This window comes from Phoenix dactylifera, chromosome 9 (genome assembly GCF_051530095.1).
Source record: "Phoenix dactylifera cultivar Ajwa chromosome 9, Ajwa_hap1_PhDact_Kaust_v1.1, whole genome shotgun sequence".
In the NCBI taxonomy this organism is placed as follows: Eukaryota; Viridiplantae; Streptophyta; class Magnoliopsida; order Arecales; family Arecaceae; genus Phoenix; species Phoenix dactylifera.
The window spans coordinates 20189081-20261169 of NC_143198.1; the positions used below are offsets into that span (position 1 = coordinate 20189081).

General features: G+C 37.7%; 3 protein-coding genes across 3 annotated transcripts; 1 reads left to right on the forward strand and 2 right to left on the reverse strand.

Moving 5' to 3' along the window:
* Positions 1 to 2856: 2856 nt before the first annotated feature.
* LOC103720495 (Polynucleotidyl transferase, ribonuclease H fold protein with HRDC domain-containing protein) lies at positions 2857 to 21485 on the forward strand. Its single transcript, XM_089925379.1, has 12 exons — positions 2857 to 3168; positions 4551 to 4792; positions 4879 to 4977; positions 6054 to 6137; positions 9372 to 9482; positions 12389 to 12509; positions 13706 to 13893; positions 13988 to 14026; positions 16258 to 16769; positions 16850 to 17348; positions 18534 to 19183; positions 21211 to 21485. The coding sequence occupies exons 1-12, from the start codon at positions 2946 to 2948 to the stop codon at positions 21281 to 21283; spliced, it is 2841 nt and encodes a 946-aa protein (XP_089781505.1). The 5' UTR covers positions 2857 to 2945; the 3' UTR covers positions 21284 to 21485.
* A 1462-nt stretch (positions 21486 to 22947) lies between these two features.
* Positions 22948 to 37550, reverse strand: LOC103720496 (NEDD8-activating enzyme E1 regulatory subunit AXR1). Its single transcript, XM_008810216.6, has 15 exons — positions 37401 to 37550; positions 35861 to 36033; positions 35625 to 35788; positions 31932 to 32042; positions 31726 to 31805; positions 31501 to 31651; positions 31303 to 31396; positions 29519 to 29607; positions 25960 to 26033; positions 25710 to 25872; positions 25274 to 25359; positions 23871 to 23954; positions 23588 to 23768; positions 23411 to 23516; positions 22948 to 23305 (listed from the first exon to the last, which is right to left on the reverse strand). The coding sequence occupies exons 1-14, from the start codon at positions 37439 to 37441 to the stop codon at positions 23433 to 23435; spliced, it is 1575 nt and encodes a 524-aa protein (XP_008808438.4). The 5' UTR covers positions 37442 to 37550; the 3' UTR covers positions 22948 to 23305; positions 23411 to 23432.
* A 13147-nt stretch (positions 37551 to 50697) lies between these two features.
* On the reverse strand, positions 50698 to 51381 carry LOC103720497 (uncharacterized). The gene has a single exon (XM_008810217.4). It carries the CDS (start codon positions 51242 to 51244, stop codon positions 50867 to 50869), a length of 378 nt encoding a protein of 125 aa, XP_008808439.1. The 5' UTR covers positions 51245 to 51381; the 3' UTR covers positions 50698 to 50866.
* Between the last annotated feature and the right edge of the window lie 20708 nt (positions 51382 to 72089).

Sequence of the window (72089 nt, forward strand, 5' to 3'; positions counted from 1 at the left end):
TTTTCTCTCGGCAATGCCATTTTGTTAGGAGGTATATGGACATGTCAAACGATGATAAATCCCATGATGAGCTAAAAATTGAGTAAACTGGTTTGATAAGAATTCACCGCCATTATCAGTTTGAAGTTGTCTGATACAACAGAAAAAGAACATTTCAACAAGAGATTTAAATTTCACAAAAATGACAAATACATCAGACTTATGACGAAGTGGATACAACCATGAAAAATGAGAAAGATCATCAATAAAAAGAACATAAAACCTACAACCACTGATTGATGGCACTGGGGATGTCCAAACATCTGAAGGAACAAGGGCTAAAGGAACTGTAGACTGACGTGTAGAGGCGTTAAATGGAAGATATTTTCCTTTGCCAAGCTGATAGGGGGAACAAACTCTCAATTGAGTTGTAAGACTTAGTAACATGAAGAAGATTAAGACGTGGTAGTTGGTCTAAAATATTCTTTAATGGATGACCTAACCTTGAATTCTAAGTATCAAGTGATGTTTTAACACCAAGATTGACAGTGAAGCATTTGAACTTATTTTGAGAGCACTTTTGATCAGCAACTGGGTAGAGACCATTCTCAACTTTTTCATGGAGCAGAAGTCGTTCTGTCTTGTTCTCCTTCACAGTAAAATCAGTCCTAGTAAGTATAAAATAACAGTTATTATCTAGGCAAAACCTATTGATTGAAAGAAGATAGTAGAAGCATTAGGACAATGTAAGACTTTGGACAAATTAAAGATGGAATTTCCAACACAAAGAGAAGAAGAACCAATGCTTGTAATTGGCAAACCCGAACCATTTCCAACAGTACCAGCGTCAGCCCCTTGAAACGGCTCTTAGTGCATGAGGTTGGTTGCTTTAGATGTGATGTGTGCATTAGCTCTACTATATGCATACCAAACCTGATGATCATAGGTTGCATTTGCTTCAACAACTATTGCAGCAAGGTTAGAAGGTGGTAAACGGCCTTGATAGGAGTAATCAAATCTATGATAATAGTTAAGAGCTGTGTGCCGTGGTTTATTATAGATCTGACATATAGGAATTCCGGCATTCAAATTTGAATTTAGTCGAGGTGAACTCTTCGGTAATCTATTAGCTGGAAGCCCAGTCATGCGTTGTTGAGCATTCGGTTGCTATTGTGACCAAGATATGTTGGACTGGGGCTTTGTCTTTCTTATGAAAATAGGAGCCTTTGGTTTCAGAGTTGATAGAGCAAACTGAACATTATCAGAATGAAGAGAGGTATTCTGAATGTCAAGCATGGATTCATAACTAAGCAACTCAGCTTGAAAATCTTCTAAAGGAAATTCCTTATCTCGAGAGGCAAAGTTGAATGAGGTTATAAAAGGATTAAATGATGGATGCAGTCCACCAAGAACATAAGATCTTGGTCATCCACAGGTTTACCAGTAGCAATAAGTTGATCAGCCAAGGATTTGGCATATTCCAGGTATTCCATAAAACCTTTGTTGGTTTGAGAAAGGGACTGAAGTTGCCGCCGGATATGAGCAAGATGAGATCTAGATTGAGAAGAAAAACATACTGCAAGAGCACTCCATACCTGTTTGGAAGTGTCTAAACCATAGATAGTAGAGATCAGCTTTTCCGAAAGGGAAGATAAGAACCAACTTAGCAAACAATGATCCTTCTTATGCCAAACAACAAAAGCCGGATTTGGTGAGCCATCAGCAAGAGCTATGGGCGGACATGCTTAAGAACCGTCCACAATTCCTAGTAGATCATGGCTTCGAAGCACCGGCAAAAACTGAGATCTCTAAACAAGATAATTGGAGCCATCCAGTTTCACAGATATGAGCTGTGCAATATTGGGTATGATAAATGGTACCGAAATCTCTCTTGAGGAGAAGGAAGAAGTAGTTTTGGAAGTGGCCATTTATGTGGATTTCGGAAGTTATCCCAAGGATCAAGCGTTAGCTTGAGTGCTCTGATACTATGAAAGAAAGCTCGAAGAAATGGATAACTGGTTTGGCCAACTTACCAAACTATGTACTGTTCATTCTACTATTTATAGAGTTTCAGAGAGTCACAGAGTTTCAGGGAGAGTGAGGGAGAGAGAGAGAGGTAGTTACATGTAATTGTTATAACAGTCTTTAGCTATAACAAACTGTAGTTATAATGATTATAACAAAGATAACGAAAAGCTCGTGGGAAAACCTCTCCGTGTCCAAAATAGTTTGTGAAGCTCGTGGGAAGAACGCTAAGTTGTCCATACCGTTGAAAGGCTGAACTGTCAGCTTGGAGAAGATGAGCTAACAGCTACTGGGAGGAGTTAAACTCTGTTGCTAGGAGAAGATGAGCTAACAGCGAGCACTCGTAAGGATATCTCATATTGATTATTTATTGGATAGATCTTGCATATTTATATAGGAACGAAGAATCCAAATAATATTTTTCAGCTTGTTATTTTGGATAAGGTCTCGAGTTATTATAAATAATATCAGAATGAATCTGGCCTATGAAATGCTTTACTTTGCTAAAACTATTATTTTATGTGAAGATCCATGTGAGCATATGTTTAATCTCACATTGGTTATTTGTTGGATAGATCTTGAATACTTATATAAGACTAAGAAATCTAAATAATACTAGCCATGTTGGATGAGGTTATGTATTGTTACAAATAGTATCAGAGCGAATTCGGCCCATAATCTATGTAAACTAGGAACACTGCAGCACGAGCAGCTATTTTGGATAAGATTTTAGATTATTATAAAAGTATAAATTTATTGTGGCTGATCACAAGTTAATTATAGTGTTTATGAGGGGCTGAATCTGATGTTTGTGATTAAACTCGTGCGGGCAGTATTTAGTTCCGCATCAATTATTCCGCACGTTTTGAGGAACTCCAGGCGACATGGCAAGTGCTAGCGCAGTTCTTGCGACGATTTAGTACCCTTTGAGAGCTACGGCCATGGCGACCCGAGGAAAGATCAACGCGATCGTCGCCGTCGCGTGCGTCGCGGCGGCCTCCCTTGTCGTGGCGGCGCTCTGCCGGCGCCTGTGGAGGCGGAGGGTGGCCGGCCGGCGATGCTGCTCGGAGCTCGAGGACAAGCCCCAGAACCGATTCAGGCACGTTCTTGCCGACAATTCCTACGCGCCTTTCAGGCATTTCAAGCGAGAGGGAACGGAGGAAGGTAACTCGACTCTTGCCCTCTCTTCCATGAGACTTACCTTCTTGAAGATTCTTTAAGTCCACATAAAAGTTTTAATCTTTTTTCATCTATTATAGAGGTCCAATCTTCACTGATTTCTCATTTGAAGATTTCATATCAAGAATCTGTGGCTTTGGGCCTTTGGCATAAAATTGCTCATGCTAACATTGAGCAAGCTTCAAAATTCTCTAAAAATTCCGGATATTTCCTTTTTCTCTTGCAAAGGTTAAGACTTTTTCGCACCTCTTCCAATAATTACTTGAAAAAGATGACAGAAAGGGCTGCTGAGAACACCTGGAGACTCTTATGTTTCCTAACGACTCGACTTGGTATTTCGTTCTTCCTTTGGTAATTTTCTGTGATAGGTCTTGCGTTGCGTTACCTATAAGTAACCTTCAAAAATTCTGGTTTTTCAGCTTATCTTACTAATTTTTTTTTTTTCAAAAATTATCTGAAAGTGACTATGACCTCTATAATCTGCATTACATGGTCATAATGTAATTATCTTGGTTACCTGAATTTGGAGTGAGCATGATTTTGGAATAGGCTGCATGAACAAGGAAGTGAGTCTATAGAAACTTAGGGTAAAAAAATATCTGAATGAAATTTAGGTTGCTTATCTACTTCATATTATGTTGGAAAAGGATTGCAATATGACGAAATTGGGGCAGGAGCAAGATTATAACAGGTCCAATGCAGACTAGAAGAATTTGGCTTTCAAGGAGACTATGCTTATGGCTCGTGATGCCTACTAGATTTAGCGATGATGACCTTCCTCTCTTAGCATTCACATTGGGAATGCTAGGTCTACATGCAAGTAGATGAAAAATGAAAGTCATCTGCATAGCACAACTTTAGCTTTGTTTGAGGCCCATCTGACATCTTAGGTGGGGCCGCAGTATGTTCTAGGTTAACACTGTTGTGTTTTAAATCTAATATGCATGTGGCAATTTCACATTCCTCTTTCCGACATCCCCAGTATGTCCCTCATACATTCAAATTATTTAATTTGAGGAATGACCGTCCGAGTGTTTGTACAGGATTCTTTTCTGAGCTTGAATAATGTCAATTACCTATCTCCACATAGCTTGATGCCATGTTGCTGAAGAAATTGATGACATATGCAGAAGAACAGTGTTAATAAGTACATAATATTCTGCCTTTCTAACTGGGGTTTACTACTATGGCTGTATATGGGACGAACTGCTTAGCAAAATTCATCGAGCTTTCCAAATAGATGGGATAAAATATGCTAAATGTCTAACCATTGCAATAATATCAGTTTTCTGTTTACATATATGTAGCATAACTTCTAGTTGTGTTTAAACAATTGTCAATGCTTGACTTCTTCACGTCCGTGTCAGAAGTCTCTTTGAAGATGCATCCGTTTGAAGAAGAGATCACTTCATTATTGGAGAACCCTCCTGCTCTATTAAATTTCGTTACCGTTCATGAATATTCAGATATGAGTGCTTCTTATGTCTGGATAGACACAGAACACCAATTAGACTACCTTGCCAAGCTACTAAGTAAGGAACAAGTCTTTGCTGTTGATACAGAACAACATAGTCTTCGATCATTCATTGGGTTTACTGCTCTAATGCAGGTAATGTTGAGCTACATTTGAATATAAACTTTATAAATGTTTCTTCTTTTATAAGTTCTGCTAATATATTTTATTGGTCATACCAGATCTCTACAGAGAGAGAAGATTTCCTGATTGATACAATTGCTCTGCATGATGTGATGGACATCCTACGCCCTGTTTTTGCTGATCCTTCAATTTGCAAGGTAGTCTTTATGACATTTTCTGTCCGACAACAATGTAAGGAATAGGCAGACATTCAGAGAAACAGGCATGAGATTTATAGCAGACTACCCTATGCATGAGTTTATTAAATTTTGGCTTATTGTTCCATCTAAGAAATATTTCTCAAAATAAATTACAACACCTTTCCGAGAATAACTTTTTACATAACTTCTATCTGTCCATGTATGAGTTTCTAAAACTCTTGGCTCTGAGGTCTAACTTTGATACGATTGCTTTTAGATTGAGCAAGCACACTTGGAGCTTTTCTGTATTTAGCAAATTTCTTATCTAATTAAGATTTATGCTGTTTGCCTTGAGGTTTAGCTTAATTCCTATTATGTTTGCAGGTAGATGGGTGTGATGGATATTTCAACATGGTCTGTTTTTCTTAATTAACAATAATATGTAAAAGGTTCCTTGATAATAAAGTAACATGATTTTCTATCTTGATTTCATCATGATGGAAGCAAGAGCCTTAGGGCACCTAAAACTGTGAGCAGCCAGCTGGTGCTTCCTGGCGACATTCTTGGTGCCCTAGTTTTCCCTAATGTCTAATGAAAATGTTGATTGTAACTCTTGTGAATAGAGTTCGTGGATTTGGAAAAAAATCATATTCAAGCCCCATATCAGGAAAATATATTTGATGCAGTAGTAATATGCTAATTTTCCTGTTGCCTACCCATCTCTGACGAGCATTAACTAGTGACAGTTTGACTTTTTACCAAACTGGATAATTATAGCCTCTTTCAAATAGTTTGCATATGAAAAATCATAACATATGGCTAGGCATAGTACCCTTATAATAATATGTACATTATATGTTTTTCTATGCTTCAATATTTACTTCTAGTCTTTTCTATAGTTCCGACATGGGCTGTAGAAAAGTCAAACTTGGATATGATGATATCCATGCTTCAATTCTTATGTTTCTTATCATATGTTTCGGGTCTTTCATGGAGCTGGTGATACTATCCTTGGCTCCAGAGGAACTTCCATATATATGTTGTAATCTTGATATCAATGCTTCAATGCTTATGTTTCTTATCATATGTTTCAGGTCTTTCATGGAGCTGATAATGATGTTCTTTGGCTCCAGAGAGACTTCCATATATATGTTGTCAACATGTTTGATACTGCAAAAGTAAGTAACCATGTTACAGCAATGCTTTTTTTTCTTCTGATGACCTACACTAGAATGTCATTTGATTAATTCAATATTGTGATTAGCAGTTAGGTCAAATATTGGAAATGATGTACATATAAATCATCATAAGGGTCTTACATTTTGTCTGAAGCATGATTGTTTAAGATGCTTTATGTACCTCTTCCATGGTTGAATTTGCTTTAAGTACCTACTTTTTGTAAGATATGTTCATTTCAATCATGAAATTTAGGGCTTTTTACAAGTCGGGTTTCTGCAAGTTAATTATGTATAGTGGCTTAAACATATTATAATTTCTATCTTGTTAAACACATCCACTTCCGGTATAAGTTTTAAATCATTTTATTTGCAAGGATGTACACTATTGAATATAGTTTATATTAAGGTTTGTCGAAGTGGTGCTGGAGGATATATCGGCCGGCAATCAGTTCGATGCAGTATGGATCTATACTGTGCCATTTTGGGTGTACCAAAAACTTGGAGAGAGAGGGGGAGAAGAGGGAAAGGAGAGAGAAAGAGAGAGGTAGAGAGAGAGGGAGAGGGGGAAAAGGAAAGTGCAAGATAGGGAGAGGAAGGGAGGGAGGGAGGAGGGTTGAGGGTTAAACCCTAACCTTAACCCTAGCGTAGATAGTGAGAGAGAGGGAGGGAGACGGAGAGGGAAGGAGAGAGGGAGGAAGGGGGAGGGCCAAGGGAAACCCTAGCCCTAACCCTAGCAGAGAGAGAGAGAGAGAGAGAGAGCGAGAGAGGAGGGAAGGAGGGAGAGGGGAGGCACTTACCAGTGATGCCGTGGGGGGAGCAGTGTTGATGAGCAAGGGAAGGAGGTGCTTCGAGCGCACGTGGGCATGGGGAGGGGTGGTGGTGGTGGTGTAGGGTGGAGTTCTCGAATGATTGCGAGCCAATGGGAAAGTGGGGGCTTTTTATTGAGCCGGGTGGTGGTGGTTAATCAAACTGGGTCTCTCAAATAGAGAGGCGGGTTCAATCGAACGGTCGGCCTCTGTTCCGATCCAATAGGGTGAACTGTCCCGGTTCCCTATGGGTTTGGTTTGGTATGCCTGAATCAAGCGGTTCCTAGCGGTATGGCTAACCATGGTTTCAATTGTTTACTGTTAAGAATCTATCTTGAAGAATCTGTTTCATTAATAGCACTTTATTCTTGAGATCTAAGGACAGAAGCAACAACTTTTGGCGTGAAATAGGACCTCATGGTTGAAATGTTGTTAATGGTTCAAAACCTCCAAAGGAAGTTAACATTTTTGTATGCTGTTCAATAGCTACTTCGTCCCAACATTGTATAACCGCCCAATGACTTGCTGCACCCTTTCCTCTCTCTTGCCCTTGTGTGTCAGTTATTCTACAAGTCACTTCTGTTTTTAGCTGCTTTTGTTTTCTAGGTTTAGCTATAGGTATTTCACTTTTATATTTTAGGCTGCATCCTTTATGAACCCTCACTTATTTGGTTGGTTTCTTTTGGGGGCATGTATTTTATCCTCATTCTAAGGTACTTGGAATTCCCTTAGTTTAGTGATTATATAAGAACCCTCGACCATCTCCGTTTTGGTTTGTGATAAGCATCATCATGTATTGCGATAGTTCAACTATTTATCCTTTCATCATAGATATTTGTGCTTGTCAAAATGGAATTTATTCTTATATTTCTTGAAAATTTATCCATGTAATACAATTAACAAGAATCATAGTGGTGCTTGAACCATGAAAGAATTTCATGATCTTTTCATACATATATTAAAAAAAGTTATTGCTTTGCATGGATTACAACTTGAAAATAAATCATGAACCAATGTTCGCCAAACCAGTATTGAGGGTGTTCCGATGGGCGACCAATTTGGTAAGCTATCGATACATTACTGTACTGAGCTGAGACTTATCGGAACTAAGGGAGGGAGAGGGAGAAAGAGAGGAAAGGAGTGACACTAACCCTTGTTGCATCATTGTCTTCTCATTCTCACATTGTCGCCTTCGCATTCTTGCATCGTCGTCATCTTCTCGTGTCATCATTGTCAATGCTGTGCAGAGCATCGAGGGAGAGGGGAGAGAGGAGAGGAAAATCGAGAGATTGGTAGAGGATCGGGAGACGGGAGGGGTTTTTGTAAAAAAAAAAAAAAAGGTTTAGGAACTGGATTGATAGGTCAAACCGTCTCGGCAACCAATAGGTCTGGTTTGATATGCCTCAAACCATATGGTTCAGAATGGTTTGGCGGTCCTTGTCATGAATGGTGGGCCCTTCTGCCCAGCAATCAAAGATTCTAGGTTTGATTCTTGGACGGTGCATCCCCAAAAATTAGCTCCTATGTAATTATAGTGTGGGTGAGTCTCCCTCTCTCCCTCTCTCTCCCTTTTTAGGGAAAAAAATCTGCACTCTTAGATAAGAGTGACCATTCTCTACTTGAGAATTGCTCTCCTTTTCATGGTTGTAGGATTTTATTAATTGGCTCAGTAGAAAATCGCATGTTCAAGTTTTTTTAACAGTGAGCCTTGAATTGGATTAGCCAGTTTGCTGGTGCTAATTGGCGAGATTTCTCTAGGATCCCCATGTCAGTTACATATTACATGTACTATCACCCACAATGGTAGTGCTTGAAGAGATGGAATTTCAGAGTTGATGAGAATGACAATCTGGAATGTCTGATTGTGGACAGACCAAGCAATGTCTCAACTTGTTATGATTTCTAAATGCCCTTCTAATTCAATTGACCTGGAGCTTTTAATGTTCGTAGCCTGCCTTTTATCTTTGCCTTTTCACATTTGTCTTTTAGTTTGGATCTTCTTGCTTTTCTTTGCTTTTTTCCTTCAGTTAATGCTACTTGGACTGGATTTCTATAAAGTGTTTGTTAACATTAATTCTGTTAGTTCTGCACTTTGGCATGCCTAAATACGCATGTCAAGGTTGTCCTGTGTGAGTGCTCTATAAATCTGCCATGATGCCTCGCTGAGAATTACATTAGTTATTCATTTTGAAGTGATTTGTGTTGCTTTTGCTGTGCTTTGACTTCCTGGAAAACTTAGGTGATGATGAAAAAATGTTCTCCAAATCTTGAATTGTAGATCTCTCTCTTTGTAGAAAGCTTTAATCTTGGATGTCCTTTTGCCTGGAATGCTAAAGTTTCCATCTTTTCATATTTGGGCAGGCAATGAGAACTATATTATCCTATGGAGTTATAATGATAATCTTTTATTTATTGTTTTCTATTGCAGGCATGTGAGATCCTGTCAAAACCCCACAAGTCATTAGCATATTTACTTGAGACATATTGTGGAGTGTCAACTGACAAAACACTGCAGAGTTCCTGTTTGCATTCTCCGAGTGTTATTAGCTTGGGGGCACTTCTGGTTTCTTTGTGGTTAAGCTATTTTTTTTTATATTAAGGAACCTTTTCTTTTATGTAGTATTTATTAGTTTATTCGTCGCATTTAACTGATAGATGGGATAAGCAAGCTATCTGTTCAACATCGCCGTATTATGCAAGTTAACTGTTTTTCACATGTTAGACAACTCAAACTGGACAATCATGGTGAATATTTGCTTGATGGATGCTGACTAGGTTGAATGATATGTTCTCTTCACCAGCTTTTGTAGAGACTTGTAAAATCTTGCATGTGTGCGCCAGCCAGAGAATGGAATTGAAAAGTTAGTCCATAATTTCGTCTTGAAAATATAAAATGTGACCTTCTCTTAGTGAGCATTTTTTCCTGTGTATTTACATTTTCCCATGATAAGGGGCTCTTAATCTATTCCTTCTTCTTCTTGTTCTTCTCTTCTTCTTTTTTTATTTTTTTTATTTGAGGTTCCTCTTTGACAAACTCTTCCTGACAACTCAAATATAATTTAATTGCTCACTAAGAGGTGCAAATTACTGTCCTTAGTCCTTTTTAGAGGAAATAATATTTGAAAGTCTTAATAATATAATTGACCTGGATGATTTTTATGACATGGTTAACTTTGGCTAATTTGTAGGAAGATTTTCAATGCTATGTACAATGGGAGATTGCTTGATGAAGACACTGTGGTGTATATTCTAAAATTCAATCTAGATATTCATAATTGTTTTGTCCAGGAACAAGAGAAAGAGTAAGAAATAATACAAACTTCTACCTAATATTTATCAGGATAGAAAGACAAGAATGTAATTACATAACAGATGGTCAATGGGAGATGCACATTGACTTATAATCACAGGCATTGCTTTCAGAATTTTTGGTTAGGAGGAATCTGGAGAGCTGGAGAAGTACATGAGTGGTTCTACCTGATATTTATCAGGATAGGAATACAAAATGCAATTACACAACAGGTGGCCGATGGGAGATACATATTTGACCTATAATCACAGGCATTGGCTTTCGGAATTTTTGTTTTCGAGGAACCCTGGAGAGTCGTAGAACTACCCATGTACTGAAGTATGATCTGACAAGCAGGTAGAAGAATCCGTCCATAATACAACACCGAAACCACCACATTATGTTCCAAGATTTGCCACAGGTCAAGTGAAGTCCCCCAACTGTGCAACCCCCACCTCCTGCCCCCCGTGGGGGGTACATATATACCCTCCAAGATATGCCCTTTTGCATGTATACCTGCAATCTGCATGCATACCTGTCTTTGTACAAGTTTGCTCCATGGTCTGCCATTTGTGGATTTCAAAAACCAAGGATTCAGGTGCAAAAGGTCCAAAATTGTTTAAAATCACTTCTAAGTTACATAATTACCTTCAAGGAAGGATGTAGTGGTAATTTTGCAGGCTTGGTTATTCTTTAACCCAGCAAGACTGCAGAGTTACCCCTTTCATTGGATGGCCATTGATGCTAGGAGCATAGCCACATGAAAAGCAATTTAAAGTGGTATGCCTGCAAATTCGTTTACAAGGATATATATATATATATATATATATATGCATAACCATAATCATCGTAACCATTACCTTGTCCCAACTATTTTGTGGTTGGTTGCACTCAAAAACCCATATTAAAGAGGGCATATATGTATGTATGTATGTATGTATGTATATATGTATGTATAAAATTCTTTAAAGGTGATATTGCATTAGGTGATAAAAAAGATCCTAAATTCATCATTTTGAAGAAATCAGATATGGGGAAATCTTGCACCGAGGAAAGTTCCAATCTATATTTACAAGGAAAAAGCTCACATAAGTTGGTCCTTTGGTTGCTTCAAAAAATTATTTTGCAATGTTCATTAGTTCAGCGCTTATGTTGTGATGTCAACTGAATATAGATTTTGTATTATAATGTTAATTTTCAGCATTATCAATGTGTTGGGTTAATAACCAAAGAAAAGAAAATTCAACATGTTTCATCTACTTAGGCATGATTTTTTATCAATTCTCTTTTGATGCATAAAGCAGATACTTTTTCTTCTTTCGTTTAGTGTAGCACATTTTCTGTTTCGCTTCAAGGCATAATGGTACATACAGCTTCAAGTGATTTTACATTCAAGGAACAAAGCTTGTACTTGGTAGAATGTAGACTTGCCTTTGACACTCTTTCCTACCAAAATCTAATTGCGAGAAAAGTGAATTCTTCTGAAAGTTTTATGGTTTAATACGGTCTTTGCAACTTCACTGCTTCTATTCTCATCACTCCTGTCATTTCTTCGATGCATTCACCAACATAATTTTTGGTTTATTGAATGATGTTGATGGAATTGTCACTGAATTTAACCACTTTAGATTTGCCTTTTGAAATTGTATGAGGATTCATTCTTCTGAAAGACACTATCTAATGCTAAGCTGGATTAAAGATTTGGCTTTGGTGTCTCCTTAATCATATATTTGTTGGTAGGTCATCCTTGTTCCGCTTGCAGTGGCATAAAGGCTTCTAAGGCCATCAAAATTGCTAATGGTTGACCCTGGTGGTACCGTATACAAATCTTATCATATATGATCTGTCATGGGATATTTATGTACTTTTATCCAAACTTTCGACCAAAACTCATGGTGGATGGCTGTCTTGTCCCTCTTTTTTTCTCCTTTCATTTTAGTTTACTTGTAAAAAGTTATATTAAACTTGAGAACATTGTGATTATATTCATTCTTCACTCATTAAACACATTTATGCTGCAAAATTTAAGATACCTTCATTATACCTCAATAATATTTTCTGATGAGTGATATTTATTTCCTTAAAATGTAATTTGGTGTTATGATCTGTTAGCTGGGAGACGTCATTGGCTTATTCATTCCATGTCTGAATTACAGCGTGAAGATTGGAGAGTACGTCCATTATCAGTAGAAATGATCGAGTATGCTCGTAGTGATGCTCACTATCTACTATATATTGCTGACTGTTTAGCCTCTGAGCTCCAAAGCAAATCCCCTGGTATGTGATTATTCTTTTTATTTAACAATGATATCTATTGTTTGGGCTCATGGCTCATATGATCTGCTAAACCTTTTGAAGCAGATGGGCTTGAACCTAACTGATCCATCATGGAAGGCTATCATTGAGAATTTATTGTATATCATGGTTTATTGGCCAAAGGTTGCATGGAAAGTTAAATCATAAAAAAATTCAACATTAAATTTGATTAATAGAGCCCTTTAAGCACTCTATATATTGATATGGAATTAGTCCAACTCTTTTTTTACTGTAGTACATGTTGTATTTTAAATTGGCTTTAATAACAATCCCATGCTAAATTTCTGTGAGTTTCTATGTGTAATGCCAAAATATGCGGGCAGTATACAAAAGTTCTCTTGTTGGATCTGATGATGTAATTTATCTTGATTATTGTTTTGTCCGTAACGTATAAAATATGACTGTTTGTGCATTTGTAGCTTCCAAGAGTAGATGAAGCTTGACATTGTTACCTAATCATTCTCCTCTCAACTGATGTGAATTGGATTGACCAGGTTACTTGGAATTTTTTATTCATTAAATCTACTGGGAATGTAACAGGTCCACATATGCAATCTGACTGATGATTACAAATGTGTGCAATTGTTGCACCACAGCTTTTTGTTGTACAAGACAGATCTAGTGTTTACAATATCTTCCTAATGCAGTTCTGGACCAAAGTGATCCTGTAAAGGAAGTTTTGGAGGACAATATTATTAAATTTTGCAATACTAAAACAGCAGCCTTTGCGGATATGCCTGGAGATGGAATCAATGTGTACATGCTTATAAGATGGCAGGCTCTTTTGTTGGTGTAAATGATGGACATATAGTGGATTCCTTGCATTAATTTATTGAAACACATGCTACTTAGGTTACACCTGTTAAGAATTGCTTTTCCTGGAAGTGCCCCCTTCTTTATATTTCCTTTCTCACTATGTCCATCCAGATCAGTCAAGGTCTTCCTTGAACACAAAATTTTAGTCTATCTCCATACTGTAGGCTCCTTCCATAGACTGTATAGTTGCTCCTATTTGTGCAGTCAATTTACCATCTCCAGATGTTTGCAAGAGAATTGCCTGAATTTTCATTTAATGCTCAAGCCCAACCATTGCCATGGTGGTTCTACTTTTAAAGACCTTTTGGCAGTTATTTAATCAACAATTACAATTTAATCAGATACCTCAGCTTGTCCCGATGACAAATTCAATTTTTTCTTCGAGGCCAGCCATCGTTCAAACATGGTGTGCATGCAACTTTATGCGAAAGAGATTGAATCTACTCCTGGCGCTTCTGCTGCAGCATCTATATTATCACGTAACCTGAGTGTTCAAGGAGTTACCTCCTGGAAAAGTTGTGAAATAAAGGTATTCCTTGCTCTTCTTTTGTATTGACCCTACTTTGCATACTTTATAATTGGATGATCCATTTCATATTGCTTCTAATTTTTTTCGATTTCAGGATCTGATCTGGAAGCTGTGCGCATGGAGGGACTTAATGGTTAGTTGACTTATCCTTAATGTGTGTTTGATCGTTGCCTACTGACTTTCTTCCTCAAAAGAAGTGTGAATGCTAAGAAGTTGCCATTTTGAAAAATTGGAGAGAATTGATTGCAATGATACTTACTTGATTTCGGAGTTAGTGATATACATCCAAAGTCTTGCCCTCACCTGTAATATAATAATGCTCTAAAGGATGTACTACAGCTTCTTAAATTGTTTGTGGAGCACCGCTACACCATTGGTGCACCCTAGTATGTTGTCTACCAGCTTTAGCTGCATGCTAGTCTGGTTTGAGCGTCTTCTGGTCCATACCAACGGAGATGACTTGCAATCTGCAGATGCTTTGCTGGATTCATATTTGTGAAACAAAATTCTTATATCTACTTTGCATGTAAACAATTACGAACATTTTGTACTCCAGATAATCTCCAATTCCTGTTATCCTTCATGATTTCTTTTGCTCACGATATGTCTATTAATATTTGATCTCTAACTTGGAATAAGTCATAGATTCTTGTAGTGAACATGTTACGAAGAACTGTAAAAATTTAGAGGATGGTGACAAACTTCTGGTATGCAGAATTGAAGTGTTGTGCCATCCTGTATGTGCATTATGGAACTTAGATTGCCAGAAAAACATGGGTATGGTATCTATATATATGTATCCTTTAGTGTGTATTAGTTTAGCTGGTCAGCATGCATTGGCATGGACCAGTGCAAAACTGACCCAATTTTATTATTATGAGCCCAGGCATGTGGCTGGGCACAACAACAAGACACCACATGGTGCAACCTAAGGCAGCTTGATACAAGAAATGACATTTCCTGGGATCTCGACAAGGTGTTTTCTGGACTTCGTTATCCTACTGGCCAATACTTAATCACAGTAATGATAATTTAATTTCTTTATCATATCACTAATACGAGGAATGTTGTGCCTCTTATCAGGGTCGGCTGGCTCTTCACTTCGAAAAAAATGATACTAGTAGTGATTCTTTGAAACATGTTGCACTTATTCAAAAAGAAATGAAACGAACTTCTCTATTTTGGAGTGTAAATGGGTGTATAAGTTGCATAAACAATTATTTTGGCTCAAACTTATTCATACTATGTATATGCTTACCACGTGACAATAAAAAGAATATGATAAAAGAATTGGTTAGTATCTTCCTGTATGCTCAAACTTATGGATAATTGTTTTTGGTCTGACCTAAGAAATCTTAGAATTATGTAAGCGCATCACATTACCACCTTTGTTGTTAAATGATTATTTTATGAACATTCAATTTTCGCGAATTCTCAAGTTCCATAGAACATTTTTTAGCCCATCAGATGCTGATTTATGTGGTGGCTAATATGTATTAATTGCTATAAAAAAAGCAGTAAAGAGCATGCACGAGTATTTTATTCTCAAACAAAACCACAACTCTTACAAAGTAATAGTTCAACTGTGTGATCTACTTATATGATCCAGTATCTCTGTAAGAAAGTTGCTGACCTATATAATTAGTGCTCAACTAATATCAACACGTGTTTCTCCAAAGCATGGCATGTTGGTGAGTTGCATGTAGGATGTTATCTGATGGATGAGTGCTTCATCCCTTCGATCTCACCAATGTGGTAGTGTGTTACACAAAGGCACCCTGTTCTGTGACTTAGTATTTTTCCTGATAGGATGCTCCATAGCTAGCTTTTCTATATATGCATGTGCTGCTTCATCTCTCTTATTCAGTTGTTATTTAAATACTGATTTTATTACAAAATCCGGATTAGAGTGACTTGGTATGTCTAAGTCATGTCTCTCCTGCCTTCTTTCTTATACTTATGAAGCCCAACTAATAATAGGGTTTAATGCCCATATGGTGATGCCATCTATGCCGGCAAAGTATATATATAATTCTTAACCTCAAAACATACGCATGAGAGAGAGTGTACAGATGCCAAGTGCCTTTTGAAGATCTGTTTATGGGTTTTACAGTAAATTTTAAAAATTATGTAATCACACACCTTTTCTGTTGTCTTTGATTCTACAACATTTGCCATATCAGCTCCCCCTCACTATATTGCTCTCTTTTGCTGCAAAAATCTTAACAAGCTGATTACTAGGCTACTCTTCATTCCACATTTTCAGAACTGCTGGACATTATTTTCTTAAAATTTCTATGCATTTGCATGTGTCAGTGAAGTGGTGAGCTGTATTTTTACTCTAATTCCTTGACTGTAAATCAGGCTCGAATTCATGATGAAAGCTTAAGATATGTCTTATCAGATCAAGCTATTGTTTCTCTTGCCATGAGAATTCCAAAGGAACCAACTGAAGTATATGATGTCATTCAGCAAGCTGATTTAAATAATGGTTCTTCAAATATCTATTCTATCTTGCCATCACCGTCACCTGTTGTCAGTACCCACATAGAGGAACTTTGCTTTCTCCTTCAAGAAGTGAGCGCCAACATAGATGATGTTTTTAGAAGATTTCTGCAAAAGCACCTGGGTCCTACAGGATGTTGTCCACTGTCAGTTTATAACTATGCTTTATTATCTGAGTTCTGTTTGAAACAAACCAATGAATTATTCATGAAGCATGCAGGAGAAAAGTTTACCTCAATGGTTGGCAAAAAGGCCTCACGTGAACTTTTTGTTCAAAAATTCTCATGCAAATCCCCAGTGTATCACAACTGCAGGATCTATGCTAGCGATGGGAGATTGCTTTGTTATTGTGATCGCAGAAAGTTGGAGTGGTTAGTGGCCCTTGAATTATTCATATTTAGCAGTATGTAATGCCATCATGTGTGACATTTATGTTGTTATTATACTGCAGGTACCTTAAACGAGATTTGGCAAAGATTGTTGAAGATGATCCTCCAGCAATTATGCTTCTTTTTGAACCAAAAGGCCGTCCAGAAGATGAAGATAATGACTTTTATATTCAGAGTAAGAAAAATATATGTGTTGGATGTGGGGAAAAGAATCACTACTTACGTTACAGAATAATACCATCATGCTACAGAATGCACTTTCCAGAGCATTTGAAAAGCCACCGTTCTCATGATATTGTTCTACTTTGCGTGGACTGTCATGAAATAGCTCATTCTGCTGCTGAAAAGTTTAAGAAGCAGATAGCAGAAGAATTCGGAATCCCCCTTTTTGTGCGAATGATAGTTGACTCAGGAGAGAGCACGGTAGCAACTGTGACATCAAAATCTGTGGGTGGAATTGAGGAAACAGGTGTGTCCCCATTGCAGTTGCGAACTGCAGCAATGGCTCTTCTACGCCATGGATCCAGCATGCCGGCAAGAAGGCATGAAGAGCTGATGCAGGTCAGGAAATGCAACTTTAAAGCATAGTTGCCATTTTCAATTTGCACCATTTGCAGCTTAGAATATTTGGATAATGAATAATTGAATATTGCTGTTTATTTCATACCTTTTGTTGACTTTATGATGAGGCTTACCTTGCATAATGACCTCTTTTGCCAAGAATATACAAAAGCATTTTCTATCTAATAGCAATAATTATGTTGGTGAAGAATGTCAACGTGATGGATTTATTATTTTAGATATCACTTTACTGGTTTAATGCATTGTCAGAAGTTTTTAAGTATGATCTGTGAATCCTTGATGCTTATCACTGGAAACTTCTACATGATCAGAATTAGATGTTGCAATGAGACCCTCCTCTCTTAATTCATTTAAATTATCTTCAAAATGTTAGATTTTCTTTCTTTATTTGTTTATTGTTTTTCCCTTCATGTCTTTGTTAGTACAAGTATCAAACAGCCATATGATTTTACTGTTATCACAAGTAAAAAGTTTTTGTTTTACCTTCGCTCAAGTATTGTTGTCTGTTTTTATATAAATGTTTGCTTTCAATACAACAAGGTTCCATAATTCACCTCTAAAACCTGCTGTGGGCTATTACTTGCATCTATGAGTACTTCTAGAAGTTTTTTATGTTCTCATCACTTTAGATAAACACATTACTTTGTTGAGAATGTGGAATATGATTGGCCGACTGATGGAAGTTAAATGCTTGTCTTATGGGTTCAGAAACCACTTTCTCTGTCCAATTTGCTACTTCCACCTTTTGTCTAGCTGAACTATTTTCTTGTTAAGCAGAATCACCATACCTTGGTTTAGGAGTGGTCTGTTCCACTTGCCTGCAAAATGGGTTGGTGATGATACTAAGAATCCAGTGCTGCAACTTACTTGCATCGTACGGCTCTCTCTTTGTTGATGGACCTTGACTTGACGTTTGAATGTTGTATTCCTTTTAAATTCACATTTGCCCATCATGCAGGCATGGAAGAATACCACCATATTCTTAGGTGTTGGAATCTTGTATCTGTGAACTATCAGTTGAGGATGTTCAGGAGTTCTAGCAGGGAACTCTATTCTCTTTACCTTTTCCTATTATATGAACTGCTTTTCTGCTTGTACTGGAAATTATCATATTCAAAAAAAAAGCTTCCTACATCTATTGTTATTTATTTCCTTCCTTTGCAGGTCGTAAAAGCATATTTTGGGGGAAGAGAAATATCTCGAGAAGACCTGGAAATGGCATTACTTGTTGGCATGAGTCCTCATGAGAGAAGACGGCTTGAGAAGAAAAAAGGATTATCCTTGAGACATCATGCACAGAGCATTATCTGTAAAAGTAGCACATCTAGCAATGATAAAACGATTGAGAATAATATTAAGAGGAACAATAGCATTCATATATCTCAGGAATCATTAAAAGATGATGTGAAGGATACTGATGGTAGACAAACAAATACATCTGCTAGTGATATGCATGCAGTTTTGTTGCTCAATAGAGATGATTTTCCTAGTGGCAACATACAGTGTCCTAACAAAACAGAAGAATTGGAGCTAGGAAATGTATGTGTTTCAAGTAATGGGAATGGGCATGGAGCTCTACAGAAGGAGACTTGTGAAGCTGTTATCCCATCCACATCTTATCAAGTTACCTCCTCAAAAAGTGCAAAGAAGCTATCATTGTTGGGGCATGGACCTCATGGGAAGCAAGTTGTGGAGCATTTGCTAAACAAGTATGGGGAGGATGGCATCCTCCAATTTTGCCAAAGATGGAGGCAAGTGTTTGTTGATGCTATTCATCCTCGTTTCCTACCTTCTGGTTGGGACATAATGCACAGGTAAGCCCATCTTTGATCTTGTTTATTATTTTTCCATAGTAGATCACCAAGATATTTAATGCATTTACTTGTCCTCTTTGTTTTTCTTTGATCCACTCTGTAGTTACCTTAGGCCTGTGAGAGGAGAGGGGTGGGGGTTAGTGGTGGTACCTTATAGTTATCAGTATTTCTAAAATTGTGCTATTGATTATTTTAATCAGGTCAGTTATTAGAAGTTATCCAATTCTAGTGCTGAAATTGGACATAAGTCATATAAATCAGATTGTAAGTTAGAATCAGATAAATTTTCGCCTTTATAAAAACTTGTATGGAGACCAAGGACTGCCTAGTCGCCCCAAACTAGGTAGTTTGGGTGTGCAAAACCAGACCGGCTAGTCACCGAGATGGTCCAGCAAGTCGATCTGGTTTGAAGAGGTCTTTTATAAAAATCTTCTCCTCTCTCCCTATCCACTCCCCTCTCCTGATTCTCCTCACCTCTCCCCTCCCTCTTTCTATCATCCTCTCCTCCCTCCTCTCTCCCTCCCGATCTTCCTTTTCCTTCTCCCCTCTCCCGATCCTCTGCAACTCCTCTCCTGTGATGATATCAATGATGTCAATGTCGACTCGATGGTTAGGGTTCCGCGACAATGACCTCATGGCTAGGCCGGTTAGGTAGGGTTTTGTTGTTGCTGTTGAAGTTGATGGTGTCGGAGGCAGGTATGCATGTCCCTCCCTCTCCCTTATGCTTTCTCTCTCTCTCCCTCACTCTCCTTCCTTTTCCCCCTCTCTTTCTCTTCCCCTTGTTTCATTACACCTTAGGTCGGTACTGTATGTATGAATATTATACGATGGCTGGTCGGTATGACCTCTAGTACCAGTTTGGCAAATCTACTGTAGACACAATGCACTTGGTGGCATCACCTCATCTACCAAGTGGAAATTATAATGCATACACATTCTGAACAGAAAGTACAGCTTCCAAAAGCCTAAATGCCTAGTGACTTCATTTTGGAAAAGTGGGCTGCTATCCGGGAGCTAGATCACTTAGTTGTCACTATCTATGAAGTAAACAACTTACAGTTGCAAGGTTACAAAAACATAAGTGGGTTTAATGGAAAAAGAAATGCCTAGTATTATGAGCACTAAATAAAAATGCCTGTTAATCAGATCCAATACATATTTATGTCTCATTTTAAGACCTTTTCTTTATTTAGAAAAACGCAGCACAGGCTTGTGAAAAGCTTAGCTTAGGCTTTTGCATCAATTAGTGGTCAGTCTTCCTTCCATTATTTTTATGTGGACACATGAACTGCAAAAATTTTCTGCTTTAGAAAGTGCAAGTAGATTGGTTTGATTTTTCGTTTGTATAGTTCACAATTTACGTGCATATTGGCTAGGTAACTCTAGGGTTTATCTCACCAAACACACTTCATAAGACTTGGTTTGGCCGTATAGTGGGCTTCTGGGACAGTGAGCTTTAGAGTATATGTTTTACATGTTTCCTGGAGGGTATTTCTATGTGTAATTCAAGGGGTCACTTGGCCAGGATTTGAGGTTGCGTTAATGTGCCAGTACATGCTGACAAAAAAAAAAAGAAAAAGAAAATGCTGAATAAGTAAAAAATAGGAAATAAAATCCATTATGGTGTGTTGATGCAGACTTTTTGTTGAGGTTGTGATTAGTTGCTCGAAGTTGATGAAGCATTTTTGCGCTATCCGTAACAGGAGGCTGGGTTTTGATGATCTGGTACAATGGCAGCCTGTAAAACCACCCAAGTATGTCATATTTTGTGATACCCAGGGCAAAGTTCATTCACTTTAGCCTCTATCCTTGAGGAAATAAGGTGAAGGAAATATCATTAGTAGTGGCTGTTACAAATATTAGCAATACAAAATGATGCAAAAGATCTTATGATGATGCAATTAGAATTACATTTCTTTTATGATGCAGATATTTGTAACCAAATTAATATTTTATCATATAACTGAATTTTGTGCTTAACCACATTACAAATTCTGATTTGTTGATGCTCTGATCTCTTTTGACAGTGGACGGCGGGATTTCGGTGAGTATAGCGTCTATAATCCTGCAAGGAAAGACCTTCAAACAGCAGACAAGTAGACGCAGGATCTTAATTTTGTTCCACTTAAAGGCTGCTATCCGTTTCATTTAGAAAGTCATTTGTTGTAACGTTAGAGGATTCTGTTGAGAGAGTTGTCTTGGTGGGACCAGTACCCTTTGTGTTGGAAAACGGTCGGAATAACTGTGTCCATTGGGCAGTCAAATTATTAATAATAATGGAAGGGATGAGAATGTTTAATCATGTCTTCAATTTTTTTGGGTAACTATGTCTTCGTTTTCCAATAAAAGTAGTTCCACGGACTGTCGGGGTTCGTTTGGTTGAGGTATGTTAGATTATCTGAGAATAATTTAGGTAAATGATTGTGGGAAAAACAAAATTTTACTATGTTTAGTTGGTGAAAAAATTATTCTGAAAAAATTGTATTAGAAAATTACAATGTCTGGTTAATATAGGACTATTACCAAATTTCCAACAATAGTTTTAAATAAATAATTTAAGTAATAATTTTTTTATTATCCAGTCTATTTTTTTAGTCTATTTAGGTCCATGAAGGCTATCAATATGGGGTATTTCGATGGAGAGCTAATAAATATTTTTAAATGAATTATATATATTAAAATATATTTCTTATCATAAACAAAATTTAGTATACTTTTTGGTATATTCAAAAAAATATTATAAATTTTATAAATATATTTATTTGTCCATGTCATGTCGCCCAACCAAAAGCGAACGTCGATTTTTTTTGGGAGAAGATGTATGTTTTCGACGCATTCCACGTTCTCGTGAGATTGGAAGTTTCTAGCTGCCAGCAATGTGAACAGCCACCAATCCAGAGCACGTATTTTCGGTGCATTTACTGGTCAAGGCATTGTATTTTTGGGCAATATCATTTCCGTCCACATACTGGGCTCATGAAGATCATGAAATATGCGGGGGTGATAAAATCCTCCCATTTTCTGGATAGTTAGAGCCAGAGTGGACTGAATACACGGCAACTCTTGAGTCTCGTGAAGTAGTTGGTATGGCTGCTCAACAACTGAGCAGCTCCATTGTAGCATGTTGGCCTCATAGAATGGATGCTCTCGATCAGCAGTGATGTATTCACCCTATGTACCATTGTGACCTGTCGATCGAGTTTCACAAAAACTTGTAAATTATAAATGACTAATAGTACTTGGAAATTAAATTCTTGGAGAACAATTGAAGAATTTTATTAAGACATCAAGAAGGAATCTAGGCTCCTGAAATTGGTTGCTACAACAATAATAATGGTTCCCTAGTTTCCCCTTGAAATCAATCGGAGAAATTGCAGTAACCGTTGCTTTCCAGACAGGATAGAGGCTCAGGAGCTCTGGAACATTGGGTGCCCTAGGCTGCTTTGTTTTACTCCTAGAACTCTTATTGGAACAACTCCTAGCGTATCCTATCATTCATTCACCAATTCCTGGCATCAGCTGACGCAGGCCTTCAACATCCGGCCCACCGGACTTGGATCATTTATGTTCGACCTCTACAAGCTAGCTGGTGTTCCCGAGGTGAGAAGTTCAACCTGCCTGCATTAATTAGCTTGCTGGCATTGTCATTTTATTAATTTGCATTCCATTTCCTCATTAATTTTTCTTTTCTTTTTCGTGGTTTATTGCTTGTGGTAGTGGCTGTTGGGGGTGGTTTGTTAGCTTAACAATGGTAACTACAGAGATTTGACACTGTCAAAAAGACAGATCTTAGGACCATTATGTGTTTCATATCATTCTACAGATCCCTGATATCAAGGCATTCCTCAACTACAGAGCGGTTCGCATACAAGACCAACAGACGAACCATTTGGGATTAACTTCTGGCTAATATATGATCACTACAAGCAATGTGTCCCCCGAAAATTTTTGTATCATAACCAGTTCTTTGAAAAAAGATCTCCACGATTATCTGATATTAACCTCTTCAATGGCGATCGCCTGACTTCTTTTCTTTTCTTTTTTTTTTTTGCCTTGTAAGAAGTGCAAGAATCTCCATATATTGGTTTCTGGCAAGGTATGATGTCACAGGCAGCCACAGTCCTATCAGCAAAAGAAGAGGATTTAAGTTCTCCCAGGCACAAAAGAAAAAAAAAAATAGATGACTCCCGAAAATTTAATTATTTCCTAGCCACAAAGTTAGGATACCTTTATCAGCTGATGCTTGCAATTATAGTGCCAAGGCTTGTGATTTTTGATCAATTCCATTAAATATGAATGTCCCAGTCAATGGCACAAATTGTTTAGTGACAAGCTGAAACAAGCCATAAATACATGAGTATTACCTTTGCAGAAGAGCTTAATAAAAGAACTCAAGAGACGGACCTTGATTACTTCTTGGGAAGCTACTCCCCCTATGAAGGCAGCAACTGCATGGAGCTCTGCACCTCCAAATCTGCACATTTCATTGATTAGATCCTCGGATAATGCTGGACCATGGAATCCCAAGTCGCTTAATAATCCAACTGCAATAGTCTTCAATCTTGAAATGTCCTCGTCCACTTCACTGTGCAAAACCATCTTGACATAGCTAAGCATTCATGACTGAAGTTTGGCAACCACACACACACACAAACACACACACAAAAATCACAGCTTCCAAACGTACCCATCAAAAATGCCAGGAAATCTGTTGTAATTAGCAGCAAACCGGTCCACAGCTCGAAGTAGGATATAAAAGCCAACGGCAAAACTGCAAATATGTAAATAAATAATTCCTCAGAAGATGCTGCTTCTTGACCACTACAGTTAATTAACACATCAGTATTCATAAGTTTCAAAGTATTTGGCTTATAAGCACCTGTAAATCAAATAATCAACATGTAATTTGAAGTTAGACTACAATTGTTAATATCTACTATATATATATTGAAGTTACAGAACATAAAAAATCATGCTCTCGCAAAATATTGTCTGATCAAGCAATCAGCAGTGCACAAGGCAATGCTTGCATAATCAAGTGGCCAACCAAAAAAAAAAGCATGTCATGGCCTTCATGCTATGATCACCTAAACAAAACTATGACCAAGCAAACAAAACAAAAGCTTCACCTTTTCTTTTTTTCCTTTTTTTTTTTGCCTTTTTCTGGGGCAAGGCTAGTGTGTGCTACAAAATGGGGCAAGCCTTTTCCTAGCAATAAGCCACATGGGCCAAACTGGGCAAAGAGCCCATCTTTTGTTTCAAATACATTGTCCCATGAAAACTTTACACCATATGCAGCCACCAGGATATTCGAACCCACAACCTCTTGCAAACAAGAAGGGTCCAATCAAGATCGAAGGAACCGGTACTGGATACCATACCGGTTTTCCGGTGAGATAATTCGGTACGGGCTGTGCCAGGCCTGTACCGAGAGAGGGACCGTGGGAGAGAGGAAAAGAGAGAGAGAGAGCGGGGGAGGAAGAGCCAGAGGAGGGTGGAGGACGCCGGTGAAGGGCTGGCAGAGGCCGCGGGGGCCGGTGGAAGCCGTTGCCGGTTCCCTTGTTTCGAATGAAACAAGGGTCCTACCGCGGCTACAAAATTTTAATACTGGACTGGTGGAGGCCGTTGCCGGTTCCCTTGGCAAAGTATTGACTGCAAGTTTAAGCGGAAGAGAGGAGAGAAGAAATTTAGTACTGAAGCCAAAGTAACTTCATTACCGTAACAAAACAAAGCTTGTTGGAACTACATTTCAATAGAAATGATTCACACTTGACAAGCACCAATAAATCAAATATAATTCCAAAAAGCAGTTCTCTGGCCTGCACTTTTATAATCTTAAAAATTCCAGCAACCACAAGGAACTTAAACAACCCTTAAGTTTGAAGAGGCAGTGGGGGTGGTAGAGTGTCTGGTCCAGTCAATAGTTTCCCCTGAGTATGCTTCAAAATATTGGTAAATGAATCGATAATTTACAAGAAAAAATATCAGGGCCGACTACTTTAGGATCATATGGCGAAGGATTGATATAAAAAAATTAAATACAGACACACATCTTGTAACATGTCTGAATGAGCATGTTAAGGGACTCACTTGTAGTCCTCATCTGTCAAGTACTTCTGTAATTCTGGTAGAATAGGAATGCTGAACTCATCCTCAATGTTGCGGTATCTGCATACCTGTGAAAGAGGGATCAACAGATGATTTGATAATATTAAAGAAACAGAACATTAGTGACATGATTATTCTCCAACACAGAAGTTTCAAAATTTGTGATCAAACATGACAATGTCTATAAGATCAATTTTACAGTTCACATGCAAATTTTACAATAAAGTGAAAATGAATGCAGTTGGCACAAATTGCTGAAGGAATATGGCAACATTTGGAGGCAGACAAATACATGGAATCTACCTACCATTAGGTAGGTTGAACAGCATGTAGTAGCTAAGGTAATTAGGAAGATCTCAGTTGAAAAATAATAGTTGACTCCACAAAATTAAGTTTTAAAGGATAAGAGAATACTCACAGTGATCTTTCTAGCATTTCTACAGAAGTTTTTAATATATGCTTTTGTAATGGCATCAGGATCTCTACCAATTCGCTTCAGGATATTTCTCACACGTTGCTCCATCACAAGAAAATCAGACTCGGCCTTAGCTTGGTAGATCTTTTGCAGGCTGACATAATACCTGTACAACAGAAGAACCAATGATATAACAAAATGTAGTAACTCAAAAATAAAACTGAGCTATGTACATTAGGATCCAGTCACTAACTCAGTTAAAGATGTCATATCAGGTATGGATCCCTCAAGTGGTGGCTCTCCACCACCTTCATTCTCAATAAATTCCTGTGAAGAACAATAAGATAAAAGTTTAGGCTGTATAATGTAGTATGTTTAAGTGGCACCTACCTAAAGATGAGAAATCACTTAAATATTCAAACAGGATATGTAGGATACTCTTAGACTTCATAAATATGAAACAACAGAAACCTTTGTTTAGTTTGCACTCGCAGACTCCTTACAAACCAAACGACTACAATGACCGGATCGAATTTAAAAACAAAAAACAGCACATTTTTTGTGATGCGCACACAATATTCAGAGATTATCAAAAGCAACATAAACATTATGGAAATCATTCTGGAGATAGTATGCATAATATGGGCAACGATCTTATATAACAAATTAATGGGGATCAGGAGCAAAGCTGAACCATTAAGAAATACCAGAAGGAATAAAAATCCAGCATTATTTGGCGGTAATAAGCTTTTTCACCCATTAATATGTTATCTGAACTACCTTCTCAATGAAACAGTAATTGCTTGATCTAACTTCAGATGAGAGAAATAGCCGAATTGGTGACGATGCAATCAGAAATTTTAGACTAAGCTGCTGCAAGATGGCTTTTCAGAAACTAAGGTTCTATTCAATTATGACTTACCTTGTTTTTCCTTGCAGATAAAATCTTTAGTTAACTACATTACAGCATTTTTGTTAAGCATTGAAGCTTCATTCAAGGATCAATGACTTTTCCTTGCAATGGTACAGAGTGCTTTACAAATCCTCTTTCATCTAATAAGCTATGACCACCAGGTACCACAAATTGGCATCAGAAATCATATGGCCTCTTACCTTTCCAGATAAGCTCACTATTCATCTTGGATTAACTAGATATCCATATCCTTAACCTATGTAATTTGATGAAGCTTAATTTTACTGTAACAACTGTCTTATATCCAAATGTTAGCGAAGAATAAAAATTATAGTCATGATAATAGTGAAAATGCATATTTTTAAGGATGAAAAAAACACACAAATCCTACAAAGTATGCACAAAAAATTACTTACATCATCTTTTGTAAGGAGAGAACACTACCAGCCTAGAGTTATTCGGGGCAAGGAATGCCTTACCAAACCAAACCGCCTGGTATGGGACAAACCCAACCGAATCAGCATAACATTGTTTGAGATTGTTTACTTACAGAGCAGTTTGAGATTGTTTGGGCCCCTTATCACACCAATAATAGAGGGGAGTACAAGAAGACCATCCTGTGGCCTTCTCCTACCTTTTCTTCCTCAAAAACAGTAGTTTTAGGTTAAAAAACTCAGGGAAGTGAGATTTCTTGCCGATTTTGAGACTAAACTTCACCAAAATCAGGTATAGTCCCCTCTATTTTCTACTCATTCCTCTCTTGTCTCTTCTTTCTTATGCCTAAAGTAGGCCACAATTGATAAAATCAGGGAAAATCATGTCAAAATTTTGTATTTTGACATGATTTCATGGTATCTAAGAATGATCTATGGATAGAAGAAGAAATGATGATTTTTGTTCATCTTGTAATTTTTTAGATTAAAAATATTTTTGGATTAAAAATAATGTTCAAAAATTTAAAAAAGGCATCATGTTTGAAGATATTGATGTTACTTGCTATCTTATTTTGATAGCAAGCTATTCAAATTTGAGCATGGTTATGGCTACTCGAACCTAAGCCCAAATTCAGATAAATTTCAAAAATAAGTGATTACAGCATACCCATGTGCTAACAAAATGTAGTACTTCAGATAAGATTCTACATTAATTCGAAATACAATTAATATTTTATATATTTTATAACTAAATATTACTTTATTATTTAAAAATTAATTAAAAAAATATTCGATATAAAAATTAGTATTCCGTTTAGATAACGCAAACTATTTTTTGAAGTAATTTGACCATTTTTCCTTTATGATGTAGAGTATGAAATTTTTAAACACTTAAATTATTATTAACTCAACTAAAAATCATCAAAAATATGGTAATGTTTATTTGTAATTGGGGCATATTTTCTAGAACATGCGTAGATTTTATATAATATTATAAATTACATTAAGTAAATTATAAAAGTCACCAATTTATATAAAAATATAAAATTTTGTTTATTCTATAAAGTGTAGATTCACTTTATGTAATTTATGGTGATGAATGAGGTGGTCTATGGTGTGTGTTCATAAAAAATTTGCAGATGAATTTACGAAGTAAGAAGAAAGGCAATGATTTTGACATAGGTTGGAAGCACGGTGTGATGATTTCAAACCAACGCTACTAGAGGTGCAAGTGGTGTGGCACAGAGTGGAGGGGAGCAGGTGATGAGATTGAGGCAGCATCTAGCTTGTGGTTATTTCAATATGATTACATATAAGAAATACTCACAAAAGGTCCGACAGTTGATGAAGAAACACTTTTACGACTTTAAAGAGAGCAAGAAAAGTGCAGAAAAGCATGCAAATATTAATTTGGGGCAACCAAGCTACCATCACTTTAGGGATCTAGAGGCCTATGAGGTGTCAGATCTCGAAGACAATGACGAGGCTCAAATTATGGGATGCAAAGATGGGTATAGTATTGGGTTGGAGTTGTATCCAAGGTTTTGAGTAATGAATAAGATCTCGACATCTACAAGCGGCATGGTCACTTGATGAGGAACTAGACATCGTATATATTTTATAATTTAAATCAAGTTGGTCTATGTGCTTTCAAGATCAACATTAAGCATTGTCTATATTAATTATTACAATTGCATCCATTAAGCAATCATACAATCTCTTGAGATCAATACGGCATAAAAAGAATAACATTAAAATACCCTTAAACATCCATTAAGCTCAAAATAGTCCTTAAGAACAAAAAAAAATAAAAAAACAAAATAGACAAAAAGTACTGTACCAATACTGAACCAGTAGGCATTACCATACTGAGTGTGGTGCATTATCATTCGGTACCATGCCGTACCAGTCAGGTATGAGTACGGCACCAGATACCAAAACTATGGACCTTGATTTTAGGTATTTTTCCCAAATAGAAATAGGAATAACTTGCAAAATCATCATTCCTATTTCACTTTTTAGTTTTCCTGAACCAAATATAGCTGAATGGTTGAATGATCATCAGATCAGATTCAAATAAATATTGTGTGATTTAATATCGTTGATTTAGACACTTATATTAAATATACAATTGGGATCCATCACCTTGTCACAAGTACTGATTGTTTTCTTCCTTCTTCCTCTTCTAATATCCTTTACCAGCATTATCAAGAACAAATAAGTGGTATTTAAATTGAAATGGGACTTTAAACCTAGTATTTGTAGAGCTCTAACATCGCAATGCAACAAGGGCCACAAAATAAATATCTAGGAATGTCACTGGCATTTTCGATATGTTACCACAAGAACCAATGGAAATTTCCATTTAAGTGAAAATATGATTTGAAAATATGCCATTAAATTTTCTATAGCATAAAGGAAATGAGAGGTAGAACTTTGAAAACTAATAATAGAAATGACTTCACCTTTAAAGCTGCTACCAAAACCCAGAAATCTGGCGATGTTGAGTCAACTTGAACAGCAGCATCATTGATAATTTGACAAAGATGAGAACCTAATTTGTAAGAAACACAACGAGCATTACCTCCCAAACATACAATCAATTTACCGACAATCCAAATACTAATTTTCCATACATATACATGCAAACTTAAAAGTTAATTACATTGTGCTCATCAACCCTAAACCCTAAACCCTAAACCCTAAACCCTAAACCCTAAACCAAGTCAAACCACCACTATTGGTGTCAATAAGTGTTAAAATGAAGACTAAGCCAAACAAATTAAATAGAACCACTAGATTAACCCAAATTGGGATAAGCAACACATCGAGCACACAATCCCTAACCTCCCCTATAATGTGCCCCTACCAACACTAATGGGCGAGCAATGCAGCACTATTTTCACCAACTACCATCAATATCTCAATAGGATCAAAAGCTTGTAATGCAATCAATTCAAATGTCAAATGCCTAAAAGGCGAGAATCTTTCTTTGGATTTGTCAATATGATATCAGATCAAACCTATAATGAACTTAATCTCGATTTATGCCGAAACAGGCTTGGAGAATTACAAGATATTAATGATCTTTGTAACATGTTTCAGAGTTTACTGCACTGGCCCATCTCATAAACCTGACAATATGATGACCTGCTCCTCAATTTGCAGCATTTGGGTCACATGGTGCCTTGGTGTTTGATAATTAAATATTATGCAGAAGGCTTCATTGACAGAGTGCTCCACATCCGCTTCATCCCCTTCTCTATTTTCTTCATATTTTTCCTCTTTTCTTTTCTCTCAACTACTTTCTCTTTTCACTATTTCTAGTTGTTTAATGGTGTTCTTCTATAGCATCTACATAAACCCTCCCCTTTAGGGATCATATTTTATCATGTTTCAGTCTGATCTTAAACCATATTGTGAGCCTAAAATGTTCCATATGTTATTACAGTGGGGATCTATATGGGACAGTAATCTAGAGCGTGACATTTTCTTTTATTTATACTGATACATCATTAAAAAAATGCTTGGAATTCCAGAATTGCATTAGGAGAGGTTGTTCCATATGTCATCCACACCATTCTTTTAGTAATTCAGGAACATCATGATTTTATTAATAGGTCAGGCACATACACCAACATGAATTATACTGATAACTGCCTTGTTCATACACAAATATATGGCATGATTAAAATAGTGGAATGAAATTGATGAGCAAATCACATAGGAAAGCTTGTCTTATATATTAGAAAAACCATTTTAGTGATAATAAAAGAGCAGGCACACCAACAGAGGCAGCTAAGAACTCACACCAACAGCCCCAAACAAACAACTGCACAGGCATGCATGCATCCATACAAGCACATTTGTAGGCATAAAACTAGAAACTTGATTAGCCTTTATATCACTCATACAAATGGCTAGCATTATGTTTCACTAAATTATATTTCTGGGGGATGAAGGACCGATAATAAAGTAGAACATCTGTACATGAATCTAGTAGGAAAATTAGTTGTTTATTTTGGTCCGCATCCTACATGAAAGTGGAAATCCTAAATGGAAGATTTACAGCACAAAGAAGATCAGTTTTTTGAAAAAATGGATTGTCTCAAGAAGGTGAATATTCCCATTTTGTTACAACAGATTATAATTTATTATGATGATAAAATTAACTCCATAGTTACACAGAGGTTACACATTTCATTTCTATGATATAAATATTGATTGTCAGATAAAAACATCAACTTACTAATTCCTCGAGGAGTGGAGACTTTAAATGAGGCTTCAATAGCTTCCTTATAATTTTCTTCATCTAAATTAAGCATGTGAGCTTTTATTAGATCCTACAGAGAGGGGGGAAAAGATTGATCAATATGCATAGTGATCTAGTTACTGAACAAAATGAAGAGTGAAGAACAAATTATTTAGAATATCTGCATGCCAATACCTTAAATTCCTTTTTCTCTTGCCTAGTTGATGGCAAGCATCCATCATGTGCATCAGCCCATTTTTCAGCAAGCCTAATAAGAATAACTATATATGGTGTATGTTTGTGTACAACTGAATCTGTCACACTTAAATCAATGGTCTTTGCAAATCTGTAGGAAATTTGTCAATGTCAGCAACAGTTATGACAAAAGGCTACCAGTTGTGGAAGACAAATAATACTTACTGTTTGAGCTCAGGCCATGGCTTGTGAAGGCGGAGATCATCTAGGAAATGGTCAGGCTTTGACTCGATCACATTGTGCTCCTATCCATAGATAGAGGAGGGAGTAATGGATTTTATCTGCTTGATTAAGGGCAGAGCTTGTCTGGAAAACTTTCAGTATAAATATTAGAGCAGTAACAGAAGTCAGGCTTATACCCATCAGATTACCTTCAAACTGATTCGGACAAGCCCTGTGAGACCATATGAGCGTGCAACAACCAATATGACATTCGCGTGCCTACAGATCTTATCCAGCTTTAATAATGAATTTTCCAACAACTGCGATGCCAAAGGTTTAGAGTTGAATTAACAAACATTAGTAAAGAGGTTTAAATATTAAGGCCCTCAGCATTAAGACTCAAGAAAAATTGTTTAACAAAATAATATTTAATCTCATTTTAAAACTATAAAAGTTGGATGTGTGAAGCAAATACAATCATAGCTTCGCTTATGATGCAGGACGCTCACATGATACCAATTGTTTTTACCTTTAGAAAACAAAATTTTGATGAGATCGGTAAGAAAACAGGCATCTAGTAACCCTATCTCCAAGATTTTAAATCTGGCATGATGGGGCTGTCCCGATTTTCCCACGAAAATGTTGTGCCCCGCATCCCGCCCCGTCTTGGTGGCTGTCTCGGTCGAATGTCCTGAAACTTGTTCAAGACACTTTTTTTATATTTTTCTGATTTTTTTCTTAAGATACAAATTAAGTTTACTATTTTATTTATTTTTAATTGAACTTCAAGGGCTGACATATTTCTTAACATATTATCTTGCTCATATATCTACTTAAAGCTGACACTATAATTTCTTGTACCCTTCAAGTTATTGGAGATTCTTTCTTGATTATGAAGCAATGATCAATTATCTCTTAAAATTGATACTACATGAGTCCTTGACAATGCAAAAATGATGCAAATTGAAGAAAAATGACAATTTTTACTCCATTGAGCTTCATCGCATAACCATCCCCTTTTACTTTTCAATACTTTAGCATTGTAACTTATAGTTTGATGCTTAAACGGTATATAAGTCGCAGTGAAGTAAGCAAGGCTGTCATACTATGTAAAAAAAAAAGGATAAGTAAAATTTATTTGGTGTACGTTCTTGAGTTGTTGCTCAGGTAGTTAGCATGGTGACCTGTACTAGAGAAGAGGGGATAAGCAAGAAACATATCTAAATTTTCATATATGCGGAAAGTAAAGGTTGAACTTAGAATTTTTTTATTTTAGTGTTATTTTTAAAATACATAATATTTATATATGTATATAATATAATATATGTTCTCTTTTTTGTATTTTCTTTTATTTTACATAAGAACATTTATTAAAATGCAAAATGTCAAGTTCGAATTCGTGCACGGCAAAACCTAACTTCCTCTGGCCACTCACCCAAATCATTTGTTGTGTTCTAAAATAATAACTAAATTATACTTAAAAGAATATAGAGCAAGGTAAGGGGGGAAAGAACTCGATCATCCCTTCCCGAACCTTGCATTCTCCGCCCTCTTTTCTTCATCACTTTCCTCCTTTATCGGGATCGTCCCTTCCTCTTTCTCTCCCTTCCCCTCCCCTCCTCTCTCCCTGTTGATCCTTTTTTCCCACCCTGCAGAACCCGAGTCATGACTTAGGGGAGCCCGATAGGATGGGCGATGAAGGCTCCGAACCACAAGTCCCCAGCTTCAGATCCACGGGGAGGGGTAGTGGAGGAAATATCCCAGGTCCTGTAATCTCTAAGAAATAGGATAGGATAGTTGGGACGGCCCTCATCCTGCCGGGACTTCAACCTTTGCCTATCTCCATAATGCTGCTATTACTGATGGTTGTAAACCAATTGGTAGCCCATTATGTGGATGCCAAGACAATAATCATTGCTATTCTTGTACTAAACAAATAAGTTCAACATTAGCATCGATTAGTATTGGAAACTTGTGAATCAGATGTATAGCTTCCATCCATTGCTCTTCAAGTGATGTAGATCAGCCCTCCAAAGACTTATCTACAGCAACTGTTAAGATCTGAAAGTTAGAATCCAGATCTGACTTCCAGACACCACTGAAATTTCTGGTAACATTCAGGAAAGTATTCAATTAATACAAAAGCAAGTATTCAAGCTTCAAGTTGACTTTAATGAACCAAATTTGAAGAATAAAGGGTATGTTAAAAGAAAGAAAAAAGTTTTCATCAGTTTCAATTGAATTTTGCATTCCAGGTTTAATTGTACTTCTAATAGTCCTATGACTCCCCAAAACATCCCAAAGACAACGAAGCATCATGCTTACCAAATAGACACTAATAAAAGAAGAGAAAAAATAGTTTAGGAAGCCTCCCCCATTGTTCTATTTCTTTAATTTCTTTTTTTTTCTTTTCCCCCTTTTCCTGTTGTTTCTACTTTCCCATATTCTCCTGTTCTTTAGGCCACTCTCCTGCAGCCAACAGGGGTCGGACATCTAAGATATCCATCATATATAGGGGATGGGCCAGACTCCCATCCTGCTTCTTCTTGATTGGTAAAGGGTCCATATACTTGGATTAGTGGCTCAGTCAATTGGATAAGGACCAAAAAACAAACCCATCCTGATTCTTCTTGATTGGTCTAGTGTTCATATACCTCAATTGGATAAGGATCAAAAATAAGTCTGGAAAGGACCGCTGCAAGAACTAATCCTGGCTGTTAAGTGAATAAAGACTGAAACACTAACCTAAAACACCTTAAAAAGGTCAAATTAGTGTAGACAGAACCCTGATCTTTTGATTGACTGACTAAAAACCTCCTAAGGCAAATTAACTTAAAATTTGACTTTACGATGTGCAAGTCAACCTCCACTATCCCATATGCAAAATCATCATCCCAGACTACATTCATTAGCCCTGTTACTACATCATTATGCCTATTAGTACCTATCCTAGCAAAATAGTTCAATTTAATCATTCAAGTTGTGTTCCTAATAGGAACTTTAATATTAAGATAGTAACAATAAAGTTCTTTTAACTGATGTCTGTACGGGCCTACAAAGCACATACATACATATATAACTAGTATGGTGTTGTTCAGTTTATCTATGACATCCGAAATTTGCTTTAACTAATATATGTCCATCAACAAATAAACATAAGCCAACAATCCATGAATGTTGTTCGCCTCATCCTTAGTTCCAGCCCTCTTGTGAAATGATACAAGTGCATGTTCTGCCCTCACTTGATTCATTTAACCACCTGTCCATGGAAGAATGGCATTTTTTTCACATCAACATTCTTGTTATCACTTTCCTACTGCTAAGAATGCTTAGTTAGGCATCAAACACTTAGAACACCATCTGAAGGTCAGTAAGTATCAGCCCTGACATATAATTTACCATACACATTTTTATCTATCATCTATTCAATAATGATAACAATCTCTATATCCTGCATTAGTTGTTAACTTTTTATTAGAAATAATTTATTCCTCTTCTGCCCCCTTTAATTAGATTATGGTCAATATCTCTTCATCCCCTTTTGTCTCTTCATGACCATTCTAAATTAAATCAATGTTTCCACTTCATGCAAAATTAATTCCCCTTTTTAGCCAATGAAATAACAGAAATTCTATATCTTAGGCATCAAGGAAATAAAAATATATCTCTTTTCCATCGTTTTCATAATATCAACTTTGGCATTGTGAGGAACATCAAAGAACTATGTTCATCCCTTCATGAGACCAGAAACATGTGCATGAGGATGTCTGCCGAAAGCATGCCAAACTTTTATATTTTATAGCTACAAAATGTAAACTACATTTAAGGATTACAGCAAGTGCTCATTTATGCACCAAATTTTGGAAAAAAAAAGAATCTAAGAAAAAAATAGAGTAGCATACCTGTGTTGCTATCACTAATGTAAACTGAGCAAAAAAAGATGGATTTGTTTCTATTAACGTATCAGGAGACTCCTCAACAAACTTGGCTTTAACAGCATCATTTAGCTCTTGCAGAAAAGAACATACACATTTTGCCTTCGCTTGCCCCAGGCTTTCCTCATCCACTGACAATCTAAAAAGTGTTAGTACATGAAAGAAAGCATGTTGAAATTATAAAATGCAAGAGATGAGCATACACATAAAATTGTTCCCAAGATCGTATGCTTCCACTTTAGACCCATCAACCACAGTGATACTCCCAATACCACCTAGAACAAGATTTTTCAGAGCTTCAGATCCAGTAGGACCACAATTAAGCAAGCATATGCTCGCTTTCTCCAATGCCGCTTGTCCTTGTTCTCCCCAAATCCTGCAATTTGAATAAAATTTTGATGATAAGAAACAATACATGAAAGGTTTTTACTAAGTAGTGGAAAAATAAGGCAAATAAAGAATAGAGCACTAAAAATTTCAAGAAAAGAATATATATATATATATATATATATATATCAAGTGGCAGTTTAGATTATCATATTTGTTAAGTATATGATAGCACAAACTTAAAGCTCAAAGAAAAAACCAGGTTGAGAATTTTGACTATGTGTCATCATCCATAGAGAATGGTTTAAGATATTGAGAGAGGGAGAGGAAGAGAGCAGAATGGTCACTTTTCCTGAAATGGCATTATATGAACTCTACTAACCACCATGCCACCTAGAAACCGAGTCAAATGAAATCAAGTTAGCAACAACAAAGATGTGGAGTTATCTTATACTTTTTATCCTTAAAAAAACATCCTTCTCTTTACTATGAATCGATAAGCTCAGTTCTAAAATTGTGCTTGTGCCCTCCTGTCTGCATATACTCGTGCAGGCACTAGCACGCACATGCATTTTTTAACTAGACATGGATCTGTTGAAGTGGCAACACAGACACCAAACGAACAACATAGAAACAACTTGAGCACTGGCAGTCAATATTAATCTCTTTGATCAGCTCATGAGCACCAGATTTTTGGTGATTTGATTGCTTTAGTGAAGACGAATCAAAGTGCAGAATTTAACAAATGCTAGAGAGAAAATGCCACATATAGGCAACCTCAACGGTAATGTTTAACCACGTCTGATCACGTTCTTATAGGAAAAACATAATCAAAGAACGAAAGCCAAGAAACAAGTGAATAGAAGGTAAATCAGAATTGTATTTTTTTTGGTTTAACGGGAAGGATTCGAGAAGAGCGCTTGAGAACTAACGCTGTGAAGGTTAAATCATGTGTAATGTAATTCAGCACAAGAAAATTTATGCAGGACATCCAAATCTATCTACCTATCTCCGGCCCGTGACCGACCGAACTGTCATCGTTCATCAATCTTGAAGTTTGCGAGAACAGGAGGACCGATTAAGTCCAAGATGTCGGTAAAGCAATAGGGTTAGAAGAAACCTCCACACATCAAGATCTTAAATCTTGATGCTGTTATCACTCAATAAGTGTTTCTTTATCCTTTTCTTAGACAGCAACCAACTCTCCAATCGCAAGAAGGATACAAATATTATTGGGAAAAAAAGGAAAAAAAAACTCTCTACGCTTTGAGGGCTGAAACTATCGACTTAGAAGTGAGTGGGAATCTCCGGTGACGAACTTAGGGCAAGAAGAGAATGCCAAGAAACAGCGAGAGAGAGAGAGAGTTCCATGACATAGTTGTGAGACTGGAGTAGAGAAAGGGAAATGGGCGGTACCTGAGCTGGCGATCGTATTTGGTTTTCGATTCGGCGGCCATCGTCGGAGTTGGAAAGGGAAGGGAGAGATTGGAGAGAGAGCTCTCAGCTTTTGGGTTTTTTGGTGGTTAAAAAAAGAACAAAGTGAGGAAAGGGTAGCTTCTGGTGGGGCTTTAAGGATAGAACAGGGACTCGGTCGGAGAAACTTGGTTTGGTCCGATCATTAAGGCTTCGGGCCCAGGCGTAGGATCGTACACGAGAGAACGTAAATGGCTTGACTTCGCGTGCAGGTGACGCGATGGAGTAATTAAGATTCAACCGTTAGGTGCAAATGGTCGAATCGGACTAAATCATCAGCGGCCATGACTCAAACGATATCTCATTCAAGTTCTAATATCGAAGGCAGATCCAATTCAATAAAAAATTGAATTGGGCCGGACGGGATTTATTGTTAAAATTTCTGATCCAATAGATTATTCGAGTGTATCGGATCCATGCATAATCCAGTCCTAATCCAAAAATATTGGATCTTGGTTGGATCCTATTCCAGTTAGAATATTGAAAGCCATTACAAAAATTATAAAGTAGAAAAATAAATTATATACAATAGAATAAACAAATTATCACAACGAAAACTATGTTTTTGCTTTTAGAGCCATGGCTCATATGTGCTATATGCTCTGGTTGTCCAGAGTTGATTATACAATGTTGGTATGAAAAGCTGGCAGTTCAAACTTAGGGGACCAACGACGTTTCAAGCTTAATCAAAACAAACCCAACTAGTTGCTTTCCTCTCAAATTCCAAGCCGCGGACCATCACAGATGCAGTCTCGAAGGGATCTAACTCCATTCTGAAGCTTCTCACAAACTACATATACAAATTCCTTAATGACAGAGTTAGATCACCTCTCTTAGTTTCTCTTTAAAAAGCCAATAACATCCAAGAAAGCTAAGATCTTCCTCGAGGATAGATTCATTCCTACAGTATCAAATTAATATATGCAACTATTCCAAAACTAGCTACCTTCGAACCTTTCTATTGAACCTTTTTCTTTTGTTGGTGACCTTTTAAAAAGCTTAAACGGTTAATCTGCAATGTATTAATGGATTCAGTTCTTGATAAAATTTGGCCGGGACTAAAGCAAAATGATACGGTTGTGCACATCCATTCATTGCCTATACCTCAAGATTTTTTGGTGCAAGTGGCGGCAGAGTGATATCACATTGAGATTATTAACAAGCAGCAATAAGTTATTAACAACCAAAATTCAAATGGATCGGGTCGGGTCTGAATTTAGTAAACCCAGACCCAACCCAAAAAATGGAATGGGTCCAATTTTAGAATCCGGCCTAGCCTCACGGGTCCTCTAAAATGGGTCGGGTTGGATCTAAGCATAACGGATAGGGCTGGGTCTTAGCGGGTCGGGTCGGGTCGGGTCAGGTCGGGTCACGAGTCAACCTGACCCTTTTGCAGCTTTATCTGTAGTAGTTTTTATTTTTTTTAAAAAAAAACTTGAGTTAAGAAAATTATATGAACATCCTTTCACATTTGGATCGTTAAAGTTTAGATCCTACAAATTTTAAAATATTAATTAACCACCAAAATTTTAAACTTGTTGTAACGTTGTTCTCTATTACAAAATATTGCTGATAAATTCGGACCGAGGTGGGAGTGTAGCTCGGACAACCCTGAAGTTGGCTGGAGGCAAGTTGAGCAAGCCAATTGATGCATCGAGTGCTGGGTTTCTCCGAAGATGGCCTACTAGAAGTCCGCTTGCTGGAAAGTTTCCGGCGGGGGATCTATTGATGCCTAAATCAAAATAACGAGGCAACAATGTGGAAGAGAGAAAATTTTAGCAGTGTGTGATTTCTATTAGTAATATTGTGTGTATATCTGAGGTCTCTCGGATTGCTCTTTTATATAGGGGAGCCTACTTTGTCATTATTTGGTGTGACATAGCATGCAATGATGGTTAGATAATGAACAGTAGCAAGGCGAAGGCATGGATGCCAGTCTGTGTGGGTGGCAGGCAATGCTAGTGGGGTGCAGACCGCGGTGCTGCTATAACTGCAGGCTACCAAAGTTGTTGATTGTTGAGACTGCCAGTTCTTGTTGACATGTGTTGATTACTCTCAGGCACTTGATTAGTGGCAACGAAAATGACTTCCAAAATAACTTGTCATCGAGGAGGATGTAGTAGGAGGCTTGTCGCTTTATTCGGTGGGCTCCAGCCCGATCTACAGGCACTTTTTCGTCCTTCAAGAAGTCGATTAGGGGATCCATCTAGCTCGGATCGACATCGGTATTTAGCACTACCTCGGGCTCATTGATGCTTGGTGTCTTCAAGATTTCGAGGTAGGTGGCCTTGGTTAGCTCGGCAGTCTTCGAGGTGGCCAACCTTGACAGCAGGTTAGTCCTTGCATTCTTTATTCGGGGGATATGTTGTATGTCAAAGCTATGAAATGTCAAGGTGATGTCTTTTACCTTCTGTAGGTACTTGATTATTGATGGCCCTTGAGTCCTAAATTCTCCTCGAACTTGGCCGACCACCAGTTGTGAGTCGCTAAAAACCTTCAGCTGCTGAACTCTGAGCTCCTTGGAGAGCTTGAGTCTGGTGATGACTGCTTCATACTTAGCCTCATTATTTGAAGCCTGAAACTCAAATTGCAAAGTGTACTCCGTGATTACTCCATCTGGACTAATAAGTATAAGTCCCACCCCACTGTCTACTAGGTTTGATGACCCATTTACGTGCAGGATCCATGGTCATTCTGTGATCTTCATCTTCTTGGGGAGCTCGACAGAATCTTCATTGGGGATGGTGCACTCTACTAGAAAGCCTGTTAGCATTTGTGCCTTGATCGACGATTGAGGTCGGTACTCCAGGTCGAATTTGCCAAGCTCCACTACCCACTTTGCCATCCGACATGCATTTTTGGGCTTTTAGAAGACTTGCCTCACTGGTTGGTCGATCAAAACCATGACAAAATGGGCTTGGAAATATGGCCGGAGCTTCCGAGCCATAAGGGTGCAGATCATTTTTCTCCAACTTTGATTACCTAGTCTCGACATTGCATAGAATTCGACTCGTGTAGTAGTCAGACTTCTGGCACTTTTCTTCCTCCCACACTAGGACGGAACTCACATTAGATGGAGAAACAGCTAAGTACAAGTAGAGTGTCTCTCCAACCTATGTTTTGTGAGAAGAGGCGATGAGCTGAGCTCCTTCAATTGGTCGAAGGCTTCCTGGCACTCCTCGGTCCACTGAAAGTCCTTTGGATACTTTAGGGCCTTAAAGAACGAAAGACAACATTCCGCCGACCTAGAGACAAACCTCGCCAGTGCAGCAACCCAACCAGTCAGGCGTTGAATTTTTTTGAGTGTCTTCAAGGGCTGTATGTCTTGCACTGCTCATATCTTCTCTGGGTTCGCTTCAATTCCGCGTTGTGTCACCATGAATCCCAAGAATTTCTCCAAGGTGCCTCCAAAGGTGCACTTCGTCGGGTTAAGTTTCATCCGATACTTTCTGAGGGTAGCAAGGTCTCTTCTAGGTTGGTGATGTGTTGCTCCGTTGTTCGGCTTTTTACGAGCATATTGTCCACATACACCTCCATGTTGTGGCAGATCTGCTCCTTGAACATCTTATTGATGAGGCGCTAGTAGGTTGCCCCGCATTCTTTAAGTTGAAGGGCATTACTTTATAGTAGTAGAGGCTTTTTGATGGAGGACCATTGCAGGGAGGAAAGGAAAGGAGGAAGAAGAAGAGAAGAGGAAAAAGAGAAGGAAGAAAAAGGGGCTAGAATTGTATTCAATCATTCAATGCCTAATTCATAAGAGGGGTGGCCTTTATATATGCCTTACATCAGGTCAAATAATTGACGACATACCAAAATTGGACCCTCAATTAGTTGATTAAGTCAACCGATTGATTAAATATCAAAATCGATCTAGTCACTCGATCCAATTACACGACTTAACAGCTAACCCAATTGACTTGACTAAAACAAAAGCAAATGACTAAATCGACTCGACCAATAACAAAAGCAACTAACCAAATTGACTCAACCAATAATAAAAGCAACTAATTGACTCCATTATCTAAATGAGGGGCTCTGATGTCCCCATCAACTCTGCCCAGGTGGGAAAAACTCGACCTCGTTGAGTGCAGGTCTAGCTAAAAAATTTCTGCAGGCACGATGAAGGTGGTGCTGTTAGGACTAAAGTTGGTGAAAAAAGTGAACACATACATGACAATGAAGTTGATGTGGTTGCCCGGCGTGGTCCAGTGGTCGTAGGGGATTTTTTTTTTTGGGGGGGGGGGGTTGCAGTGTAAAAGGGGTTTGGTGAAGGGGGGCTGGTTGTGCTCGGGCCTGTGGAGGGATCAAGGCGTGGGCTTGGGCCGGTGGAGGGTTCTAGGCACGTGGGCCTGGGCAACAGTGGGGCGGATGGGTTTGGAGGGGGGTACAGGCCTGAGACACGATTTGGTGTTCTGTTTGGGCTTGTTAGGCCCGTGGTAGAAGTGGTGGTGGTGGGGGGAGGGGGGGTCTTGCCGACCCTTGTGTGAAGGGGAGACGGGTAGTGGGGCTCAGGCGGGAGCACAAGGGGGAGGAGTGGCGAGCGGCGTTGTGGGCGGCGACGGAAGAGGGCGAGCGACGGTGCTTAGGCGGGCAAGGGAGGCGGGGTGCCTCGGGTGAGATGCAGCCGAAGGAAGGCAGGGCGAGAGAGCTTGGGGCGGTGGCCGATGGAGGAGAAGGAGGAGCTTGGAGGAGGCCCTCGGAGGAGGAGGGGCTCGGAGGAGGCAGTGCCCAAAGGAGGCGCTCGGAACGGCTCAGGCCATGGAGCTTGAGCGGAGCGGTGCTATGGCAAGTGGAGGTGGCGGCGCTGCGGTCGGCCGCGAGGAAGAAGGCGCTCGGAGGAGGCGGCACTTGGAGCCAAAGGAGGAGGAGGCGATGCTCGCGCCGTCTGCCGGCGGTGCTTCGGAGGAGGAAGTGAGAAGATGAATAGGTACCTTTTTTTTTAACTGGCATGTGCGGTCACATGCAAATTTTTTTCTTTTTTTTTCGACGGCACGTGCGGTCACGTGCGAAATATTTTTTTTTGGGACCCGGGTTACCAGGTTGTGGGTTAATGGGTTTAGCACTTACCCGTTAAGGCTGATTTCCTTCAACCTCCCGATGGTTGCGGGAGGTCGCACCAATCTTCACGGTGCGGGCTGCAGGCAGGGCTCTGTGGCCTGCGGCGACGACTGGCAGCCGATCACGAGCTCTGGCCGGCGGCGAATCACAGACGGCGAGGTCGCGGGAGCGGAGCTAGTTGAGGACGGTGAGCCTGCGGTGGAGGCTGCGGGGTGGAGCAGAGGGTTCGGCTGCGGACTGTGGCCTGTGGCGTCGGGCGACGGGTCGGTCACGGGTTCCGGTGGGGCGGCGATCACCTCGGGTAGTGGCGATCTCCAAGCGGTAAGGCATGAATGTAGGGGTGACGAACTAGGCCTCCCGGTTCTTCACGAGTGGTGTTGGTCAGCGCGGCAACCCGGCGGTGGTGGCACGCGACGCTGCTAGTGGCGATCGGCAGTGGTGAACCGATGGCGAGGTGGCGCTGCATGGTGGAGGCAAGCAGGATGAGGACGGCCGCGGGTGGGATGATCTAAGGAAGGGGCTTTTCCCTTTTTTTTTTCTTGAAGCCTAAGGGGCTGTTTTCCTCTGCCCCTTCTTGTGAGAACCAAGAGAGAGGAGAGAAAACAGATGTCTTTTTGAAGTCGAGGGGCTATATTTTCCTTCCATAGGGGTGTGGCGACGGTTGGAGGAAACGCCAAAGGAGTTTTCCCTTTTTTCTGGTGAAACCAAGAGGGAGGAACCCTTTTCTTCTGGTGAAAATCGAGGGAGAGAGGAGCTTGGTGAAATCGAGAGAGAGAGGAGAGAAAAAACTGGATCGTGGCTTTGGCAGTAGGGGCAAAGCCGGCCTGTTCTGATACCAAGCTGATGAGGACCACTAGAGGGAGAAAAGGGAAGGAGGAAGAAGAAGAGAAAGAGAGGAGGAAGAAGAAGAGAAAAAGAAAAAGATTAGGAAGAAAATGGGGCTAAAATTTTATTCAATCATTCAATGCCTCATTCATAAGAGGGGTGGCCTTTATATAGGCCTTACATCTGGTCAAATAATTGACGATATACCAAAATTAGCCCCTCAACTAGTTGACTAAGTCAACCGATTGATTACATACCAAAATCGATCCAATCACTCAACCCAATTACATGACTTAACAGCTAACCCAATTGACTTGACTAAAATAAAAGCAAATGACCAAATTGACTCGACCAATAATAAAAGCAACTAACCAAATTGACTCGACCAATAATAAAAGTAACTAATTGACTCCATCATCTGAATGAGGGGCTCTGATGTCCCCATCACCTTTGATAGTAAGAAAGGTCGTCTTCTCCTCATCCTCGAGCATCATTGGGATCTGATTGTACCTAGAGAAAGCATCCATAAAGGTTAGAAGTTGGTTCTCTGAGGTAGCATCTACAAGTTGATCTATCCTCGGTAGCGAAGAGTTGTCTTTTGGGTAAGCTTTATTCAGATCGGTATAGTTGATGTAGACTCACCACTTTCCATTAAATTTTCCAGTAAGCATAACATTAGCTAGCCAGTCAGGTAGCTTACTTCACGAACAAAGTCGATCTCGAAGAGTTTGTCAACCTTCTGGTTTATGATCTGTTGCCCTTTTCGTGGCAAAGTTTCTTTGCTTCTGTGGCACAGGTCGGTGGGTCGGGTCCACATTGAGCTCGTGAGCCATCACCTCGGGGCTTATGCCTGTCTGGCATGTCTATAGCTATTTAGGTGAAGACGTCTGTGTTCACTTGGAGGAAGTTGATCACTTTGGCTTAGTGTTCTTCACTTAAGCCGAAGCCGATCTGGACAGTTCGACCGAGCTCATCTTCTCGCAAGGGGACCTGCACCAATTCTTCGGCCGCTTGACCTTGCTACTCCTTTAGCTCGTCCTTTGTGTCCAGCCTCTCGATCGATAGGGTCTTTAACGACTTCTTTCCTTTAAGGGTGGCCATATAACACTGATAGGCTATCATCTGGTCACTTCGGATTTCTGCCACTCTGCATCTCGGGGGGAATTGCATGGGCAAGTGGTAGGTGGATACCACAGCTCGAAAAGCATTCAGGCCAGATCGGCCCAAAATTGCATTGTAGGCCAAAGGGACTCAAACCACGAGGAAGTCTAGCCTCAATGTGTTCTTCGGGGCTTTTGACCCGCGGTGACCAATAGATTGATCACTTCTTCTATGAAAACTGAGTCTCCCAACAAGCTGATCAGAGAAGTGTTGACCTTTCAGAGCTGTTCGGCAGGTAGTCTCATTCTTTAGAAAGCATCATAAAACAATGTGTCTGCGAAGCTTCCATTATCAATAAGTATTCTCTTTACATTGTATGCGTGCTTTGAGATCTATGCAGGGATATGAATGACAAAGAATGGATTACTTTGAGATTTGTGCAAGTGGATGAATGGCAAAGTATAGGATGCTTTGAGATTTGTGCAAGTGGAGGATGATACAGGATGGAGTACTTTGAGATCTATGCAAGTAGATGAATGATAGATGATGGGTTGCTTTGAGATATGTGCGTGTGGATAAATGATAGGAAGGAATGCTTTAAGATTTATGTAGGTGGATGGATGAGAAAGGATGGTGCGCTTTGATATCTATGTAGGTGGATGGATGGATGAAGGATAAAGCACTTCAAGATATGTGCAAGCAAATGAATGATAGAGGATATAGTGCTTTAAGAATTGTGCAAGTGGATGGACGATAGGGATGAAGCACTTTGTAGTTTGTGCAGACGAATGGATAACAAACTGAGTGTTTTGAGATATATGTAGATGGATGAATGACTACGAACATAATGCTTTGAGATCTGTGCAAGCGGATGGATGATGGAGGATAGAGTGCTTTGAAATCTATATAGGTGGATGGATGATAGAGGATATAGTGTTTTGAGATATATGCATGTGGATGGATGATAGAGGATGTAGAACTTTGAAATCCGTGCAAGTGGATGAACAGAGTGCCTTAAGATCACATGAAAGCCACAATCCAAGTTCCCTAGATCAAGGGTATTGTGGTCTTTTTCCACTCCATTAATGGTGTCAAGATTCAAATAGACGGCTGGACTACATTGCAAATAAAATGAAGTTTTAGTGGCTAATTGAAACTTTTTAAATTTTTGAGGTCTAAATATAATTGGTTCAAACTTAAAGAGATGTCTTTGTAACTTTTTCTATTTTTAATCCGGCACAATGCTTTCATATCTATGATATTATTACTTTTGATGTGCATCATACTTGAGTATTTACGTATCATATCATCAAATGGTTTGATAAGCGCATTGGATTCAATATGTATCCCTTCTCCCTAACCATTCGTAGACTTTTTTTCCCGAATATAAGGAAGGCTTAGCCATCTATTTTATTTACAATTACAAAATATGATACAGCATAGAAAAGAGAGAAAAATATGAGTAGAGTTAAAGCAAATAGATTACATAGCACTTGCTTGAAAAATCAGTAAACAGAACATTGAATTCATCATGCAGAGACTGATCTTCTTCCGAGGCGCTTCAAGGGAGGTGATGTGCTGTAATCTTAGCCTTTGCATATAAGAAGCAAAGTCCTTAGGGGTGGCCCTTCAGACTTCCAAGCTGATTGCTTCCTTAATATATATATATATATATATATATATATATATATATATATATATATATATATATATATATATATATATATAACTCAAGGAAAGAAGAAGTGCTTAGGAATAATAAGTATGGCGTAGGTTACAAGCTGAAGGATGGATAGTAAGTTCATATATAGAAATGTGTGCATCTGTTAATAGGTCCAGATTCAAGAGGAAAGCAAATAAAATGTAGTAACTAGCGAGAATTTAAAAGAAAGGGAAAAGATTAAGAAACCAATCCGGGAAGTTGTAACAATATTAGCGTTTACTGAATGTAACACTCTCATGTGTATAAATGGTAAAAACAATAAACAAAGTCATCTAGAAATAGATGATGAAGATTTTGCTGCGGAGATGAACCAAAATCAATGATATAAATACAATCTGTGTGTTCCCAAACTTTGAAATTTGGCAAGAGATTGATCTCATATTTCATGTCAACTACTTGATGCTACCAATAATTCTAATAGAGACTTCAATGTCAACCCATCCTTGATTCACCCAAAAGAAAATCTGTTTCAACACCAAATAAAATCAGATATGGAAACTGTAGTGCATGATGCATAATACGAGCCACTTTCAGTTTGTAAAGTTATCTTGACCCATAATGTGTGGATTAGACATAACTCATGGTTTTAGGAACTTAACTATAGCAAAAGCATTGAAGAATTTGTTTGAAATCATACTGCAAGAGCAATTTTACATTAACAAAGCCATCAGTTATGCTCACAAGCTACTCAAATCAAGGTACAATTATCGCAAACAATGAAATAAAATCAGATACGGAAACTGTAGTGCATGATGCATAATACGAGCCACTTTCAGATTATAAAGATTGTAAAGTTATCTTGACCCATAATGTATGGATTAGAGACAACTCATGGTTTTAGGAACTTAAATATAGCAATAGCAACAACATTGAAGAATTTTTTTGGAATCATACTGCAAGAGCAATTTTACATTAACAAGGCCATCAGTTATGCTCACAAGCTACTCAAATCAAGGTACAATTATCTCAAACAATGAAATAACAGTAGCATCAATCACATTTAAGATACCAGTTTAGCTCCAAGGCCCATAGTTGGAAAAACCTAAACACCGAATTGATCTCAACCTGTCCAACGGTTAAACACCCTGAACGTGAAAAATCTAGACACATGAGAAGTTAAAGCTAAATATAAATCATGTTAAATAGTCAGGTAATAAAGCAAAGGCCAAAAAAAAAGAAAAAAGAAAAAAAAACAAAGGAAGAAGGTTATCTTGAAGGTAATTTCAAAATATTTCCCTTTACTAGATTGACTATGCATTAAGTGCCATACAACACAAGCCTCTATATTACACAAATGAAAAAACCAAGAAATTAATAAAAAAGCAGAAGAACTTTGCAGACACAAGTCAATCCTAACTGCAGGTCATACTTGGAAAATTTAGCACGTTTTGCATTACAACTCCGATAGCAGTTCTAGAACAAAGGCCTCTTAAGGAAACAAGCATTTATCACTCAAAAACTTAGTTGCCAAAATCGAGACAGGGTGCACGAGCAGGTGCAAGAATGAGAATAATTTGGAATCCTTTTAATAACAAAGTGCTTACGAAGTGAGCATAAGTTTGAGACTCCGAGATGATTCCCAAGTTGGTTCTTTACCCTAGGTAAAAATTCTGGCTGCTAGGCTCATAAAATAGTCAACTTCCCCGCTATAAACTTTGGCATTGTAATCCAATGTTTTGCTATAAGAAATTTTTTTTTAAAAAAAATCATCATTGAAGGAGAAAAAAAGCAGTGGTAAGAAATTAATTAGCTGAAGTTTTATAAGGAAAACAGCTTTAAAAAAAAAAAAAATCAACTTTGAAGGAGAAATAATGCTACGGTAAGATGGACATTAATCAGATGACGTGATTTTGAATAGTCAAATGTAAAAGTAAAAGCTACTGTTTTGACTACAGAAGAGCCAGGATAAAATGAAAACTGAACACTCAATTTTCTCTTCTGCAATAATTCATTCAGGACATCAGGTGACGAAGTATCAGCAGGCATTGAGGCAACAAACTCTTATTTACCTTAAATAGCAGCAGCAAATGCAATTATATTATTTGTAAGCTCCTCTTAAGTACACTAATATCAGGATATGACCACAGCTATGCAAGTAACATATTTCAATGAACTCAGAGAATCAGATAAAATAAATCCGCCCGTAATTCAAGAAAATGACCATATGGTGCAATAATACAGGCATTACATTTATGCACCAGTCAAGAATATCTCAAGTATAGAAGCAAATCCTTTGTAGGGAAATCCTAACATCAAATTGATCTAAAGCAGACAAAAATGGAAAATCAAGACTTTGATAAATGAGAAATTAAGGTGTTCACACAAATTCTATCCTACAGTCAAGTGATAAATATATGGCAGAAAATAAGGAAAGTAAATCAAGAAGTTTGATTAGAAGGCAATTTCATAATATTCTTTTCCTTTTCTAAGCACCATATGCATCATGCCTCTCCATTACATCGATCAAAATAAAGAACAAAAGGTTAATAAAACCCAAGCAGAGCTTTTAATAGGCAATTGCATGCCTGGATGAACCATGCTTGATAGTCATTCTTAACAAATACAATAAATTTTGCATAGCATTACTCTAATCCACCCCTAGTAGAATATTCATTAAAGTCAATTGATAGCCTCAATTTCTTTCAATCAGATAAAGGGTTGATATTAATTGAAAAAGTTCAAGCTTCAGATTTAGGAGGAAAGAGGTCTACATCAAAATATTCCAGATCCAAGATCAAACCTCAAAACAAAGACATGGCAAGATGGAGATTTGATTAAAGGAAGCATTTTTAATAAGCATAATATAAATTAGAACTAATTTGGCATGACTAAATATAAGAGACTTCATGGATTTTATCTGCTGAGCAACAACCCAAGATGACTTTGGCTAACAGAGTCATAATTCAGGACTAAGCAGTTGATTACTTTTCTCTAGTGCAATATGCCATTCAGGACATCAGTCAGTAAAATTTTAACAGGCATCAAGGCAACAGATTCTTATCCATAAGCCTTAAAGCATAGTCAGCAAACATCACAATCCTATATTTGTACATTCTTGTTAGGGCTCTCTTTTGTAGTACACCATTCAGGACATCAGACAGTAAAATTTCAACAGGCATTGAGGCAACAGATTCTTATCCATAAGCCTTAAATAGCATAGCTCGTAAACATCAATATTTATATTTATATACTTTTACTAGGTCCATCTCTTTTGTAATATGCCACTCAGGACATGAAGCAACAGATGTTTATCCATAAGCCTTAAAGAACTTGGTCAGCAAATGTCAAAGCTATATGTGTAGACTCTTAAGAATTGAACTATCCAGGTTAAACATTTCAATGTTCTCAGAGTAATCAGATAATTTATCAGCCCCAAGTTCAGGAAAATGAATATTAAATTGACATCATCAAGTTCTATCAGTCTTATACAGTTATACCATTAATCAACGAGAGCAAACACTTCTAAATTAAATCAAGTGAGAAGCATCTAAACTCAACAGTGTAGTTGTGTAAGTTTCTTTGACAATTGAACTGCTTAATTAAAAGAGCAGGAAGAACATAGAGAAGCTTGATTGGAATTGGAAAACAAGATTCAAATTTTTCCTTTATCATGTTCAACAAGCATGAGCTATTCAAGCCACTCCATAGGCACATCAAAGATAAACTGAAATTAATTAAAGAACAACTAAGCCTGATGCAATAGGATAATGCAAACTACTCAACTGTTCATAATTAAATGCCATACTCTCCAGAAGAAAGTTCACTTAAAATCTCTTCAGGAAAGTTGATTTAAAGAACACAGTAAGCATTCGTTGCTCAATGCCGAAATCAGTCATTGGTGGAAACACCAAATTTACCAAGTTAGATAATTGGTCTAATATAGTACCTATGATAAGGCAGACATGGCAGTTCAAGTGGCAACTTTACTAGATAAAAGCAACTAATATGACATTATTGAAGCAAGATAAGGAAATAAAATAATAGAAGATCCATCATTAACTCGAGAACTAAAATGGTCATACTGGAGCACCAGGGGATAATTAAAAGAGACATCTTTGAACTCGATCAGAGAGATGAGAATGCAGATGACAGTAAACAAACTCAGTATAAAAGGAAACAGTTATTTAAGTTTCAAGGGGGGAAAAATATCTTGATGAGTTGCAGCCATATTGGAGAACAACACCCAATCAGAATGGCAAGCGACAAGGAAAAGACACAAACACATGGAGTTTTATTTTTCTGGATGATTAATTACTACCACGATTATATTATAAACCTGAAAGTTAACTGGTATTAATCAAATCTGAGAAGAACCTTTGATTTCCGCAGCAAAAAGGTTTTTTTTTCGGTTTTATCTTTTAGAGGGGACAGATGGAGAAAACCATAATCCATTGGAAGTGATCTAGGGTTACAAAGATCCTTTCTTTCGAATCAAATGCTTCCAATCTTTCTCATCAGATCCACAAAAGGAACGCATTCCACCAAGTTCTCCATCTCATCAACCAAGATAAAGAAAGCCCTAAACCAGAAATCTGAAGAATCCGATGTTATGCATTCTTGATCTATCTAATGAGACATTTAATAATCCACAACAGTCACAAAATTTGTCAAATAGCATCCACCACCATCCAATTTTATTAAAAAAAAAGAGGGAGAAAGACTAAAAAAAACCTACACAAAAGAAATCCCCGTTTATCTCCATTTAGCGAGCTACAACGAGATCGGAGATAAACAAGTCCACAACGGCGTCCGATACATCGGTTCCCGATGGGCTCGAGGGCACGAAAAAGATGGACTTGGCGGCGACAAGCTTCTTCCGCTGCGGGAACCGAGGGCCATAGGTCCCGATGACGAAGCATGGGGAGCCGTCCATCTGGGCGGCGGCCGCCGGCGGGACCTGGGGCGAGGAGGGAGCCGAGAGGCGGGGGATCGGGATCTTGAGGATAGATCGGGGAGATCGGGCGCTGATCCTGGAGTCCCGGAGCCGGGCGAGGGCTCCCGGCCTCAGGTACCGGTGGAGCCGCTCCTCGACCTTGGACGGCGAGGCCTTGGCGTTGGGGCTCCGAAGCCTTCGGTTCATGGCGGAAGGTAGGCGAGAGACAGACAGAGAGAGAGAGACTGGGGTCTCTTTTTAGAGAGAGAAGGAGATGGGCGGACGAGAGACGTCGAGGGGTTTGGGGGGTTTTAAGGAGCCAGAAGGGGTGCGGGTGAAGAGGCGGGAAGATGCGACGGAGGGAATCCAGCGATCCGGTGCGGAACAGTGGATTTTAAAATGGAAGGCGGGACTGCCACGTAAGCCGGGGGCCCACAGTGAAGGCCGTGAACCAGCCCAATAGTCGCTCGCCACGCAACCGAAGTAGGGGCGCCTGTTATCCACCGACGGATCCGTTGGACCTGGTTCATGCAATAATTTCGGCCTTCCGCGAATTGGCGTTTTTCACGTGTTTCGATTTTTTGCGGAGGAGGCGCATTTTGGGAAGGAAAACGCGTGTCTAAATAACAGCCGTTATCTTTTTATTATTCCGTTAGAATTGCCGCTGCATAAAGACGTAAAGGAGGCGGCAGCCGTCGTTCGATTTGTCATTATTTACTGAACAGAGCATCCTTTTGGGTTCAATAGGATGATCGTAATTTTATCATCCGTTAGGCCGTTACTTCCACGGTAACTTCGGTGACGATATATGGGAGTCGTTATAACGGGATAATTTTGGTCGGCAGTTACGTGGAGGAGTATTTTAGGAAGTTTAGTGAGGGGCATTTTGGGAGAAGGGAAATTATGCGAGTGGCTTTTGGTAAGTGGGGCGCGAGAGTCGCCTTTCTCGGCAACGTGGGACGCGACTTCCGCGGTACGCTTTCTGGCGCGCGCACATGCACGGAAAAATATCCGCCATCAAATTCAACGGCGATGATTCAGATGATCGAAAGGCTTGATTTCTTGAAGTACCCTACGCTTTGGAGCATGGGAATTTCTTTCCACGAGCATGCAATCATAACCGGACAGTAAAAGTTATTTAAATAATAACATTCAAATTCTAACTAAATTACAAGCCTTACCAAATCAATAATATTCCAAAATCTTGTATCAATTTAAAACAAAATCTAGTCTTATGTTAATATCTCGTCCTAATAGCTCTCCATGATAAAAATAGTAAAAAATCATACAATGAGCTAGACAACCTAGTAAGTAAGGAATATCTTAACTAAACAATTCCTATAATAAAATATAAATATAAATTACGATGAATCAGTATAAAGACATAATCAATTTTGTTTCAAATATAAATTCATTAAAATTCATATCTTTCAGATATTTGTATGCAAAATCATAAATCTGATTTGAAATAAATTATATTCAACTCAAGAGACTTTAACATGGCCACACTTGACACTTATACCTTGTGGCCAAGTTAGAAACAGAACTGCACTTATACCTTGCGGAGTGAGCTAGAATACTGCACTTATACTTTGTGGAGTGGGCTAGAATATCGCATTTATATCATGTGGTGGGGCCATAATCAATAATAGTGAGAGTGCCAATGCATAATCCCCAATTGGCAAGATTTAGAACATAGGCTGAGAGTTCCAAATCTGATACACATCAAAGATTTTTTTATAAAATAATAGATATATCACAATCCAATTAAAATATGCATATATAATGCAAGAATAATAAATAATTTAACAATATTAAAATATTACTCTAATTTACATATCTATTTTTTATTCAAATACTCATATATAAATCCATTAACAATTTAGTCGATATAAAATAATATTATACAAATGAAAAATAGGGGTGCAAATGGGTCGGGTCGGGTCGGGTCCTAGGTGACCCCGATCCGACCCGATTTTTTGTTCGGGTCCCAATTTTGGACCCGGACCCGACCCGGTTGAAGATTGGGTTGGGTCGGGTCGGGTCCGAGTCGGGTCCGGGTTTGATTCGGGTCGGGTCCGGGTCCGATCGGGTCCAATTTTTTTGTGCTTTTGGAAAAAGTTTTGGGCAAATCTAATTTGGTCATATCATAATTATGAGGTGCTGGGTGACCCATGACTTGAAAGACTTTGCAATTGAGCTCCAGTCAGAACAGATGACCCATGACTTACTAACTAAGTCGGTCTACAAGCCAAATTTCATATCACACTATTTTTTATCTATATGACTGATTGGACAGTCTCCCAGCTCCCCTCTCACGAGGACAAAAAAAATCCCAGACCTTCTTCCAAAATCCAATTCCATTACAGAAAACTGGCACATGACCCATATTCAGTTGCAGTGTTCCCTCACTTTCTCCCTTCAAAAGTTAAAAGAAACAAAAACCAAAAAACAGAAGGAAAAAAAAAAAAAGGCAACTACCGAGACACCAGAGGTCTCAACAGTGTAATAGATCGAGAGAGAATCCTGACGTTCCTTTGGATTCTGTGAACCTATGCTTGTTGCTAACTTGCTATCCTCCCACACTGACCAACAGTACCACAACCCACGCCAAAAAGAAAAAGAAAAAGAAAAGACTTTCTTTTGCTTTTCCTCTCTCTCTCTTCGGGTCCATTCGGGTCGGGTCGGGTCCGTTTGGTAAACCCAGACCCGACCCAGAAAATGATTCGGGTCCAATTTTAGGACCCGACCCGGACCCGCGGGTCCTAAAATTCGGGTCGGGTCGGGTCTATGCGGGTCGGGTCGGGTCGGGTCACGGGTCGACCCGACCCATTTGCAGCCTTAATAAAAAATCTAGAAAAGACAGATTATTACTTACCTTGCAAATAAAATCAACTAATAGATCTAATTAATTTTAAAATCTCTTCTGAGAACCTAATATCTCAAAATTATAGTTTTCATTAGAATTTCATCATAATTATTTCGAAAATAAAAATCTTGAGTTCCAACATCCTCATAGGCTGACCAAGTGGGGTGTTCGGCATCCTGGTCGGTTTGATCAAAATAATTTTATTGAATTATGCTCGGGCTAAGCTACGGATAGTTCAATAGAGATTGGTGGTGATCAAATATAACAATATTTTGGCAAAAGCTAGGGTGGGGGCTGCATGCAGCCTGACGACCCAAGTGGGAGAGAAAAGAAGAAGCCTAGTTCTCATTCGTATACCCAGAGGAATGTCAGATCACGCCATGGATATCCCAGTTTCATATGTACTTCTTTATATCACGATATCGACCTGTTTGATTTGCTGAATGAGCATAGGGGAATAAAAAAATAAAAAACAAAAAACATTTTATATTTAGTTGTTTTTTTTAATAAAACAATAATTTTTGAAAAAATAATGAAAAAGTTTAATTTTCACCTGTTGGAAATGAGATATTTTTTTTCCAAAAATATTCTAAAATTTTTAAAGACATAACAAACATTTTATTTAATTTCTTAAAAAAATTAAATATTTAATTAAATATTAGCTGGTTTGGAATGTACCATTTTTTTAATCATCAACTGAACACATAAAATCCACGGTACTAATTTTTCAAAAAAAAATTTAATAATTTTTTTTTTACGAACCAAACGAGTCTTAAAAAATTAATGCAATTTATACAGTTGGTATAATTTAGGAGAAGTTGAATCACAGCATGCCATCTTAATAAGGTGCAGAAGCCCTTGTTTGGTTAAAGAGATTAGTAGGATAAGCCGAGTGGAAAAAAATATAAAACAATAGAGATAGAAGACAAGGTGTGGACCCTGAAAGCAGGGCTAACATTACTTCACCCTCCCTCTTGAAATTATATTAGCTCAGCTAAGTGACTCAGAAGCCTACCACGGTCCAACGAGGTAGTTCGATGGCTTCTTTGACGAAGATCCAAGGAAGAGTCTCAGAAGAGGGAACTTGAGTTTGGTGGCAATCCTTAGAGGAATTGGTGATGGCTTCCAATGGAGGAGGAGGATCTTAAATAGAAGAAATTCTAGAGTACTAAATGAGTTTGGATTGCCCCAAGAGCTAGGATTCTACTGGGATTGCCCATGTGCAACAGGGCATGCTCGGCCCTGCTAATGGGCCCTGGCCTCTTGAGCCGGCCCATTAGCCAAAAGAATTGGGCTGTTACAAATTCATTCCTTTCTTTTACTTGTTCCTTCATTAATTTCTTTTATCCCTAATGGGCCCTGGCCTCTTGAGCCGGCCCATTAGCCAAAAGAATTGGGCTGTTACAAATTCATTCCTTTCTTTTACTTGTTCCTTCATTAATTTCTTTTATCCCTTTATCTTCTTTTTTTTTTCTTTCTTTTTTTTCAATCATTTCCTTCCTTCCTCCCTTCCTTTCATTCTTCTTTCTTCTTCTTTCCCAATGTAGATGGGTGATGGGTTTCGGAGTCATAACCTTTTTGATTCTATTTTCTCACATGAATGGGACGAGATTGATCAGATGGCTCCCGTTTTACTAGAATTTAAAACCTTGAAGTTCATGAAAATGAGCAATATCATACGATTGAAAAAGAATAGCATTCACATAAAGTTAGAAGTAATCTTCATCTAAGCACATGTCTGGACAAAAACATGATCTTCAAATATTAGTATAACGGCATGCCTATGCACAATATAATCCTCAAATATTAGTTTTCTGACTATGCCACAACAAAGGTATATAAAAGAAACAACGATTCCACTACAAGTCCTGCATTCTATCAGCTCGTTATGGGCGCATATTAGAAATTGGCCTGTTCTTTCTCTAGTCTAAGTTGATGGACTCAAATAACACATAAACAATTATCATAAAAAGCTACTCAAAAAGTAAAACGCAAGCTTTTAGTTTTCAACTTTGTGTAATCTAAGTACAAATCTAAGCATATAAAAAGAGCACCATATCCAAATAAGAATTCTCCAGTGAGTCTCTAGAAAGAAAACCCCTGAGTACATCTTGTAGCCTTGGTCACTTTTTTTTTTATCGTTAAAAGTGCTGGCGTCCTGCAAATTTTAGAGAGACTATGAAACAACAGTTGCTTCCAAAAAATGCCTGTGTTCACCATCTCCTCTCTTTCATATATCTTCGTCATTTGGTGTGAGACTCTCATTGTATTTTTGCACCATCTCTGTATTCAAAGTGGATATGGAGCATGCATTCGTGGATTTCTCAATCAGAGTAATCACTGAGTTAATCTTAAAAAGCTTTAGACGTGATTAATTGCTTTATTGTCTTCAAAGTGGATATGTTGCATGCATTCGCAGATTTCTTGAACATTAATCACTAAGTGAACGGAGGTGGAGTTTATGTGGTGGACTCGAACGGAAGGGCTGATCTTTGTCCTCTCTTTTGTTTTTCTCAAGTAGCGGTTAGGATTTTGATTGATGGAAGGATGAAGGAAGAAAAAGATAATGATGATGAAGAGATTGGGTTCTATGGATAGCGACCAAGTTAAGGAAGTGGGAAATAATTGAACTAGGGCTAGAGTTAGGGCGTGGTGATGATGGATGCAAGGAAGATGCGAGGAAGATAACTAGGTCTTGATTGAAAGAGTCTCACCTTCGCTCAAGAACCCAAGGTTGGCATAAAAAAAGAGAAGGAATCTCACCTTTCCAGCTTCTACCAATGAAGAACCTTGGCGTCTCACCAAGGGTTTCTATTGAAACATAAGTAGTTAGCTCCTTTGACTTCCAACTTTGACTCGGAAGAATCTTCCTCACTTCACTTCAAGAACAGAGCAACCGAAGCTAACCACCAAATAACTGATTTAACCATTTTTAGTTAGACTGTTAGTCTTTCTGTTAATTAGTTATTCAGTTGATGTATCATTATAAATAGATCATATCATGTAAGGAGAAGAAGCAATTCGATTCATTCAGAAATAAAGTTGCATTTCTTTTCTCCTCATCTCCCCTGTTTTCGGACAGACTTTCTTGAAACTTCTTTACATGGTATCAGAGCTGTGAAAGCATCTTCCCATAGCTGCCTCCGCCCACAGCAGTGCCAACTCGGTGCCGTTGCCAGTTCTAAGCGTGGTTGAAGACTTGGCAAGCCCATACTTCCTACATCACGGTGACAACACAGGTCTACAGCTCATCTCTCTAATCTTGAATGAGGAAAACTATTCCACTTAGAGTAGGTCAATGATCATGGCCTTGAGTGTCAAGAACAAGGAAGGGTTCGTTGATGGAAGCATCCTCCAACCTCCACCAAATGATCCACACCATGCAGCTTGGAGGAGATGCAACATGGTGGTTTCTGCATGGATACTAAATTCTATTCTGAAGGAGATGAGCACTAGCGTGATCTACATGGAAACAGCTAGAGAAATTTGGCTCGATTTGAAAGAAAGATTCAGCTAAAGCAATGGTCCAAGAATTTACCAATTGCAGAAGATGATCTCCTCTCTTTCTCAGAATCATGGGAGTGTGTTCTCCTATTTCACTTGCTTGAAGGGACTCTGGGAAGAGTTAGCAAACTTCAAACCTCGGTAGCAACAAGAATATCAATCCGAAGAACAAGTCATCCAATTCCTGATGGGGTTAGATGACTCCTACTCAAATGTACATGGGCAAATCCTGCTGATGGACTGTTGCCCAAGGTGACAAGCCAAGAGGGGGGGGTGAATTGGTTTCTTCTAATTTTCGGTGCTTTAAACGTTTTCTCAATATAAGTGCGGTGGATGCTTTCTTAAGCTATTAGAATGATTTAAACTAGTGCAAAGATAGAAGATGATGCAAGAATAAACGGAAACACAAGCACAACACAAACACAACAATATATAGTGGTTCGATGCTCTCCTTAGCACCTACGTCCACTCCCCAAGCGTCCCCTTGGGAATTCACTATAATCTCTCGGATTACAGTTGGATTGTTTTCCGGGCTCACAATCCAAAAACCTTTGTTGGTTTTACGGGCTCACCAACGAACCTATACACTTTGGTTTTTCGGGTTCACCAAAAACCTTTGTTGGTTTTGCGGGCTCACCAACGAACCTTTACACTTTGGTTTTCCGGGTTCACCAAAAACCTTTGTTGGTTTTGCGGGCTCACCAACGAACCTTTGTACTTTGGTTTTCCGGGTTCACCAAAAACCTTTGTTGGTTTTGCGGGCTTACCAACGAACCTTTACAAAGTGTTTAACAAATGAAAAGAAAAGATTCAAACTCCTAAATGAGCATATGAAACAATATAAAGTACAAAGAAGAGTTAGAAGGTATTTATCGCTTTGAAGTCGCTTTGCTCTTCTTTGTCAAGGATGCTTCACTCTTCAAGGGAGGATGGAGCTCTTGATGACTCTTTGAATCTGCTCAATCCCTTTCTTTGATTCTTGAATGAAGCCCTTGGATGAAGCTTGCCTTGCTAGGGTTCTCTCTTGAATGCACTTAATGTATTTTCCCAAAAGCTTGCTTCTTCTGATGAATACTCCCTCTTAAATACTTCTCCAACCTCCAAATAGTCCTTTCTGACCGTTGGATTGAAGAAACTAGCTGTTTATAGCCGTTGGGAGTCCAAAAAGCATTTCTGCACAACTAGCCGTTATGTTCAGCCCGTGTTTGGGTCGGCTCAACCTGTCCTTGGGTCGACCCAACCTTCACTTGGGTCGACTCAAACATTCCTTGGGTCCACCCTCTCAGAAAACACAGAAACTTGAAATTCAGCCTTCTGTTGCCTTGGGTCGACCCAACCTTTCTTTGGGTCGACTCAAACCTTGGGTCAGCTCAACATTTTTCTTGGGTCGACCCAAGGTCAGCTTCAGAAAATTCAGAGCCTTGAATTTCAGCCTTTCTTCACTTGGGTCGACTCAACCTTTCTTTGGGTCGACTCAAGCTTGGGTCGACTCAACTTCATCTTGGGTCGACCCTCTCAATAAATCCAGAGAACCATTTTTCCTTCATGTTTTGAGGTTCTTGAAGTTTGGGTCGACTCATGCTTACCTTGGGTCGACCCAACCAACTGTTCATCTGTGCCATTTTTGCAGGAGTGTGCCAAATGATTTCTTGATGTGCCGGGGTCGACTCAAACAATCTTTGGGTCGACTCAATCCACACTTTGCTGCATTCTCAAGGTTAGATCCATTCAAATGAACAAGAACATATATATATTTTCAATTTAAACAAATATACTGAGAGTAATGAACTTATAAATGAAGTATCAATTTAACTTATAGCATGCTCTAGATAATTGCTTGTTAATCATCAAAATAACACTATCATCCTCAATCTCCCCCTTTTTGATGATTACAAAATAAAGAGTATAAGCCTATTGATACTTGTCTTTAAAATCAGTTTATAAAAGGGATTAAGTTGCTGAATTTCAGCTTTTCATATATCCTTGTGAAATCTCCCCCTATATCATTCAAATGTTGCCAATTTGACTTTTTGAATTGCTCCCCCTTTCATTTATAATTCATTAGCAATGAAACTTCAAAAATTTGAGATAAAATATGAGTTTCAGCTTATGTATCGGGGTGCTAGAGGTGCGTGCCAAATTCTGAATTTTTATTTGCCAAATTCTGAATTGTGATAGAAATTTTTGATTTGATGATTTTCATTGTTACAAATTGCTCCCCCTTAAATGTATAAGCTTTCTTATATGATTTCCAATTTGTTTGCCCATTTATTCCTCTTTTCTTAACATACTCTAAACACTATTTTTACTTCTCCCCTTTTTGTTATACATATCTTTACTTCTCCCAAAATTAATACTCTTTCTTTACTTCTCAAATGAAGTGCTCTTTCTTTTCTTAAATTGAATACTCTATCTTTTCTTCTCCCCCTTTATATACTCTTTTCTTCTCCCCCTTTATATACTCTTTCCTTCTCTTCTCCCCCTTTTTGTTATCATCAAAAACATATATATGGGAAAGGATGCAATAAGGAACAAACTTCAGACTTCATTGATCAAAATAGGAACATTTTCATACATTAATGCCCAAAATAAAGATAAGTACAATGTTCCTCAATCAAGATTTAAAGATATAAGGGAAAAAACAAGATACATATGGGAAAAAGCAAGATACATATGAGAACTAGATATCTAGCCTAGGCTCTAAACATAGATCGTGAGACTCTCTCGGATTGCTTGGCTACGGCTCTCTCGGGTCCCATTTCTCCAAGATATTGAAGTAATCTACTGTTTGGAGATGATTGGAGAAGATTTGAGAGTGGGAAATAGGATTTTCGGAAGAAGACAAAGGGTAAACAGTGCCCTAGATAGCTCACGGGTCCCCCTTTTAACAGTGGGATCCCGACGTTGGGTCGACTCAAGAAACTTCTTGGGTCGACTCAACGTTGGGTCGACCCTATTCTGGGTTGGGTTGACCCAAGTGCAGAATTTTTCTTTTCTCTTCCTTTTTGCTTCTAAAAATTTTCCTTGCTTCCGATCCTTATAAATTCTTTCTGGGACAATGATACATGAGTAAGGAATCTATAGATAACAAGTTTGACTCATGTTTCATAGATTTTTAGAAATTGGAGGAATGTATCATGAGACTACTTGCTCCCTTTTATATTTCTTCAATAAAAAGGATCACATATACCTAATTCTCTCCTTAGCGTGCAGAATCTATCTTCACTCAAGGGTTTTGTGAGTATGTCGGCTAATTGTTTTTCAGTGCATATATGCTCAACACATATGTTTCCATTTTGCAGATGATCCCTAATAAAGTGACATCTTATTTCTCTTTGTTTGGCTTTAGGAATGAGATATTTACGATGTAAGCCGGAAGTGATCTCTAAATGTAGATTCCAAGGATAGTTTTGAAATCAAGTGTAGATGGAATCTTTTTCAAGTTATTTTAGGGAGTATCAAGAATAATATTCAAAGAAAGGCACGGATGAAAATCCAACATTTTTTTTTTAATATATTAAGTATATAGCAAAATGAGAGCAATCTAATTAATTTTCAGAGTATAGTATAAGATCAAATAAAGATCAAACCTTATATACTTGAAAAACATAAGATTATGTTGAATCCTTAATTCTTAATGACTTTAAAGTTCTTTCATGATATAAAAGTATTGGGGCATAGACACCAAGACATGAATTTATGCAATGTAGGATATATAAAATTCAGGGCTTTGAAAGTTCTTTTAAACCTCTCTTAAAGACTTTCTTTTACTCCTTTAAAGATCATAGCATCAAAATCAATTAAAATGAATTGGCTCATGATTGAAACACTAAAGTGCAAGCCAATAAGAACTCATTAGTAGATTCCAAAGTAAATTTCCAATACTAAGACAAATGGAATCCTTTTCACTTAGTTTTCAAAACAAGTGATTTACCAATTAAGTACAGATAAAAATCCAACTTTCAAAAGATATTCAACGAAGCACAAAGTTTAATACCACTTCACATTTAGTATTCTTTCTCTTATCTTTAGTTGAATTTCAGATTTTAATGATAAACGTGAATAAAACTGAACCTTTATGATATCAAGAATGTAGAGTGATTTAGAATTATTCAAAATTTATAGCAATCACTCTTTTTAATCTTTTAAGAACAAGTTATGCTTCCTCTTAATCTTTGAGAAAATGTACTGAAATATTAATCAGAAAATGATTCATTTGAAGCTCAAATTCTTTCAAAAGCATTTACATTTTCTTTCTTTTAAGAATCATTTGAGTGAGCTGAAATATTTCTAGACTTGAGATCATTCACTCTTTTAATAATATATATACATATATATTTTGATGAAAGTCTTTAACAATGTAGGAGAGGAAAAAATATATAGATGATCATTGAAGTATATGTATTTATAGAACTCAATTTCTTAATCAAGGTTTTTCAGCAATATAATATATGAAGCACAATAAATCTTTTCAATATCAAAATAAAATCATATATTAAAAATATTTGTTTGCAATCAAGATCATCAAAAGACACATCATTCAGACCAATATTAGTACACTTTGAAGATAAGAAATGATATGTTTCAGATGCGTATCGGGGCAAGCAATCAAGGCATCAGAATTATTCTATTTTTCTTAAGCTGTAATTTTATCTAGAAATTCATGTTGAGTTTAAGCTTTTATATAAAATCAGATTCTGAATTTCATAAAGATTCTCAAGGAGGCTTTCAAAGTTGTAATTTGAGATATGTATCTTCTCATTGTAGCTCATCTTAAATCATTACGATTGAAAATACATATTTCAAGAACATTAGAGCACATCCAGAATCTTTGTAATTCATATTAAATTTTGGTACAAATTGGAGGACATGATGTTCTAATGTTAGGCAAGATAAAAGATAAATCAGAATCAATTCATTTTGCCTAATTTGCAAATTCAAATTATGCTTTTCTTTTATTTTTCAAAATATATTCATTAAAACAGAATGATGTTGTTGTTGGTAGTAATATGTTTCAATCAAATTTTATAGGCATGAAGCATTACAAGTTATATTCAGGAAAGATCTTTGGTATTTGAATATTGAAGACACATAATTCAAAATATCATGTCACATGCAAAACATAATATGCATTAAGTCATAACATCATGTATTAAAACATTAAGAGCAAGCATGTCAAAGATCAAAATTTATTCTTTTCAAATAAACTCTCCCTATTTATATATAATTCTACACTGATTTTATCCTTAAGGTGTGTTTTCAAGTGATCGAAACTTCATTTGGCTTTTCACAAGCTTTATATATACTTTTATTTATCTTGTCATTCATTTCCGTATTTTTGAATTTCTTCCTTTAACCATTTAGTGAACATTCTAATCTTCATTTCTTTTGGTATTACTTTTCTATACTCTATACTCTATTTGCTCCCTATCCGGTGGAGTTGGAAGGGGCACGAGGTACTACCACTAGCCTCCCTCTTGTGCCGTCCCTAATATGCCCTACACCGAATAGTTGGGTCAAATAGTGCCGGGTACTACCACTAGCCTCCCCATTGACACCATCCCTATAATGAGCAATGTAGAAATGTTCAACTGTTTTCTTTAGCAACAAGATATTCACTCCAAACTCTCCCTATTTAAATATAATTAATTACGGATTTTATCCCTTCCAAAAGAATGTTCACACAAGTCTCACAAATATGCTGAATATATTATGCTTGCGCTGCTTTTACTTAAGATTGGAGTATTTACTTAGCTTTTACTTCTTCTGAGCAATGTTCATTTTCTTTTTCTTTATCTCTCTCTCTTTTTGTTATTTTCAAGTAGTTACATGAAAGAGCAGAATAAAGAATTAATCTAATATGCTGCATATAAATATATATCATGCAAACAGCATTTTCATTATGCCCAATGATTCATAGCTTATCACAAGTTATTTTGAATTAGAAACTTGAGGCATAAACTTGTGTATTTCATGGTTATGCATTATACAGGCAAAAGTGAACTTCAATTTAATCATACCATGAAACAATTATCATTAGCATGAGAATGAAGCATGATATCAAGAAGATTAGCAATTAAATGTTTAATCATGCTACCATATAATTTCAGACTATTGATTTTGCTCAACTAACTCACAAGAGAAGAGTTTAGATTACCAGTGCATTTAGCATTCTTCAAGCCAAATACCTTTTAGATTCTTTATTCCCTTGGCTGAAGAAAATCTTCTTTTTTTTTGTTTCCAAGGGAATATTTATTGTATCTTTCATCGAGGTGTCCTTCAAGTTGAAATTTCTTGCTCACAAATCCTGTATCATTAGCAAAATCTTTTTCTTTTCTTGAAGGCAATTCATTAGGTTCTCTAGGATACAAAAACATTCATACAACATATTTCTTAACTAGATGACTCAACATGAGACATGACAATAATTGAATTTGAGTCACTTTACTCAAGAGATTGCCTAAATATAAGCAAGCACAAGTCACTTGAACTAAAGAGATAACTTCATTAAGTAAAATGGTTCAAGGACAAGCATGTGAGGCAATAGAAAGATTCATCAAGATCAAATCAATTTCTTATTGTCAGAAGCAATTTAGCTTAGATTCTATTTGCTTAAGATAATTATTAATAAGATATACCAGTTAAGTTTTAATCAAATTATCTTAAATAGTTGTGTCTATCAAAATTCTGATTGTTACATAGAATCAAAATGATAAACTATATTCTCAATAAAGGATCTAGTTTTAATAAGAATAGTATGAATTGATATCTCTACAACTAGTATCTTTTCATTGAATATTCTATATGCATTGCTTGAAGAGTAATATCCCAAGGAATATTTGTTTTACCAGATTTGACATTATTTTCATAAGAATATATCAAGCATGACATGTATGACTGAAAAATATAAAAGATATACAATATATCATTTTCTATTTTTCAGACGATCAAAAGGAGTTTTCTAATAGAAACCATATGTATGACAAGCAATGATGATAGCTTTTAACAGAAATCATTTAAGTAGATGACTATCATACAACATTGTCTTTTTCATTTCTTCAAGGATTCTATCAACTCTATTTTATTTATGGTGTTCTTGGTGTAGAAACAATTGTATTCAATATTATTTTCTGTGCACAACTCAATAAGAAATTGGTTTTCAAAATTATGCCATGATTTCATAGTTTGCAAACCTTTTTCATTTGAACCCTTTTTGTGAGTTTGTGCCAATGCAGAAAATATTTTAATTTAAGTGCCAAGAACAAAACCAATATTAGCTTTGAGAAATTTTCCACAATTACAAAATCAGAAAGCTTATCTCCTGGGTTCACAATCCTAGAGATCCAAATAAGTTCTTATGAAGAGTTTTCAAAGGCTAAAAGGTGAAAACAATATTTTCAGATTTAGAAATGATTCTAGTTTGTTTTTCTAGATGACATACATAGCAAACTTTGACCTTGCAAAAATTAATCTAAGTGAACCAATGACAAGGTCTTTTGAGATTAAGTTCATACTAGTATGAGTTGATTTTATATGCCAAAACTAGACTCTTTAATCTTGGTATTCTTAATACATATATTTAAAAAAAATACCAAGTAGACATTCTTATGTTTATGATCAATAAAGGATAATGCCATGGATAACAACTCTCAATCAAGCATATAGATAATTCAAAGATTTATTCTAAGAGTATTGATTAAGCAAATTATCCATCAATAACTGAAGCATAATATAGGAAGATGGAGTGATTTGGATATATTTTCATTTCATACCAAGAGTATCGCCTATATCACAGAAATGATTAATACTAGCTACAATTTCAATATGAGAGGATGCAAGGATTACTAATTTCATTATTTCTTCCATTTTGGTCACTCTTCTTAATTATATTTTAAGTTCTATTCTTTAACACGTGTCTAGAGAACCCATTGTCCAGATAACATCTTTCATTGGAATCTTGGGTAGCTAGACACATTTGCTAACAATGATCATGTTTTCAACTTAGAAACCCAAGCTCTTTTGGGTCCTTGCAGGTTAGCTATAATTGTTCCTTTTGGAACCCATATTCTCTTAATTACCATTTTGTCTATTAGTTTGCAGGTTTTAGGAGTACAAGTAATATACTTCTGCATACTCTTGCTAAATTTAAACAACATAGATTTAGCAAAAATAGATAATGAATTTTCAGTTTTCTGTTTTTGTTTATTAGTTTCACCAGATTTGTGAAAAATCGTTTTAGGATGAATAGTGGAGGATTTAAGAAATATATTCTCGAAAGATTTTTAAGTGTACCAAGGTTGATATCCCAATCCAGCTTTGTCATATACAGCTCTTGAGTTTTCTATCATTAAATTCAGTTTTTCAGAGCTGGGAGTGAATCTTTCAACAGTAGGTTTCAAATTATCAACTTCTTTAGTTAATTTTTCATTATCTTCTGAAAGCAATCCATTGTTTTTCTTAAGTTTATCATGGCTTTCAGTGAGAAGTTGATTTCTCTGATTTAGTTCTTTATTTTCTTTAATTAAGATTTCAATTTTATTATTTAGTTTTAGTTTTTCATCTATTAGAATTTGATTTTCATTCTTCAAGTTCTTGTTCCTACAAATAAGTTTCTTATGTTCTAAATACAAATCAGAAAAAGCATCATGAAGTTCATCGAATGTAAAATCATCTTCAGTTTTATCATATACTTCATATTCAGAAGAGGAGACACTTTGTGTTTCAACACATACCTCATTCTTGTGTCCCACAAGGCATAGATTTTCAATATCTGCTTGCCTCTCATCTTCTTCAAAGCTAATTTTTGATTTGCTAAAAATGTTAGTGCTTTCATATTTAATCTCTAGCATATTCCATATGTCTTTAGCAGTTATGCAAGAAGATATGTAATTAAATTCACTATCATTTAATGCACAAACTAGCACATTCATGGCTTTTGCATTTTGCTGAGCCATTTTCTTATCATGATTAGTGCTTGTGTGTGGTCCATTGACTATGATACTCCATAAATCATAGTCATGTGCTTGAATGAAGATGCGCATGCGTGCTTTTCAATATGTGTAGTTTATACCATCAAATAGTGGAGGTCTATCAATTAGTTATCCCTCACTCATAGAACATCCCACTTGGGTTGTCATGATTTTTAACTCTTGATTATGAGATCAATGAGTACTATTAGAGCACCTCACTCTGATACCACTTGTTGCCCAAGGTGACAAGCCAAGAGGGGGGGGTGAATTGGTTTCTTCTAATTTTCGGTGCTTTAAACGTTTTCTCAATATAAGTGCGGTGGATGCTTTCTTAAGCTATTAGAATGATTTAAACTAGTGCAAAGATAGAAGATGATGCAAGAATAAACGGAAACACAAGCACAACACAAACACAACAATATATAGTGGTTCGGTGCTCTCCTTAGCACCTACGTCCACTCCCCAAGCGTCCCCTTGGGAATTCACTATAATCTCTCGGATTACAGTTGGATTGTTTTCCGGGCTCACAATCCAAAAACCTTTGTTGGTTTTACGGGCTCACCAACGAACCTATACACTTTGGTTTTTCGGGTTCACCAAAAACCTTTGTTGGTTTTGCGGGTTTGAAATCACATCTTGAATCATGCCCATGCCAGCTTGAACAGAAAGATTTAAGATATGACATGCACATCTAATATGCAGTAAATTTCCATCTAATAAGGGATGCAATGAGTCTTTTAATAATACAACAGCAGAATTATTATTAGATGCATTATCAAAAGTAATAGACATAATTTTATCATTAATATTATATGAACATGCAGTTTGATAAATTATATTTGAAATTTGTTGCCCAGAATGTGGAAAATCAAAAGCACGAAAAGCAAGAATACGTTTATTTAATTGCCAATCATTATCAATATAATGAGCAGTAATGGCAATAAAACAATTACTACCTACAGATGCTGACCAAATATCAGAAGTTAATGAAATTTTTACATTTAAAGTAGAAAGTGTTTCAATTAAATTTTGTTTCATTGCTAAAAAATTGGTCATAGCTACTCTTCTAAATGTACGCCTACTAGTTCTTTTGTAAGCAGGTTGTAGGTTTAATTGAACATATTCTTCAAAATTAAAAGATTCACATAAACTAAAAGGTAATTCATCCTTAACTATCCATTTTACAAGTGCTTTTCTTTGATTTTCATGATTATATGCAAAATTACCTACAAGTAATCCCCCTTGTATATTAAGGGTACTTTGAGTTTGAGCATGAGAATCATGCATTCTATGACTCTCTTGATGTCTTTTTAAATGCCCTGTTCCCCCACTACTACTACAACTATAAAGTTTGGCACATTTTTTACATTTAGCTTTCCAGACTCCCTCAACCATAACTCTATCAAATTCATTCCATACAGTACTAGTCCTCTTACGAGAAGAGGTTTGACCTTCACTCGGTTTACCAGTTCTAGAGGAACTAGGAACAGGGGGTTGGGGATTAGTTTCTTCTCCCTCAGAAACAGGAATGCCAAACTGACTTTCCTCAAAAGATGACATATCTATGATTAATTCAAAAAATAAAAACTAACCGCAAGGAGGAATTGAGTAGAGGGTCGGAGGGCAGAGGCAGAGCCGAGATTCCGAGCTTCCTCTTGTGCTCTCAACAGAAGCGACATTCTCTTCTCAACAGGAACCTCCTCTTGTGTAGCACTTGAACAAACTAAAAATTAAATTGCTAGAAGAGCACTTTAGAAGAGAGAAATAATAGCAGTAGAGAAGGAGAGAATGAGAGGTTTGGTGTGGTGAGAATGAGGGAGGAATGGGATATTTATAGAAGCCCCAAAATTTTTTTTTCCCAAAATACCCCTCAATTCAGCCGTTATTGGACTGTTGGGAGGGGTAAAAGGGTCATTTTCACGAAAATAGCCGTTGGAAACGGCTATTTTCCTCCTCCCCTCCAGACGGGCCGTGCCTGGCACGGCCCGTCTGGAGCCGTTACGGGCCATGCCAGGCACGACCCGTTTGGAGACGTTGCGGGCCGTGCCTGGCACGGCCCGTTTGCGCCCGTTACGGGCCGTGCCTGGCACGGCCCGTGGCGTGCCGTGCCCGGCCCGGCCCACCAATAGAGGGGCCTGGGGCCGGGCCGGGCTGGCCTTCCGTGCTGGACGGGCCGTGCCAGGCACGGCCCGTTTAGTCTTTGGGCCCGGGGGGCCTGGGCCGGGCCGGCCCGGCACGGCCCGTTGCCCACCTCTATGTATTGTGATGAAGTCCTTAGACTAATTTAGTGGATAAAGGAGGTTTTATCATTTAGTCCTTAAACCAGTTCGCAACTAAATAATGAGCTATCAATTGGACGATAGCTATGTCAAGTATAGGTCGTTGTGTGCCATTTAGTTGGTTATCCTCTTAAACCAAGAAGTGTGGAGACACTGTATGGCATACTGGTAAGATGTAGGAGTACATCGTCACTGAACAGTGACTCACCTGCGTAGCACTCCACTGTCGGGAGTTAGCTAGCAAAGCGTATGGGTATAAGTACCCCTTAGACTTGAGACTGTCACGGTGACTTGCAAGCAACTCACTGTACTTAGGCACTGGACGACCTGAATTTCTAATTCAGGGATCGAAAGGATGCTGGGTGCAATCAAGTACTCGCGAAGTCTGTGTATGAGTCAAGATGGGATTGACCGCTCTAGATTATATGAGTTGATGTCTCGCTGTATTTCAATTCAGTAAAACCTTGGCCAGGGTAAACCAAGTGATAGGTCACTTGATTTGATTAATTGAAATACACTATGGATGACTGGACCCAGAGTTCGACAGTCCACTCTAAGGTCATCTTGAGCATCGATGGTCATAGGGATGAATTATGCAACAACCATACGTCTAGGTTCTTGAATGTTGCTTTGCATATTCGACCTATCCAGACGTCGGGTATTATTGCTAGATGGTCAACTTGATTAGTGCATGGAGTAGTCCATGTACTACCGGCTTAGTATTCGAACCTATCGGAGTCACGCACATTAGTCAAACTAAGTAGGAAGATCTTGACCCAATTTAATTAAGAATTAAATTGTGGGTCATTTGGAATTTGGTTCTGTCTATGTTCAGCTAGCACTGAACATAAGGTACATGCTAAATTTCATGGATGAACAACTAATTAAGTCTGTATTTCGGGTCAATCAAGTTTCAATTAATGTAATTGAACTTGATCAAGACTCAATTGTTGAGATTGGATTTGATTGGGTCTAAATTAGTGTAATTAGGCTCGATCACGATTTAATTGAGATTTAATTTCATATTTGTTCTGATCTAAGTCGGACTTGGATCGAGCCAAAATTGGACCCAATTGAATCTCCCAGAGTCGGACTCATGTGGAATTTTTTCGGGTCAAAAATTCATTCAAATGGGCTGCCAATTTGGTTTAGAACCAAATAAGCTAACTTATGATCAAATGGGCTGACCCATTTGAATCAGAAGTTGACTTTTCCCATTTGAATTGGCTACAGACCGTGAATATCACTCATGGACCCGTGGACCACTTTCCCTCATGGACCATTAACACTTTTTTGTGAGCAGCGACTCTTACCTGGGATGCATGAAACAGAGAAGCTCTATTCCACGCGTCCGCGGCCCTTTGGACCGATGATTGCGCGGCCAACTAGCCTCCGGCCCGACGGCCGACTGGACCAGAATGTGCGGTTTTGAACCGCCAACATTCCAGTTCAGTTTGATTTTTGAAATCCGACAGTAATTAGCATTAATCGCTGTTTTATTCCACGGTTGTTTTTGAAACAATCGTTATCAAATTCATTCATATTTGATAATGAATGAATTCTATAACGCTCGACCATTTACACCTCTTAACTCCTCTCAGCGTTGGTCTATTTGTAGGCCACCGTTTTCTCTTGGAAGAAGAGAGAGAGAATTTTTTCTTGGAAAGAAAACGTCAGACAGAGAGAGGTTGATTCTGTGAAGAAGAAGAAGAGAGAGGAAGGAGTCCTTTCTCTCTGGTGGTTTGGAGTTCGACCCAGGTTCAGTGTCCTCTCCTCCCTTCCATTCTCTCTGTGATCAGGATCAAGAGATGGGCGTTTGTGGCCCAGGCGTGCTGTGAAGAAACGGGAGAAAAGAAACCGAAGAAAGAAAGAAAAAGAAAAGGGAAGGTCTTTTTTCTGGATTTCCTTTCTTCCAAGGGTCCTTTTGCAAATGATTGTTTTGCACGAGTAAAGACATCATCCAACCTTCTTGCGAAGTAGAGGGCTTGCAGATCCAAGCCTCGCAGAGCTTCAGATCCTTCAGGGATCCAGATCCAGATTACCTCGACCAACTTCCGCTGCGGGCTTGAGATAATTTTACATAAAAGTTAAATTTAATATTTATAATTATTATAAATAAAATAAATAAAAATTTTAAAACTGATTTTCATGCCCGGCGTTCGATTTTATCGGACAACTCGGAAGTTTTTTCCTTCTACTGGTATCAGAGCTAGGTTGGCCGATGGAATTGGCCTATAACATCTAGAATTATGCATGATTTAATTTTTAAATTTAGATTAGATCTAGATTTAATAATAAAATATCAATCTTGTGCTAAATTATAAGGTTGTCCTGCTATAAGATTAACCCCTTATAGTGAAAAGGTTGTCCTAGCACAAAATTGAGATTAATTTGTTTCATAAAAATAAATAATTTATTTTTGTGAAATTATGCATAATTGATGTTTATGAAATTTCAGTTTTAAATTTATTATGACCACAAAATTTAAATATAAATTGTTTATATTTGAAATAAATTGACACCTTGAATCCATGATCATAATAAATTTAATTAAGAATTAAATGTTGAATTTAAAATTTAAAATTTGAATTTCAAATAAAGATTTAAAATTCAAAATTTGAAATTCAAATTAAAATTTAAATTTGAACATGGGATTTGGGGCATAGGTTAGCACAATCAGATTAGTTGACTAGGTTAGACCTAATCATGAAATCAAATTGAAATGGACTAACTTAAGAAACATGATTTAATCTAATCAATAGTTGAACTAGACTAAATCAAGGTTTATAAAATGATCAAACTCAATAGTTATAGTTTATCATATCCAAACAATTCAATTGGATCTGATTGTGGCTCAGTGGTCGAGCCCGAGTTCCCAAGGATAACCTAAATCAACTTGATAAACCAATTGGTATCTAAGGTAAGTCGGTATTTGATCATGATTTTTAATTGGGGCTACCTCTTATCTGGCCAACATAGTTGGTGTCTAGGAAAGAGGTTAATGGCGTAACCCTCCCATGATCTCTCTTATCTGGCCAATTTGGTCGATCAAGTTTTGATTAAGGTGCCTTGAGACTTGGCACTCACCCTTGCCATTAAGGAAAATTAGTGTGACTGATTTAGGTGTCTAATAGACCAATAAAAGCTAGTCCTCTGTATGATTTGGTGAAGTCAGTGGGAGGATTTAGAATTATCGGTCAGTGTCACATATCAATTAAAATCCTCCAAATTATTAGGTCCTTAAAATGATAAAGTTATGTAGATAACTAGATCATAGCCTCCCATTAAGGTGAATGATAATGGGTCCAATATTACAGTTGAACATGCAGGATGCTTCCGTCTGCTGTTCCTCTGAATACTGAAATTATCCTTCATTATATGATAGCTTTTTGAGCTATTTAATTGTGATTAGGTTGGCCGAGCCTTCCTCG

Bases quoted from the DNA above. Each gene is read 5' to 3' on its own strand.
- LOC103720495 (XM_089925379.1), top strand. From the start codon at position 2,946: ATGGCGACCCGAGGAAAGATCAACGCGATCGTCGCCGTCGCGTGCGTC. The intron at 4,978-6,053 runs GTAGTCTTTATG...CATATGTTTCAG, and splicing joins CTGATCCTTCAATTTGCAAG to GTCTTTCATGGAGCTGATAA. The intron at 17,349-18,533 runs GTCAGGAAATGC...CTTCCTTTGCAG, and splicing joins GGCATGAAGAGCTGATGCAG to GTCGTAAAAGCATATTTTGG.
- LOC103720496 (XM_008810216.6), bottom strand. From the start codon at position 37,441: ATGGCCGCCGAATCGAAAACCAAATACGATCGCCAGCTCAG. The intron at 36,034-37,400 runs GTACCGCCCATT...TTCAAATTGCAG, and splicing joins AAATACGATCGCCAGCTCAG to GATTTGGGGAGAACAAGGAC. The intron at 26,034-29,518 runs GTGAAGTCATTT...TGTTCTTCACAG, and splicing joins TTTTGGTAGCAGCTTTAAAG to GAATTTATTGAGAATGAAGG.
- LOC103720497 (XM_008810217.4), bottom strand. From the start codon at position 51,244: ATGAACCGAAGGCTTCGGAGCCCCAACGCCAAGGCCTCGCCGTCCAAG.